Consider the following 70,759-nt stretch of genomic DNA (forward strand, 5'->3'; position numbering starts at 1 on the left):
TGTGTGTGTGTGTGTGTGTGTGTGTGTGTGTGTGTGTGTGTGTGCGCGCACGTGTGTGTGTGTGTGTGTGTGTGTGTGTGTGTGTGTGTGTGTGTGTGTGTGTGTGTGTGTGCGCACGTGTGTGTGTGTGTGTGTGTGTGTGTGTGTGTGTGCGCACGTGTGTGTGTGTGTGTGTGTGTGTTTGTGTGTGTGTGTGTGTGTGAATTTTGTGATGTGACTTCTTTTGTCAGATTTGGATCAAAGCTGAGACGCAGGAGGTCAGAGGTCACGCAGGCGGGTTGTGAAGACATGTTGGACTCACGATGACTCGTCTCTTCAGCTTCACTGTAACAACGACGTGACATCGTTTCTTCTGCCCCTCCCTTCTCATGTGACCCTCTCATCATCCTAACCCGGTTCCTCACACAACCTTGTTGCTACGGCGACTCGTTTTTCATCACAACTAAACGATTGATTGATCAGAAGCGTTGATCCAAAACGGCGTCAATCAGAGAGGAAGAACAACGCGAGCGAGGAGGAGACAAGGACAGGAAGTCCAGACACAGCTGCTGACAGGAAGTGAGCATTTTAGGTTTTTGTGGCGACGGCGGATGAAGGTCAGGGGTTCGATGCCCGGCTCCTGCAGCTTTAAAGCGAGGACTCTTAAAGCGCACACAGAAGACGAGGAGGAGCAGGACAGTGACTGCATTAAAGCGCCGCAGAGCGCTCGGGTATAATCTCCTTCAGAACGCCCACCGGCCCGTCCATCAGCACGCACTACACGCTCATTACAGACACTCCAGCTGCCCCCTCCGCCGCACGCTGACCCGCTGCCCCCCCCCCGTCACCGAACACATACTCTCCTCTGCTGTCCGTCACCGCCGAGAGACGTGTGAAGTTCCTGCACAAAGAGGCTGAATAATGGAGCGAGGGACTCTCAGCGGGTAATTACAGAGGAGCGGGACGAGCGAGGGGCGGAAATGTGCTCGGCTGTTTTTTTAATCTTCCACCTCTTTCCAAACACTCGCTCCACGATGACCATCAGAGGGCCAGAACGCCACTCACAACACGCCACTCACACGCTGGTTGACTGGTGATCACTGTGTGTGACCGTTCTGCAGGGATATAGAGGTTAACCAATCAGTGGACAGTAAATGATTCAACAGACATTGATCCTGTTCATTTAGTTGTTTTATAAAGTTTTTGCCTTTATTGATTGAAGTGTTATAATAGTGATTTATTTATTTACTTATGCAGGGTACAAACAGACAGTCTGTTAATACACTATATTTAAATAGATCAAAGCATAAAATCAAGCTGAAATATATTTATTGATATATATATATTTATCCTGCGTCTGATCCCATGTGCTCTTTAAGATCACACGTGTTATAAAGTGCTGCTCTGCTGGTCACGTGTCGTCTTTGTCTTTAGATGAAATAAAGTGTCTCTGCCATCACCAGCTGTTTTTCATGCCTTCACCAACGACGGCTCCAAACTGACATATTTTAAGATTCAATCCCACGCGCCATCGTCTCATCACTCTCTCTGTTTTCCCAGCCCCCTTGAACACCTCGCAGGTCCAATCAGCAGGTGGTAGAAAGCCCCGGGCTCTCCGGGATGATTGCTCTCCATCGTAATGAGCTCCAACAAAAAAAATAAATGTGTCTGGGTAAATTATTTTCCAGGGAAATATCTGCTGCACAACGTTGTGTTGTGTCCCCGCTCAGAGCCTCCGGCCCCCCCGGATCATCGGCCATTAATGAGCCTGAGACTGTTTGAAATCTCAGGACCGGCCGGCTGTTAGAAAACATGATCCAACTTCAGGAAAGTCTAAACTCTGTTTTTTTACGTGACGAGCTGTGAGAGTGCAGCGCTGAGTGAGTCATCACCAACGCACAGAGAACCATCATGTTTATGCAGCGACCTCCAAAAGGCGGATGTCACTGAAAAAAAAAAAACCCAGAAGCTACAGGTTGGAGTATGTGGGTGCCACAGTCGGCAGGCAGCGTCATCGCGACCTTTTCCCCCCGGCCACCTACAGCACACGTGCACAAAGCAGACCAGCCCATCCTCCCACATCATCATTCAAACCATCCCCCCACCCACACACACACACACACACACACACACACACACACACGCTGCCAGCTCTAATGTGAGGACACTTAATCCAACCCAACGCCCACATCCTCCACCTGTAAAGAATCGTTGTCCTGTGTGATTTTTGTGCAGCTGATAATAATTCCTCCCCGTCTCTGTGAATCGTAGCTGCACATCCCCACCAAGCTTTGCCTTCCTGAGACGGATGTGCACTTTAACCTGATGATCTATGCCCCGATTCCCAAAGGCTGTGTGTGTGTGTGTGTGTGTGTGGGGGGGGAGAGGGGTCTGCTGACTCCAACAGCTGGTTTCTTCCAATAGGCTGTCAGCGAGCACATCCGCCTAACGATATCGCTGCTTCTTGTTGATGTGTGAGGTGAAGAAAGGCCGAGACAAGACGAGACAAATGTGCTCATATTCATCACCGAGCAGACGCCGGAGACGCTCCGCTGCTGACACACGTTTCATTCAAGGCCGTCCACCACCTTCTGTGCTGCCCTGAACAAAACCAAAAGATGTTTAAACGCTGGATGACGTGATGTGTTTGTGTTTGGCACAAGTCAAATCTTCAGTTTTTACCACATGTGGAACTATGCAAAATGATCAAAACCTGAAGCTAATCTGAGCGCTAACGTTTGGTGTTCAAAAATGAAACTCGATGCATGAGTGTAACACCCTGCAGTACCTGGAGTGTCCACTAGAGGCTGGCTGCAGCAGCACAGGAAGTTACATACACACCCATTCAAACAGCCTGTTTTTACAGCAGACATGAACATGTTTACAGCCTGCTTCAAAAAACCAAATAGGTGTGATTAGCTCATGTCGTTAGCTTGACTCAAAGTTAGCCTGAGACAGCATCTCCAGCACGGAGACCGCCCCCGACGGGACTCAACACTCAGACCTCGCTCTGTAACATTTACAGTCGTTCCTCCGAACGTCTGAACACAGATCCAGCTTGTTGGAACATGTTGAGGAACGTGTGTTCATGGAGGAGCCTGGAGACGAAGCGTGTCATCACTCCTCAGGGAAGAAGAGCCGACATGCAGGAGAGGCTCCTTTAAATCAGACTAATGAACAAAGTAAACAGGACAAAGGGGAGAGGACATTTAGCCTGTGTGTGTGTGTGTGTGTGTGTGTGTGTGAACACAGCTTTAAACACACACTGAAGGAAGTTCACTTTGTCTCATGTTTCATTTTCAGCTGCTTTAAAGTCACTTTTCTTTCAAAGTTAATTTTATTTGGAGTTTTGCATTTTTACACACATCAACACAGATCAAAACATTTATTTAAAAAAAAGGTAAAATATGAAATAAAACGAGGTAAAATAAGATAAATAATATTTAAATCAATAAAATCTAAATGTGCAAAAAGTAAAGTTAAGACCCCCCCCCCCTCGCAGTCCCAAGATGGAAGACTCTGGCTGTTCAGTGAAAAATAACAAAAATTCATCCTGATGAATAAAAAGGTGAAAATAACTGAATCAATAAATCGATGCATTAAAGGCCAGAAGCAGCACGGAGAGCGTCGAGGGTCAGAGATGTGTGTGGAGGGTTTGCCTCCATGTTTCATCACATTTCTTTTCACAGACACAAAGTGCTTCGAGCCTCTTAAAGCACCATATAAATATAAAGTATTATCATTAAGTGTGCTTCAGGTGTCCATCGCTCCTCCGCCGATGAACTGAAGGTGGAGAAGCTTCACAGAGAGCTTTCCAGAACGCCTCCAAAGCATGTGGAGCAGTGCAGCAGTCTGTCCCCTTCATGGATTTAAAGTTCTGCTGGTTTTCATCTTCATGAAAATACATTTGAGCTGTTGGACCTGCGATGTTTTGATTCTGATTAAATATGAAATGACCAGACGCTGTCAGCTGTGTCCTCTCTCTCTCTCTCCTTTACGCTGCAGCTCTGTTTCTTCTTATTAAGCCTGTTCTTCTCTCTGTGTGAAGATGGAGGTCACACATCGTTAAAGTAGGAGGAGTCTCCTGTTGCCATAGTGAATCGGAGTATCGGGGCTCCATTAGCCTTGGCTGAACACCGAGTGAACTAACTCAGAGCTGATTGAACAAACTCAAATCAGCTGATCTGGAACCTGAAGATAAATCAGAGCTAGACTGAGAGTTTGTTCAACGGGCCGCTGGAGACGTGAAGTAAAACTTTTAAATGTCTGTCCGACACTCTGACTGATCAGACGCCGCTCTCTGTATTCAGCACGACTTCCCATGTGAGGCAACCCAAAGAAATCCTCAGCAGCACTGAACACAGAGTCTCAGCACGATTACAGCAAACTTGTCCGTCCAGTGGGAGTTCATCCTCTTTGTTTACATGTGCTGCACACACACACACACACACACACACACACACACACACACACACACACACACTCTTTCTCACAGACTGACATTTTGCAGACGTGCAGGGAGACGCAGCAGCGGCTGAATGAGCACACGGCAGACTGGATGTGCTGCACAGACTGACTCTCTGAGGCGTCATGGCTCAGAGTCAGAAGAACTGCACGGACTTACAGTCAGTTCAGTGGGAAAAGAACTGTCTGCATTCAGGGCACAGATAAGCGCTGTGTGTGACCACAGAGACCAGTCCATCAGGTTCTCTTCTCGACGTGGCAACACAAACACAAGTGAACCGTTACTTCTCTGCGTCCCGTGTCTTGCATTACAACTGTGTTCTAAGCACGATTCATTAAACAGACTCTGAAGGCAGCAGCCTGAGCATGCACACACACACACACACACAGACACACACACACACACACAGACACACACACACACACACACACACACACACACACATTAAGAAGAAATAGATGTTAAGATATTTAACACGATTAATCCAAAGAACATTGGATTTTTTTTTTTCATTCTGCCTCATTAAGAGCTGAACTCCCTCTCAAAGGTCACAGCTAACACAGCTCAGGATTTGCAGCTGCCTGAGTGCAGGTGAGGAGCAGCTTTAATTGGGACTTGTGGGTTTTGCCCTCCTGGTCCCAAAGAATGCACAACTTCACCTAAATTAGGCAGAAACAGGAACTCAAATCCTCTGATGGAAGCGGGCAGTGGAACTGCTTCAGATAGAAGTGATTGTACCCGAGCTAAAAAGCCTCTGCATGTTTCTAATAAGCTCCAGCAGCAGAAAGCTGCTCAAACTAGGATCAATGTTGGAGATGAAACATGGAGAGAGGTTAGAACGCAGAAAGCTTTACAGACCCATGCAGAGCTGGCTAAACACTGAAGCTACAGTGTCCACCACATGCAGAGCTGGCTAAACACTGAAGCTACAGTGTCCACCACATGCTGAGCTGGCTAAACACTGAAGCTACAGTGTGCACCACATGCAGAGCTGGCTAAACACTGAAGCTACAGTGTCCACCACATGCAGAGCTGGCTAAACACTGAAGCTACAGTGTCCACCACATGCAGAGCTGGCTAAACACTGAAGCTACAGTGTCCACCACATGCAGAGCTGGCTAAACACTGAAGCTACAGTGTCCACCACATGCAGAGCTGGCTAAACACTGAAGCTACAGTGTCCACCACATGCAGAGCTGGCTAAACACTGAAGCTACAGTGTCCACCACATGCAGAGCTGGCTAAACACTGAAGCTACAGTGTCCACCGCATGCAGAGCTGGCTAAACACTGAAGCTACAGTGTCCACCGCATGCAGAGCTGGCTAAACACTGAAGCTACAGTGTCCACCACATGCAGAGCTGGCTAAACACTGAAGCTACAGTGTCCACCACATGCAGAGCTGGCTAAACACTGAAGCTACAGTGTCCACCACATGCAGAGCTGGCTAAACACTGAAGCTACAGTGTCCACCACATGCAGAGCTGGCTAAACACTGAAGCTACAGTGTCCACCACATGCTGACCTGTGTGAGAGGAGGGGGCGGAGCCAGCTCTCTGTGATGATTAGAGTTTAGACTGCAGTACTCATTTTAAACACTAGGGGGCAGAGTGGAAGAATTCACTCAGGTGTTTGTTTGTTTACCTGGTCGTCCAGAATCGAAGTTAACAGTCTGGATCAAGTCTTGGAATCGGGTCGCTCAAAAGCAGAAGGTTAAGATCAGGTCCTCGGATTCAGATTATTTATAGGAATCATCTTGATCCCAGCCGAGCGCAGGGTGGATGTAAACTGAGTGACAGTGAATATACAACATTTACACGATGACGTTTGTTTCAGTATATTTTACACCAGAGTTGTTTTGATCCTGTGCAGTTCATGTTAAAGGTCTGTACCTGTATCCAGTTGATGCCATCGAGCTTATCTTTAAACGAGCAGGAGAAACCTGATTTAAAACCTCTGAAGAACTGAGTGCAGAGAGAAACATATAAATCGACTCAACACTTCAAACATTTAAAAAGATCGAATGTGGACGTTTTAGCTCTGAGACATTGAACGTGTTTGGTTGGAGTTCTCTGTGGACTCTTTCCTCTCCGACACACACCTGTCCAATGAAGAGCAGGTTAAAGGTGTGTCCTCATGAAAGCTTCTTTAACCATGATGAAAAAACCCGTCTAATCTGCCCTCTGATAAGAAGCTCAGATCTCAAGGGGGGGCCATGACACCGCTGGACCCCCCCTTTGTGCACGCCCCTGCTGACGCCTGAACCAGTGTTTCTAAACTGAGGGTAAAGTGTGTGTGTGTGTGTGTGTGTGTGTGTGTGTTAGCTTCTTTAAAGCGCAGAGGAGCCTTGAGATCCGTTAAGAAAAAAGGGTTTTATTCTTTAAAAGAGCCAGAACTTTCCTCTCACTTTGTGTTCTTACAATCATCTTCATCACCTTCAGCATCGTCATCGTATGACATCATAGAAAAACGGCACAACACTGCATCTTCACCACAGAGGAGAAATAGAGACACACATCCAGACATGTTTGTACAACATTCAGCGGTAAAAGTACGACACGTTTCAGGACTGGACCAGGTTTCATTTATAAAAATAAAAGAAGAACGTTTACATGAACACATGTTTTCACTGCGCTGTGTGTGTGTGTGTGTGTGTGTGTGTGTGTGTGGTGCTGAAGCCTCGGTCATGTATGATTGAAGCTGCATGTAAAGCTGGTCCTCTCCGTGCAGTCACGCCCATGCACAACGCTCGATGCACTTCACAGTTGATGTGAGAAAACAAACTATGTACAGCTCGCCGCGCTCGCTCACACGTATCGCCGGGCGTCCCGCCGGCACAGGATCTTTTTGAAGGACCTCCTGAAGTCGTTGTTGAAGATGGTGTAGATGATGGGGTTCAGCGCGCTGTTGCAGTAGCCGAACCAGAAGAAGAACTTGAAGAGCGTGTCGGGCACCGGGCAGGAATCACACAGCGTCATCAGCATATACGTGAAGAAAAAGGGGAACCAGCACACGACGAACACGCCGATGACGACGGCCAGGACGAAGGTGAAGCGCTTCTCGCGGTTCTGTCGGCCCTTCCAGCGGCTGCCCTGCGAGCCGGGCTCCCTCTTCTCGACGTGGCTGTTCCCCGGTTTGATTTGGCTCACTTTAGTCTTCCCCTTGGTTGACTTCTTTTTGATGGAGCACGGATTGTTCACTTTGTGGTCGGAGGAGGACGAGTCCTCCAGGTCCATCCCGTTCACCTCCACCTTCTCCTTGTCTCCTCCCACATCCTCCCTCAGCTCCATGTCACGCTCGCCGTTGAGTTTCTCCGCGTCACCGGCGCCCACACCGTTCTCCTTCAGGTTCGAGGCGGCAGTCGTTGCCGTGATAGGCGTCTCCTTCCGCTGCCTGTCTCCCGGCGGCGCCCGTGTCCTCCTTTTGGCGATCTGGTAGATCCGTACGTAGACGAGCACCATGATGACGCAGGGCAGGAAGAAGGAGCCGATGCAGGAGGAGATGACGTACCATTTGTCGTTGTTAATCTTACACTCAGGCTCCTCCTTGCTGTTTTCCTTCTCCATAGTGATCAAGGGAGGGAAGGAGATAACCGCGGCGAGGACCCACACGATGAAGATGATGCACTTGATGCGCCTCGGCGTCCTCTTCAGGTTGTACTGGATGGCCTGTGTGATGGACCAGTAGCGGTCCAGGCTAATGGCACACAGGTGAGCGATGGAGGAGGTGCAGAAAAGAACATCGAGAGCCAGGTAGATATCGCACCAGACCTCGCCAAAGTACCAATATCCCATCAGCTCATTGGCTAAAGAAAACGGCATCACCAGGGTGGCCACCAAGATGTCCGCCGACGCCAGCGACACCAGGAATAAGTTCTGCGGAGCCCTGAGGGCCCGGCTTGTAAACACGGCGATGACCACGAGGACGTTCCCGAACACGGTGAGCAGGATCATGATGCCCACCAGCACGGTGAGCGGCAGGGAGATCTGCAGGCTGTACGGCGCCCCGCCTGGCAGAGTCCGGTTGGTGGTGTTGCTGTCGAACCCCATCAGAGCAGACTGGCCCACTTTGCGTGTGAGTTCACCTGAGGTTAACAAAAACCATCGCCAGGAAGGACGAGCTCTAGTGGCTCAGAGCGGGGAGGAGATGGGAAGCGACTGAATCAGCCCTCGGAGGCTCTCCTGGATTTCTCTCTTTCATCATGAACAGGCTCCTGGAGGATACGCTCTGATCTCTTCTCAGGCTGTCAGATCATCTGCAAACATGAGGCAGCGACAGGAAACATCAGAAGCCTTCAGCGCTGCTTAACAAGCTCAGAAACATGACTATTTCATGTCATTCAGGCTTTAAATCCGAGTATTAATGAGAAGAAAAAGCCACAGAAAGTGCAGAATAATCTCACCTGAAGATGGTGAAACAGCCTCTCCGGTGCCAGAGACGCGCGTGCATTAAATAAGCAGTCCCTGTGTAACTTCTTTACGCAGATCAATATGAAGCAGAGCAGATCCATGTGGCGGATGAAGCGTGAATTATCCCCTCGGTGTCTCCTCGCGCTCCCGTCGCACTGGTCCCTGTGCTGCATCTATAGAGCCCCGGTGTTGTGCACCTAATAAGAGAGCGCTAATCGTGTTACCCCCGCGCGCGCGCTGCCGTGCTCCCGTCTCCTCCTGCCTGCCTGCCTGCCTGCCTGCGCGTGGAGTCTCTCTCCTCCCTCAGTGTTAACCAGAGCGACACTCCCTCTCTTTATAGCCCGCACACTGCAAAAAGTGTCCCGCGTTCACATGGTCACGCAAAGGCAACACACACACACACACACACACACACACACACACACACACACACACACACACACACACGGGAGGATGACATCGGCAGGAGAAAAAAAAAATCCACGCGCGTGTGCACGACATGTAACAGTGGACGTGCATCCCGCGTGCATGTCGCGTCCGCATAATAAACATTTATAAGTGCATGCATTCTTTCCACATGATGATCAGAACACTTTTAATGAATAATTAATCTGAGGTTTCTTATTATTGATTTGTCCCTTTAGCCAATCAGCTGATCAGCTCAAACTCACAGAGTGCTTTACTGTAGCTTACGTCACGCAGCTGTTAATATGAGAAACATAAATAAAACTGAGGATGTATGGATTACATCAACACTTAGTGCACAGTAGGTTGTTTTAAAATAAACATAAAGGCCTGTAGTCGATGAGTGAACCACTCAGAGGACATTAGTTTAGTATTAAAGTGAGTTTGTTATAACTGGGAGCTCATTTAAAGGTTCCTTAGTCCTGATTTCATCCCGTTCTTTGTGTGCATATTCACCAGTAAACAACACATTCAAGTGTCGACAACATTATGTGTTCATATAAAGGCCTGTGATATTTTTTCTTCTAATATGAGTGTTATTGTTGTCGTCTTCAAACTGTTGCATGATGTTGATTTTCCCCCAATCAGCTGCCTGTAATCATTTTAATATAACAGAAATATAAAGAGTCAGCGTGTTGTTTATGTCCTCCCAGACTGAGAATAAAAAAAGCACACAGTCTCCCCAGTCAGAGTGAACTTACTAAAGTTAGAGTCATTTCTTGCAGTGCAGATGCTACACTGGTTGCTAGGCAGCAGCCTGAGCAGCACCACGTGGGAATCGACAGATGCGTTTTATTACTCTGTGCAAACTCAATTAATTTACTCTCTTTTTACACATCATGTCCACTCAGGAGGGAGCAGTGCCTGACGATCACACACACACACACACACACACACACACACACACACATACGAGTGATGACACGTTTCTGCAAATGCTCGGGTTCTCTCTCTACCTCATGCCTCCTCTGTCTGAGAGACAGGTATGCAGGAGAGAGAGAGAGAGTGGAGACCACAAGCAGGAAGAGGAGCCACAGGTCGGTCCCAAACCCAGGCCGCCTACCCTGAGATCTTCAGCCTCTGCAAAAGGGGCGCACACACCAATCCCCAGAGTACCAGCACCCCGATTAATCACATTTCTAATCGCATGTTTAAAATCAAAAATTGTTTGGCTTTTATTTTGTAATCCTGTCTAAAGCAGAGAGTGCTTTACTTGCAGTGTGCTTTTATTGTGAAATAAAGTAAGGCCCTTCTGGTAGAAGAAAGGTTAGGACATGAACTTCAGCACAGAGACAGGAAGTGGTCAGGGATCCCAAACTGACGCCAAACAGCTCAAAGGTCAACGTGTGATGTCATCAGGTGGATTTGACTTCAGACTGCTGAGCTGTCTGAGAGTTTGTTAAAGTGAAATGAGACAGCCTGAGGCCACGTCTTAATGAGATGATAATAGACGGAAATAACCTTTTGGCTGTTTGTTTACACAACAACGGCTATTTGGGTGTCTCAAAACGCAGGTCTTAAAGTCTCTACTCGATCAAACAGGTGAGACTGACAAAGACAAAGGGGAGAACAAGACACACAAGACACACAAAGGAAGCAACACATGAAGCATTTTGTAGTTTCTTTGGGATGCTCTTGTTTTGGATCATGTTACTTACCAGTTGACAGGTTGCAACTTTATTTAAACCAACGTAATATCACAATTTTCTTTTTAAATTTTTAATACAAAATTAATTTTTGAGGTTGAGATGTTATAAAATAAAATACACATTCTCAGCTTAAAGGAGCCATATGTAACGCTGCCCCCTAGTGTTTAAAATGAGCACTGCAGTCTAAACTCTAATCATCACAGAGAGCTGCCCCCTAGTGTTTAATATGTGTACTGCAGTCTAAACTCTAATCATCACAGAGAGCGGCCCCCTAGTGTTTAAAATGTGTACTGCAGTCTAAACTCTAATCATCACAGAGAGCTGCCCCCTAGTGTTTAAAATGTGTACTGCAGTCTCAACTCTAATCATCACAGAGAGCTGTCCCCCTAGTGTTTAAAATGTGTACTGCAGTCTAAACTCTAATCATCACAGAGAGCTGCCCCCTAGTGTTTAAAATGTGTACTGCAGTCTCAACTCTAATCATCACAGAGAGCTGCCCCCTAGTGTTTAAAATTAGTAATGCAGTCTAAACTCTAATCATCACAGAGAGCTGTCCCCCTAGTGTTTAAAATGTGTACTGCAGTCTCAACTCTAATCATCACAGAGAGCTGCCCCCTAGTGTTTAAAATTAGTAATGCAGTCTAAACTCTAATCATCACAGAGAGCTGCCCCCTAGTGTTTAAAATGAGTACTGCAGTCTAAACTCTAATCAACACAGAGAGCTGCCCCCTAGTGTTTAAAATGTGTACTGCAGTCTCAACTCTAATCATCACAGAGAGCTGCCCCCTAGTGTTTAAAATTAGTAATGCAGTCTAAACTCTAATCATCACAGAGAGCTGCCCCCTAGAGTTTAAAATGAGTACTGCAGTCTAAACTCTAATCATCACAGACAGATGCCCCCAGTGTTTAAAATGAGTACTGCAGTCTAAACTCTAATCATCACAGAGAGCTGTCCCCCTAGTGTTTAAAATGTGTACTGCAGTCTCAACTCTAATCATCACAGAGAGCTGTCCCCCTAGTGTTTAAAATGTGTACTGCAGTCTCAACTCTAATCATCACAGAGAGCTGTCCCCCTAGTGTTTAAAATGAGTAATGCAGTCTAAACTCTAATCATCACAGAGAGATGCCCCTAGTGTTTAAAATGAGTACTGCAGTCTAAACTCTAATCATCACAGAGAGCTGTCTGGCTCTGTCCCCTCCTCTCCAGGTCAGCATGTGGTGGACACTGTAGCTTCAGTGTTTAGCCAGCTCTGCATGTGGTGGACACTGTAGCTTCAGTGTTTAGCCAGCTCTGCATGTGGTGGACACTGTAGCTTCAGTGTTTAGCCAGCTCTGCATGTGGTGGACACTGTAGCTTCAGTGTTTAGCCAGCTCTGCATGCGGTGGACACTGTAGCTTCAGTGTTTAGCCAGCTCTGCATGTGGTGGACACTGTAGCTTCAGTGTTTAGCCAGCTCTGCATGCGGTGGACACTGTAGCTTCAGTGTTTAGCCAGCTCTGCATGTGGTGGACACTGTAGCTTCAGTGTTTAGCCAGCTCTGCATGGGTCTGTAAAGCTTTCTGCGTTCTAACCTCTCTCCATGTTTCATCTCCAACATTGATCCTAGTTTGAGCAGCTTTCTGCTGCTGGAGCTTATTAGAAACATGCAGAGGCTTTTTAGCTCGGGTACAATCACTTCTATGTGAATAATGTAACCACACGAACAGGTTCAGTTTCTCTCTCTCTCATAGATGGATGACTCGGAGGATTATTTTCAATCATTTCTGCAAATCAACAACAAACAGGAACATCATTTCTTCAGATTTCATCCACCAGGGGATTCTTCATGTTTCCGTCTCCCACAGTCTTTCCTGAACTGGAGCCGCTTCCTAACCTCAGACTCTGCGGCTCTCTGGCTCTCAGTTTAATACGTTGTTTATGCTCCACTTCTCTGGGAAATTTAAAATCACTGTGGGAGAAGAAGGTTCGAGGGGAAATGTGGGAGGACGCAGGGCTCACTCATTTCTCGATTCATCAAAGGACTCTGTGACAGTCGTCTGCTTCTGAAATAAATGTCGACCTCACTCGGTGCCGTCTGAAAGCTGCAAATGTTACACAGGCTAGGCTGAGCCCCAAATCACATGACACGATGTTAAAGATGTGTTTCTCTTTTAAAGGATATTTCTCACTGAATCATTGAGGTTATGATTGTGTGTCTGACTCAACATCCACCCTGATGTTTCTCTTCAATCTTTTCTTTCTTCTGTTTCTGTTTAATATTCACTTTTCCGTCATGTAGTCGGCCGCTGCGTTTGAATTATTCCATAAATCATACGACTCTGCTGGTTGAATCTAACTGTGGTCGCTTCTGATGACGCATGCAGGACCTTGATAATCAGTTAGTGCTTCATTTGAATGTTGTATCAAATTTAGAGATGGTCTATGATCAATGATTTCTAAAAAGTGCAGTGAGTTGTACACGTTGAGGAGTGCAGAATCAGACTGGAGAGACTACAGCTCCACGCAGGGACGACAGGTGACCACGCCTCACGATCATCACATTCCCCTGCCGTACGTATTTACCTCACGTCTCTTTACCCTTTCAATCGACTGACACGTCCCTCGCCCTTAAATCTCACCCCTCTCTCTCTCTCTCTCCTTTTCTGAATAGAGACACCACAGGGGTCTCCACATGTCAGAGACATGTTACAACCCATCATCCTCTATTCAGCGACTAACCTCCTCCCTCGACCTCTACCCTCCTTCCTTCATCCCTCATCCCACCTTCCTCCTCCCTTCCTCCCTCGACCTCTACCCTCCTTCCTCCATCCCTCATCCCACCTTCCTTCCTCCCTCGACCTCTACCCTCCTTCCTCCATCCCTCATCTCACCTTCCTCCTTCCTTCCTCCCTCAACCTCTACCCTCCTTCCTCCATCCCTCATCCCACCTTCCTCCTCCCTTCCTCTCTCGACCTCTACCCTCCTTCCTCCATCCCTCATCCCACCTTCCTCCTTCCTTCCTCCCTCGACCTCTACCCTCCTTCCTCCATCCCTCATCTCACCTTCCTCCTTCCTTCCTCCCTCGTCCTCTACCCTCCTTCCTCCATCCCTCATCTCACCTTCCTCCTTCCTTCCTCCCTCGACCTCTACCCTCCTTCCTCCATCCCTCATCTCACCTTCCTCCTTCCTTCCTCCCTCGACCTCTACCCTCCTTCCTCCATCCCTCATCCCACCTTCCTCCTTCCTTCCTCCTCAACCTCTTCTCTCATCCATCAATGCTATCCATGAATGTCATCTGCAATCTCTGGCAGGTAGGAGGAGGTGGGCTTCGGCACGAGGACAGATCCTCAACGTGGACTTGACGGCTATCCTAATCAATGCAGCTGTTCCTCTTGACAATCGTTTTAAAGAAAAGCAGCAAAGAGTTTGTGTTTGTCCGATGCAGAGGACGAGTGTTTACTCAAGTTTTAACCTCTCTCCATTTCTTAACTATATTATTTTAGTCAGCATGATTAATTAAAAAGTGCTCAGTAAATATCGAGTATTACGGCGTGATGACTTGTGTACAAGAGGTCACTGTGCTCAGTTGAAGCCTGAGGCCTCGTGTGAGCGTTACTATCACTATGTATTGAAGGTGCTGGATGCAGGTGACGGTGAGTCATGTTGATTTAAACTCTTTGTTTTAAGATGATATGAGGCTACACTGCTGTCTTATCTGAAAACAAACAGAGGACACATGATCAAAAAGTTTGTTTTTATGAGCTTCTGCTCACTGATCCTCGGTGTCACGTTTAGTAGAGAGCAGATTGTTCTGTTGGAGACTTGATGATAGGATCATTAAAGATTGTTGAGGAATTTTTTCCATTACCAAAGAGTGAAAATAAAGAGTGAGAAGATCTATTCAGAGAAGAACCCCAAGATGGATCTGGTCTCAGTGAACATTTATTGGAAGGCAGAATCAGCGTTGGAAGACCCCTCTCTCACACGGTGAGGAGAGAAAGAGGCCCCGAGAAAAGGCAAACATGAACACTTATACATTTCCATCACATTACACAGAGCACTTCCTCATCACGCAACATAGAGCCACTGCCCACCTGGCAGGGCGCCATCTATCCCCGAGTGTGACAGAAGACACTACATGACTATTTACCATCTCCCAAGGCTGAGAAGGAGATCTCCTGGTGAGAAAGAGCCTGGGTGACTCTTCCCACATCTGTCCAGGGTGAAGAAGGAGGTGGAAGACAAAAAATCCCTATAAACTGTGCATGCAGTATTGTAGGACATTTCTGACACATTTTATATGACAGATTATCTGAGACATTTGTACAGCGCGAAGTAAAATAGAGCACATAGTACACATGAAGTAAAATGTTCCATAACAAGATCAATATGTACCCAAGGCTAAATCATTTAGCAAATACATGAAGTGTACCAGACTATTTTCATATCCCGTTAAGGAGAGCAAATAAGCCAAATAGAAGATTCATAGAAAAAATAATCATATATGCAAAAAGCGTAATATTGCATCACATGAAGAAAACTTTCAGGCAAAGAAAAACACATTTGCACGCCACCTCTACAGACTGTCTGCACGCCACCTCTACCGTCTCTACAGACTGTCTGCACGCCACCTCTACAGACTGTCTGCACGCCACCTCTACAGACTGTCTGCACGCCACCTCTACCGTCTCTACTGAAAGGAAACTTCCTGTTCACACATGCAGCTCAGTCTGATGAGGTCCGGACATGTCAGGAGAGCAGGGCATGTTTTAAAAGAGAAGATGATTTTAATACATGTTACAGAGGATCAAGTTTTACTTCAGACATTTTGTAAGAAATAGAATCAAAATAATCACGTGAGAAGAATAACTGCAGCATTTCAAGCATCTGTTTCCTGTTTGACCTTCCTCTCCTGTAATGTGTGGAGATTAGAAATATGACTGAAATGAAGTGTGAGCTGATTCCTCTGTCAGTCCCTGATGGATGAAGATCTCCTCAGCTTGCAGAGCTTCTCCACACACAAGATGGTGGAGGTTCCTCCTCTGTGGATCATCAGCTGCTCCTCTCTGCTCCACCAGAGTCCTGATCACTCACATTATCACAGAGATCTCCATCTAATGAGAGAAGAAGAGAGATGACAGAAATCATTTTCATCAGCTGGGAGTCATCAGATTCCCCCACAGCGCTGTAACTAAGCTCCGCCCCCACTCCACCTTTGGACTTTAACACTGAACGGTTTCATGTTGGTGTCTGAGTGTGAGTTTACACTGAGTTATGAGAGCTTCACGTCCACACACACTCAGACACACACAGCGTCGTTCTGTCCTACCAGCTCTGACAGCCGACTGTTCTCCTCTCCACTTTAAAGAGTCAGAGCAACACATTCAGTTCAGAGAAGAAACAGGACTTATTATAGTCAGGTCAAAGGTCAACTGACCATGGGAAGAAAACAGAAGAAGGCGTAGTTTGGACATGAATCCTCTCTGATGTTTCTTTGTTTCTGTCAGTTGTCCTTCCTGCAGCTGTGTAACTTTAGTCTTTGAGCCTGTTTGTCTTCAACGTCTTCATATTATTCAGATCGTTTGTTCACAGTCTGACATATTGTGATAGGTTATATGAAGATAGCTCCGCCCCTTTTATGAAACTCTGGGTTTACTTCTCAGGTTGATAAGCAGCTTCATGTGACTGTTCAGCACCATCTCTTCTGTCAGGGTTAGTGAAGCCAGATCACAGAAAACAAACCCTGAGTATGTTGAACTCTCTTTGTAGCAGAGAACCAAGAAAAGGATTTCTCCAACAACAAACAACAAGAATGTAAATATATGTCTGAGCTGATATGTGGAGGCTTTACTCAAGAGCACTGAGAGACTGACCTCAGAGTCTCCAGTCCATAGTTTGGATTCTCCTGAAGATCACTCAGCAGCTTCACGTCTGAATCCTGCAGCTTGTTCCAGCTCAGGTCCAGCTCTCTGAGATGGGAGGGGTTGGAGTTCAGAGCTGAGGCCAGAGAAGAACAGCTGATCTTTGACAAACTGCAGCAACTCAATCTGAATAAAGAATAAAAGAAGTAAATGTAGATGACAGTGAGCTTTATACATGAATGTGTGATGTTGTCCACATGAACACACTGATGTGATCATCATCTGTTCATTTCAACATTGAAGGACTTCATAAGCTGTGTCCCATTCCAGAGGCTGCAGCCTTCGTGGGCTGCATTCTAAGACCGATTACGTCACACCGGCGCGACAAGTGTTGTCCCAATTCAGCGGCTCCTTCGAATGCAGCCGAGGAATGCAGCCTTCCTTTCCCCGATTTTTGAGGCTTCAGCGGTTGGATCCTTTGCAGCCTTCCCTTCCCAAGATGCATTGCGCGCAAGGGACGTTCAACATTACTGTAAACAATGGCATCCTCAAGCCCGACCTGCGCAGCTGATCTGAATTTCACTATTAAATGCAAGTATTTGATTTTATTTCATTTAAATAGTTAAAGATATCCATGTTTAAAGAGGAAGGCGACTGTTTGTTGATTCCTGCTCACTGATGATGCTGTAACGTTAATGCTGTAAAGTTAGCGATAAGCTAAGCTAAAGTTACAACTCGACCTGATGTTTGTTGAGTTCACGTTAGTTTATTTCTTACTTTACTTTGTTTTTAGTGGAGTTAACAGACTTTGCTACGCACACAAATGATCAAGTTAAAAGCATTTCGACGGTTTGATATGACTCCAGCAGCCAATCAGAGTGAAGCATAATTTAACGTCACATTTCACAGAAAGAGAGGAGAGCCATGCAGGAGAAAAGAGAGGGACTTCGATAGGCAGCTGATGGACCCCATCAAAGAGGACTTGAGGTTTCAGTAGGAGGCAGCAGAGACGAGGGCGCAGGAGAGCGAGGAGCAGATGGAGAAGAAGTTCTCCCTGCTGCAACGTTTAATAGAAAAACTATATAAATAAAACATTCAAATAGAAATGATTAATTTTGTTACATATTTGTTATGTTTGCTATGTTTAATATTATTTTAATCTATGTTTTAATTTTATCTGGACTATGAATGCATGAAAGTGATTGAACAAGAAAAGAATTGAATTGATAACTTGTAATTCATTGATTAACTCATTTGGAGAAAAGCAGCATGATTCACTACAGGTGCAAATTAATCACAAGAAAATAATCTGAGCTTCCTCGCTGTCACACACTGCTTTAATCCTCCAAGAGAATATTTAGATTGCACATTATTTACTGTACTGCCAGCTACCAAACTCAGAGAGCAGACAATAAGCAGACTTGTTTCAATATTTAAAATGATCAATGAAAGGATGTGACATAAAGCTTCAGTCCCAGTGATGAAGAAGCATCAAGGAGTCGCTGCTCGTACTTTGCCTCAGGAAAACAAGGTCAGAATATCAGAAATACAAGAGCAGGTTGGAAGCATCTTTCTCTTCTTCCAGTCCTCATAGCTTCCAGACTGTAGACAGTTAGTCTGGCACAACAGGGAAATGGACTTTCTGATGGAATGAAGAAACATGATAACCTAATGGTAACAGTATGAAGAGAATTATTACAACCTTGCTTCACAGTGTCCTGTCTATTGTGGAGATGATCAACATGAACTAGTATAGCTATAATAAAAACAACCAGCAGAAATGAAGTTAAACTAAACTTTGATTTATTTAACACAAAAAGGTAAAGTCTATTTCTATTATTTAAAATCTATCTCTAATATTCTATATTTATTATATTGGGGTATTTACATTAAATTTTATTGAAAGAAAAAAACAAACCCAGTCTGTCCCTGTGCTGGACCATAGCTGGACAGCCGGACTCTCAGCCTTATTCTCACGCTGCTGGGACTTCTCCACCATGAAACAAACCAACGTATTGATCTGTCACAAACGGACGCTGTCAGGGTTGCTAGGAGACCGAACAGTTGGTGATGTAAGTAGGAAGACCAGACCGTCTCATTTCGGATAGTGCGCGGTTCAGCCTTCGTGGACCATGGAGGGCGTGGCCTTCGTGGACCGCGAAGGCCACGCCCTCCCAAGGCTGCAACCTCTGGAATGGGACACAGCTTGTGTCTCCCCCTTCACCCTGCTCCTCCTCTCTCTCTCTCTCTCTCTCTCTCTCTCTCTCTCTCTCTCTCTCTCTCTCTCTCTCTCTCTCTCTCTCTCTCTCTCTCTCTCTCTCTCTCTCTCTCTCTCTCTCTCTGAGCCTGACTCAAGAAACTCAATGGATAACAAAGCACCGTGTTTATTGAGGACAGTCAGAATAGTAGTTATTTAGCTGACTCTTACTCCCAGCATGCTCTGCAACAGCTAACACATAGGTGTGAAGTTTAGGGTGAATAAAAGCAGTCGTCTCCCATTCTTCTCTCTCTTCAAATGCTTCCAGCATCCAGTTTGTTTGTCTGGGACATGATGTTTCCCAATTCTCAACAATGGGTGAAATTCAAACACAGTCAACACAGTTTCTATTATATTCATATCTATATTACAGTCAGTGATCTGACCTCAGAGTCTCCAGTCTGCAGTTTGGACTCTGCAGATAATCACACAGCAGCTTCACTCCTGAATCCTGCAGGTTGTTGAAGCTCAGGTCCAGCTCTCTGAGATGGGAGGGGTTGGACTTCAGAGCTGAGGCCAGAGAAGAACAGCTGATCTCTGACAAACTGCAGCCCCTCAATCTGAATAAAGAATAAAAGAAGTAAATGTAGATGACAGTGAGCTTTATACATGAATGTGTGATGTTGTCCACATGAACACACTGATGTGATCATCATCTGTTCATTCACACATTGAAGGACTTCATAGTGATTCATGTTTTTGTACTTCCTGATCATTCTTAGATTAAAACGTACAATATGTTGAATTTTATTAGAATCTTTACATTTAAATATCTGAATTCATTTCAAATAGACTAAACCCATGTTATATATCTTTTTATTGTTGAGTACTTACATCACATCAAATATGTCCAACAGTGATCAGAGTCAGAGAAATATCATTTTACAGATGTAACTGGACGTGTCTTGTCTTGGCGGCAGACTTGACAGACAGAATGTTTATGGTTGCCGTGGAAACACAGGATGTTACATCACAGACCGCTGCATAAGGAAGCGTGAGCTGCTACTGAAAGCTGCCGTACTGTTGCTGTATGTGCTGCTGTGATAACAACATCATGTAGATTAGGGCTGGGAGATATATCCAGTGTTTAAGATATATGGATATATATTCAAACATGATATAAGACAATATCTTTAATATGGATATAGTTCATGTTGCATTAAAATATGGTTCAACACGTCTTCAGTAGAGCTGACAGTTCAGCTATTTCTCATCTCACTGTGTCTCCCTCTTCACCCTGCTCCTCCTCTCTCTCTCTCTCTCTCTCTCTCTCTCTCTCTCTGTCTCTGTCTCTCTCTCTCTGTCTCTCTCTCTCTCTCTCTCTCTCTCTGTCTCTCTCTCTCTCTCTCTCTCTCTCTCTCTCTCTCTCTCTCTCTCTCTCTCTCTCTCTCTCTCTGAGCATAACTCAAGAAACTCAATGGATAACAAAGCACTGTTTTTATTGAGGACAGTCAGAATAGTAGTTATTTAGCTGACTCTTACTCCCAGCATGCTCTGCAACAGCTAACACATAGGTGTGAAGTTTAGGGTGAATCAAAGCAGTCGTCTCCCATTCTTCTCTCTCTTCAAATGCTTCCAGCATCCAGAGACACAAGTCTACTCCTGCTTCACAGCACGCTGCTCTTTCTTTCAATGTTTTGGCCTGCAGGAAACCCGAGGCCTCAAGGAATAACAGTGTTCTGAATCCCCAGCTCGCATCATCCATTGAACACATCTCGACGGAGATTCTCTGAGAGCGTCTTATTCATAGAGCGAATTAAAAACGGTATTTAGAGAGTGTAAAGATCACGTCTGGTTCCATCCTGCAATGAACAGGACAACCACGGAGATCGCCTCGCTCGACAGAGAACACACCGATCCTGCTCATCCTCTGGAAACCGCCGCCATCACATCTCATCTGCACGGAAACAGACTGGAGATCTGATTTCATGGTGGGACCTTTCCCCTCCTCAACCGCAGACAGACGCTTTACAAGTGAGGCTGAATCAGGTCTGAGCAGTGAGCTTTAGAGAGTGTGTTTAATAACTGAGTCATTCATGTGAAGTTGTGAAGATAATATTTGCTTCTTATCTGACCACTGCGTCTCTGGTTTGACTAGTTTAAAAGCTCTTTGTCTGCTGCGTCCCGTGTGTGTTTCTCTGTGAACTCTAGCGTTATATCCAGGTAATATCTTCATGTTCAGGAAGACCAGTGTAAACACTGTCCAACACAAATTCAGCCTCTGGCTTCTAGTGTTCAACTTCATTATTCACAAGTTGTGCACGAGTTTCAGACTGTGATCCAGCCTCTTCAGACCACACACACACACACACACACACACACACACACACACACACACACACACACACACACACACACACACACACACACACACACACACACACACACACACACACATACACACACACACACACACACAACACACACACACACACACACACACAGACACACACACACACACACACACACACACAGACAGACACACACACACACACACACACACACACACACACACACACACACACAGACACACACACACACACAGATCTGTATACTTGTGGTTGTTCACACGCTGCTGAGACACCCATCAGGTAGAGACAGAGGTTAACTGGGTCCTTCCAGGGTCGACAATAGACCAGGAGCCTGTACTAAGAAGTGAGTTTAACAGATCCAGGGTCTCTTTGGCTGATCAGGCTTCACTAAGCTCATTTGTAAGTGGTATTTTTAAGTTTGTTTGTCTGGGACATGATGTTTCCCAATTCTCAACAATGGGTGAAATTCAAACACAGTCAACACAGTTTCTATTATATTCATATCTATATTACAGTCAGTGATCTGACCTCAGAGTCTCCAGTCTGCAGTTTGGACTCTGCAGATAATCACACAGCAGCTTCACTCCTGAATCCTGCAGGGTCTCGTTGTAGTTCAGGTCCAGCTCTCTGAGATGGGAGGGGTTGGAGTTCAGAGCTGAGACCAGAGAAGAACAGCTGATCTCTGACAAACTGCAGCCCCTCAATCTGAATAAAGAATAAAAGAAGTAAATGTAGATGACAGTGAGCTTTATACATGAATGTGTGATGTTGTCCACATGAACACACTGATGTGATCATCATCTGTTCATTCACACATTGAAGGACTTCATAGTGATTCATGTTTTTGTACTTCCTGATCATTCTTAGATTGAAACGTACAATATGTTGAATTTTATTAGAATCTTTACATTTAAATATCTGAATTCATTTCAAATAGACTAAACCCATGTTATATATCTTTTTATTGTTGAATACTTACATTACATCAAATATGTCCAACAGTGATCAGAGTCAGAGAAATAGATCATTTTACAGATGTAACTGGACGTGTCTTGTCTTGGCGGCAGACTTGACAGACAGCATGTTTATGGTTGCCGTGGAAACACAGGATGTTACATCACAGACCGCTGCATAAGGAAGCGTGAGCTGCTACTGAAAGCTGCCGTACTGTTGCTGTATGTGCTGCTGTGATAACAACATCATGTAGATTAGGGCTGGGAGATATATCCAGTGTTTAAGATATATGGATATATATTCAAACATGATATAAGACAATATCTTTAATATGGATATAGTTCATGTTGCATTAAAATATGGTTCAACACGTCTTCAGTAGAGCTGACAGTTCAGCTATTTCTCATCTCACTGTGTCTCCCTCTTCACCCTGCTCCTCCTCTCTCTCTCTCTCTCTCTCTCTCTCTCTCTCTCTCTCTCTCTCTCTCTCTGTCTCTCTCTCTCTCGCTCTCTGTCTCTTTCTCTCTCTCTCTCGCTCTCTGTCTCTTTCTCTCTCTCTCTCTCTGTCTCTCTCTCTCTCTCTCTGTCTCTCTCTCTCTCTCTCTCTCTCTCTCTCTCTCTCTCTCTCTCTCTGAGCCTGACTCAAGAAACTCAATGTATAACAAAGCACTGTGTTTATTGAGGACAGTCAGAATAGTAGTTATTTAGCTGACTCTTACTCCCAGCATGCTCTGCAACAGCTAACACATAGGTGTGAAGTTTAGGGTGAATAAAAGCAGTCGTCTCCCATTCTTCTCTCTCTTCAAATGCTTCCAGCATCCAGAGACACAAGTCTACTCCTGCTTCACAGCACGCTGCTCTTTCTTTCAATGTTTTGGCGTGCAGGCAACACGAGGCCTCAAGGAATGACAGTGTTCTGAATCCCCAGCTCGCATCATCAATTGAACGCATCTCGACGGTCTGCTGCGTCCCGTGTGTGTTTCTCTGTGAACTCTAGCGTTATATCCAGGTAATATCTTCATGTTCAGGAAGACCAGTGTAAACACTGTCCAACACAAATTCAGCCTCTGGCTTCTAGTGTTCAACTTCATTATTCACAAGTTGTTCATGACTTTCAGACTGTGGCTGTGTCCCATTCCAGAGGCTGCAGCCTTCATGGGCTGCATTCTAAGACCGATTACGTCACACCGGCGCGACAAGTGTTGTCCCAATTCAGCGGCTCCTTCGAATGCAGCCTTCCCTTCCCCGATTTTGGAGGCTTCAACGGTTGGATCCTTTGCAGCCTTCCGTTCCCAAGATGCATTGCGCGCAAGGGACGTTCAACATTAATGTAAACAATGGCATCCTCAAGCCCGACCTGCGCAGCTGATCTGAATTTCACTATTAAATGCAAGTATTTGATTTTATTTCATTTAAATAGTTAAAGATATCCATGTTTAAAGAGGAAGGCGACTGTTTGTTGATTCCTGCTCACTGACGATGCTGTAACGTTAATGCTGTAAAGTTAGCGATAAGCTAGGCTAAAGTTACAACTCGACCTGATGTTTGTTGAGTTCACGTTACTTTATTTCTTACTTTACTTTGTTTTAGTGGAGTCAACAGACTTTGCTACGCACACAAATGTTCAAGTTAAAAGCATTTCGACTGTTTGATTTGACTCCAGCAGCCAATCAGAGTGAAGCATAATTTAACGTCACATTTCTTAAACATGTTTTGATTTTAGGGAGCAAACGGCTTAGATGGTCCAGCTGCAGGGGAAACATGATCATCTGTTCACAGGAGTGAAGAACACAGCCAGCTTAGCTTGGAGCTAACATTAAGGTAACAACCATATTATCACCATTTAACCATCTTGTACTTAAGGCTATAATTAGTTCTCATCCCATGTAAAGCCCACAAGAATATGGATAATATAATGGATGCAAACTGACTTTCTGTTTTTTAAATCCAAAATAAGGCATCCAAATAAATGATCTTTGAGTCCTGTGTGTTATTTTTCACCCTGGTGTAAACCTGCTTTCCCTTTTCTAGTGTTTTCTCTGGAACAGGAACTATTCTGGAGTCAACGGGCTGGAAGTCTGTCCAGTCTGTCTGTCTGTCCAGGGCCCAAAAAAGGGACAACCTTAAAAAGAAATACATGTCATCTGTGCATTCACTTGAATGTATATAAGTTATATTCACACGAATGAATAAACTGACTTTTGATAACATTTCTGTTGCTGTTGTCAACTGTCATGATTAATTTCATCTGCAAGTGTCCAGGATCAGGAGAAGGTGCGAGTTTGGCCCTGGTTTGTCCTCATGGATGAGGTGTTGGAAAAGAGGCAGTCCACCTCAACCCCTGTCCTCATCGCCTCCATCCCAGAGGACAGACCAGGGCCCAGCGAGGCGGGGAACCAGGAGGAGGAGAGGTCAAGACCAGGGCCCAGCGAGGCGGGGGACCAGGAGGAGGAGAGGTCAAGACCAGGGCCCAGCGAGGCGGGGGACCAGGAGGAGGAGAGGTCAAGACCAGGGCCCAGCGAGGCGGGGGACCAGGAGGAGGAGAGGTCAAGACCAGGGCCCAGCGAGGCGGGGGACCAGGAGGAGGAGAGGTCAAGACCAGGGCCCAGCGAGGCGGGGGACCAGGAGGAGGAGAAGTCAAGACCAGGGCCCAGCGAGGCGGGGGACCAGGAGGAGGAGAGGTCAAGACCAGGGCCCAGCGAGGCGGGGGACCAGGAGGAGGAGAGGTCAAGACCAGGGCCCAGCGAGGCGGGGGACCAGGAGGAGGAGAGGTCAAGACCAGGGCCCAGCGAGGCGGGGGACCAGGAGGAGGAGAAGTCAAGACCAGGGCCCAGCGAGGCGGGGGACCAGGAGGAGGAGAGGTCAAGACCAGGGCCCAGCGAGGCGGGGGACCAGGAGGAGGAGAGGTCAAGACCAGGGCCCAGCGAGGCGGGGGACCAGGAGGAGGAGAGGTCAAGACCAGGGCCCAGCGAGGCGGGGGACCAGGAGGAGGAGAGGTCAAGACCAGGGCCCAGCGAGGCGGGGGACCAGGAGGAGGTCAGGGAGAGAAAGAGAGGAGAGCCATGCAGGAGAAAAGAGAGGGACTTGGATAGGCAGCTGATGGACCCAATCAAAGAGGACTTGAGGTTTCAGTAGGAGGCAGCAGAGACGAGAGCGCAGGAGAGCGAGGAGCTGATGGAGAAGAAGTTCTCCCTGCTGCAACGTTTAATAGAAAAACTATATAAATAAAACATTCAAATAGAAATGATTAATTTTGTTACATATTTGTTATGTTTGCTATGTTTAATATTATTTTAATCGAAGTTTTAATTTTATCTGGACTACGGATGCATGAAAGTGATTGAACAAGAAAAGAATTGAATTGATAACTTGTAATTCATTGATTAACTCATTTGGAGAAAAGCAGCATGATTCACTACAGGTGCAAACTAAATCACAAGAAAATAATCTGAACTTCCTCGCTGTCACACACTGCTTTAATCCTCCAAGAGAATATTTAGATTGCACATTATTTACTGTACTGCCAGCTACCTAGCTTAGAGAGCAGACAATAAGCAGACTTGTTTCAATATTTAAAATGATCAATAAAAGGATGTGACATAAAGCTTCAGTCCCAGTGATGAAGAAGTATCAAGGAGTCGCTGCTCGTACTTTGCCTCAGGAAAACAAGGTCAGAATATCAGAAATACAAGAGCAGGTTAGAAGCATCTTTCTCTTCTTCCAGTCCTCATAGCTTCCAGACTGTAAACAGTTAGCCTGGCACAACAGGGAAATGGACTTTCTGATGGAATGAAGAAACATGAGAACCTAATGGTAACAGTATGAAGAGAATTATTACAACCTTGCTTCACAGCATCCTGTCTATTGTGGAGATGATCAACATGAACTAGTATAGCTCTAATAAAAACAACCAGCAGAAATGAAGTTAAACTAAACTTTGATTTATTTAACACAAAAAGGTAAAGTCTATTTCTATTATTTAAAATCTATCGCTAATATTCTATATTTATTATATTGGGGTATTTACATTAAATTTTATTCAAAGAAAAAAACAAACCCAGTCTGTCCCTGTGCTGGACCACAGCTGGACAGCCGGACTCTCAGCCTTATTCTCACGCTGCTGGGACTTCTCCACCATGAAACAAACCAACGTATTGATCTGTCAGAAACGGACGCTGTCAGGGTTGCTAGGAGACCGAACAGTTGGTGACGCAAGTAGGAAGACCAGACCGTCTAATTTCGGATAGCGCGCGGTTCGGCCTTCCACGGACCACGGAGGGCGTGGCCTTCGTGTACCGCGAAGGCCACGCCCTCCGAAGCCTGCAACCTCTGGAATGGGACACAGCTTGTGTCTCTCTCTCTCTCTCTCTCTCTCTCTCTCTCTCTCTCTCTCTCTCTCTCTCTCTCTCATCCATTGAACGCATCTCAACGGAGATTCTCGGAGAGCGTCTTATTCATAGAGTGAATTAAAAACGGTATTTAGAGAGTGTAAAGATCACGTCTGGTTCCATCCTGCAATGAACAGGACAACCACGGAGATCGCCTCGCTCGACAGAGAACACACCGATCCTGCTCATCCTCTGGAAACCGCCGCCGCCATCTCATCTGCACAGAAACAGACTGGAGATCTGATTTCATGGTGGGACCTTTCCCCTCCTCAACCGCAGACAAACGCTTTACAAGTGAGGCTGAATCAGGTCTGAGCAGTGAGCTTTAGAGAGTGTGTTTAATAACTGAGTCATTCATGTGAAGTTGTGAAGATAATATTTGCTTCTTATCTGACCACTGCGTCTCTGGTTTGACTAGTTTAAAAGCTCTTTGTCTGCTGCGTCCCGTGTGTGTTTCTCTGTGAACTCTAGCGTTATATCCAGGTAATATCTTCATGTTCAGGAAGACCAGTGTAAACACTGTCCAACACAAATTCAGCCTCTGGCTTCTAGTGTTCAACTTCATTATTCACAAGTTGTGCACGAGTTTCAGACTGTGATCCAGCCTCTTCAGACCACACACACACACACACACACACACACACACACACACACACACACACACACACACACACACACACACACACACACACACAGATCTGTATACTTGTGGTTGTTCACACGCTGCTGAGACACCCATCAGGTAGAGACAGAGGTTAACTGGGTCCTGCCAGGGTCGACAATAGACCAGGAGCCTGTACTAAGAAGTGAGTTTAACAGATCCAGGGTCTCTTTGGCTGATCAGGCTTCACTAAGCTCATTTGTAAGTGGTATTTTTAAGTTTGTTTGTCTGGGACATGATGTTTCCCAATTCTCAACAATGGGTGAAATTCAAACACAGTCAACACAGTTTCTATTATATTCATATCTATATTACAGACAGTGATCTGACCTCAGAGTCTCCAGTCTGCAGTTTGGACTCTGCAGTCCCTCACACAGCAGCTTCACTCCTGAATCCTGCACGTTGTTGAAGCTCAGCTCCAGCTCTCTGAGATGGGAGGGGTTGGACTTCAGAGCTGAGGCCAGAGAAGAACAGCTGATCTCTGACAAACTGCAGAGACTCAATCTGAATAAAGAATAAAAGAAGTAAATGTAGATGACAGTGAGCTTTATACATGAATGTGTGATGTTGTCCACATGAACACACTGATGTGATCATCATCTGTTCATTCACACATTGAAGGACTTCATAGTGATTCATGTTTTTGTACTTCCTGATCATTCTTAGATTGAAACGTACAATATGTTGAATTTTATTAGAATCTTTACATTTAAATATCTGAATTCATTTCAAATAGACTAAACCCATGTTATATATCTTTTTATTGTTGAATACTTACATTACATCAAATATGTCCAACAGTGATCAGAGTCAGAGAAATAGATCATTTTACAGATGTAACTGGACGTGTCTTGTCTTGGCGGCAGACTTGACAGACAGAATGTTTATGGTTGCCGTGGAAACACAGGATGTTACATCACAGACCGCTGCATAAGGAAGCGTGAGCTGCTACTGAAAGCTGCCGTACTGTTGCTGTATGTGCTGCTGTGATAACAACATCATGTAGATTAGGGCTGGGAGATATATCCAGTGTTTAAGATATATGGATATATATTCAAACATGATATAAGACAATATCTTTAATATGGATATAGTTCATGTTGCATTAAAATATGGTTCTACACGTCTTCAGTAGAGCTGACAGTTCAGCTATTTCTCATCTCACTGTGTCTCCCTCTTCACCCTGCTCCTCCTCTCTCTCTCTCTCTCTCTCTCTCTCTCTCTCTCTCTCTCTCTCTCTGTCTCTCTCTCTCTCTCTCTCTCTCTCTCTCTCTCTGAGCCTAACTCTGAAAACTCACTGTATAACAAAGCACTGTTCTATTTCGTATAGGCTTCGCCCTCTAAGGCTATCGCTATTGGGTTTATCCCTCGCGCGCATGCGCAGCACTGAAGAGTTGTAGTCCACGCCCACCCACGATGTGGGCCCCTCCCACGGTCAACCTGCCGGTATATAACCGGAAGGGACCATGTGTTCTGTTCCCTCTTTTCTTCAGCGAGTAAGTATGCAACAAGCACCTGTAAGAGAAACATAAATTAACCATGTCTACCTCTTCCATCCGTGTGTGTCCAGAGTGTCAGACTGGGTACATCATGCCGGCTGATTCCCACCGTCTCTGTGAGGCCTGCCTTGGGCCGGAGCATGCCAGCCTGGCTTTAACTTCACGGGCAATGGGTAGTAGCTGCCTACGCCTTCCCCGTGATGACCTGCAGCGGAGAGCGGAAGCCTTCGCTGTAGCTGCAGAGCCGGTGTGGCAGGTGGGGGAATGCACAGTGGAACGGGAGATAGACATGTTGGACCATGGAGAGGAGTCTGCGGATTCACCGTGCTCCATCCGTGGGTCAGTGTCAGGGTTCCCATCCCTCCCCTCTCCCTGTCGGGAGGGCTGGAGGATGCACCTGACACCGTCGCCGAGTCAGATTGCCCAGGCTTCCCTGGGAATCGGGCTGCGAGCGGCTCCCGGCCCCCGCCGTCGGTGGGGACCGGGAGCCGCTCGGATAGTTCAGAGAGCCGAGTCAGATTGCCCAGGCTCCCCTGGGAATCAGGCTGCGGGCGGCTCTCGGCCCCCGCCGGTGGTGGGGGCTGGGAGCCGCTCTCGGCCCCCGCCGGTGGTGGGGGGTCTGCTTCAGGAGCTGCCGGGTATCATTAGAACGGCTGCAGCTCGACGGGGCCTCACTGTGCCGGTGGCACGTGAGGTGGAGCCGATCGATGAGATGGCGGGGGATTTTCCGCTTCTCCGGCCGGTCCGGCGAGACCCGGTGTGGCCGCGGTTCCCGGCTTTGATCCCCTATCAGGAGGGGGCAGCGGCGGATCCGAGGCTCTTGAGGGCTCCGGTCTCCACCTACACTTCCATCACAAAAGTGGGGGGGGGTGGCGGACCGTGGGTTCCCTCCGGTGCCGCCTTTGGAGGCTAACCTGACGGCCGTTTCGGGGTCCGGGCCGGGGGTTCGGGACGGCGTCCTGTCCCTCCTTCGAGCCGGGATCTGTTAACAGCACGCCTGACGGACAGGTCGCACCAGTGTGCCTACCAGGCCTCTGCTGCGGCTAATAAAATTGTCCCTGTTGGCTCATTCCATGTCGAGACTGGCGGTCCAGTCCCACAATGAGCGTACAGCCAGCTCGTTTTTTTGTGCTAAGGAAACCCAGCGGGGCTGTATGAGCCAACTGCGACGTCGGCCGCGAGACACCTGCTATCTCCTCAGTCCTCTTTTCCCCGGAGTGTTCCTCACTCAGTGAGTTCTCCGGCGGACAGGTGGGGGGGGGGGGGGCATCATGAGCCCACGAGCGCTGGCTCGGCACGTCGTGTGGACTTTTCTCTCCCGTCTCCATCCTGTGTGTGAGCCTCTGCGGGCTGCACGGGAGCTCGCTCCTCATGCAGTGGTCGGGGCGCTGACGTGGCTGATGGACAGGGGGCGGAGCCTCCTCTACATGTACGCCCGCTCTCGGAGCATTACTCCGTGTGGCGGCACGTATGTTCCCTGGACAGCTGGCTGGACAGACTGCTTCAACGGGGTTACACCCTGCAGTTTGCGTCTCCCCCTCCACGATTCAATGCGGTAGTGGAGACGATCATGCCATCCGGGGAGGGACGCCTGGCTCTTCGGTCAGAGCTGCAGGAGCTCTTGACGAAGGGTGCCATCTCCAGAGGGGAGCGAGAGGAGGAGAGCCGGGGTTATTACCCCGCTACTTCTCTCGTGCGGAAGAAGACAGGCGGGATAAGGCCCATCCTCGACCTGTCTTTTTCTAATAAATCAATTGTGGTCAGACCATTTTCATATGTTGACAATCAACATATGGAGTGTGTTCACCAGGACGACTGGTTCACGTCCATCGACCTAAAGGACGCCTACTTCCATGTCCCTATCCTCCCGAAACACAGGCAGCTCCTGCGCTTCGCGTCCGGTTATTTCCTGGCCCCACGCACTTTCTCCAAGTGCATAGAAGCAGCTCTGGCTCCGCTTCACCGGGCAGGGATGAGAGTGTTATCTTGTCTGTACGACCTGTTGTTACAGGCTCGCTCCAGAGAAGAAGTAGCTCTCCAGACGAGGGCGCTCGTGTCGTGCCGACATGTCAGCGCGGCTCTCCCAGCAGAGGATGGAGGCGCTGAGAGGATTATTAAGCCGAGTGAAGCCACGCAGCATGGTGACAGCTCTCACTGTCATGCGGCTGCTGGGCATGATGGCGGCGGCCCATGTCGTTATTCCTCTGGGCCTGCCCCACATGAGACGTCTGCAGCGGTGTTTCTTTGTTAACGCATCGATCCCCGGCTGCAGCGGAAAAACGTCTGCTCCGCGTTCCTTTATCCGCTGGATTGGATTGGCCCACTGGGGGAGTCCCTGCGTGACGTCAGCGGGGATTCCCTTGGGAAGGGCTACGACATAGAAATAGACCTAAAGGACGCATACTTCCATGTCTTCATCCTCCCGAAACACAGGCAGTACCTGTGCTTTGCGTTCGAGGGGACATCGTACCAATACAACCGTCTGCCGTTCGGTTATTCCCTGGCTCCGCGCACTTTCTCCAAGTGCGTAGAAGCAGCTCTGGCTCCGCTTCACCGGGCAGGGATGAGAGTGTTATTTTATCTGGACGACCTGTTGTTACTGGCTCGCTCCAGAGAGGAAGCAGCCCTCCAGATGAGGGCGCTCGTGTCTCATCTATCGAGCTTAGGGTTCATAGTGAACTGGGCGAAAAGCTCCCCCATCCCATCCCGGTCCATAATGTACCTGGGGGTGATGTTGGACTCGGCCGACATGTCAGCGCGGCTCCCTCGGCAGAGGGTTGGAGGCGCTGAGAGGACTATTAAGCCGAGTGAAGCCACACAGCACGGTGACAGATCTAAAAGAACACTGTCATGCGGCTGCTGGGCATGATGGCGGCGGCCCATGTCGTTATTCCTCTGGGCCTGCCCCACATGAGACGTCTGCAGCGGTGTTTCTTTGTTAACGCATCGATCCCCGGCTGCAGCGGAGACGTCTGCTCCGCGTTCCTTTATCCATTGTATTGGACTTGGCCCTGGGAAGGGCTACGTCACGCATCACAAAAGAAAAGAAAAATACAGAGAAAAAGTTTTTTCACAGACGCATCCCTCTGCTAAAAAAATCATCATGTGCTGATCAACACAGACAACAGGGCGTCAGCCCAGCTTCTCGGCATAGCCAGAAAGCTGCTGGTCTGGGCGAGCACACGGTTACTTTCTCTCCGTGCTCTGTATGTCCCCGGCGAACTAAACCGGGGAGCGGACATCATGTCAAGGAAGGGTCCTCGTCCGGGATCTTGGACCCTTCATGCAGACCTGGTTTCCCAGTTATGGGAAAGGTTCGGCAGAGCAGAGGTGGACATGTTCGCAGCACGCGAAAATGCACAGTGCCCCCTTTGGTTCTCCCTGAGCGCAAAGGACGACCCTCCTCTCGGGGTGGACGCCTTTTCGCACCGGCTATGGCCGAGGACGTTCATTTATGCATTTCCCCCTGTCCCGTTGATTTCGAGCTTCCTGGACAGAGTGAGGAAGGAGAAGCTGTGCGCCATCCTGATCGCCCCGCTGCGCGAGCATGCGATGTGGTTCCCGTGTTACGTCAGATGACGTCAGGCGAGCCCTGGGAAATCCCTTGGAGGGGGGATGCCCTCTCGCAGGCAGGGGGCGTGCTCACGAGCCACCCGATCATCGGCCAGCGTCTCTGGGCTTGGCCGCTGAACGGACACATCTGGTAAGTATGGGGCTGGCTCAGGATGTGGTGCGCACTATTCAAGGCGCTCGGGCTGCCTCCACAACGGCATCTTACGCCGCAAAGTGGGCTGCGTTTCAACGCTGGTGCGGAGAGAGAGAACTCTCCGCTACTGCGTGTCCTCTGCCTCAAGTGCTTTCTTTCCTCCAGTTCTTAGTGGACCGAAATCTGGCATTAGCACTATCAAAACATACACGGCTGCAGTTTCATCATGCCACGAAGGTTTTGGTGACCGTTCGGTGTTGGCCATCCGCTGGTGAAGCGGTGTTTAAAAGGGGTACAGAGGCTTCGGCCGGTGGTGCGCAGCCTGGCCCCGCAATGGGATTTGGCACTGGTGCTGCGCGCACTGATTGTGGCGCCGGTTGAGCCTTTGGATCAGATTCCCCTACGTTTTCTGTCGGCTAAAACGGTTTTGCTCTTAGCTCTGACGTCAGCAAAACGTGTCAGTGAGCTGTCAGCTCTCTCTGTGGCTCCGTCCTGCCTCAGGATCCAGGAGGACGGTAGTTCGGCTGTATTACGGCCAAACCCGGCGTTCATGCCAAAAGTCATCACTAGCGAGTTCAAGTCGCGAGTGATCACGCTGGAGGGGTTTTTTTCCTCCTCCCCACACATCTGGGGAGCAGGTGACCTCTCACCTACTGTGCCCAGTGCGCGCTCTGGCATGCTATGTTGCGCGCACAGCTGCCATACGCTGTTCCAGCAGCTGTTTGTACACTACAGGGCACATTCTGTGGGACAGCCCCTGTCAACACAGCGGCTGTCACACTGGCTGTGTGACGCCATCACACAGGCTTATATCGCCTCAGGAGCTGAGCCTCCGGTGGGCATTCAGGCGCACTCCACCAGGGGAGTTGCTTCCTCGGCTGCCCTGCACGGGGGCGTGACGGTGGACGACATCTGCACGGCAGCTTCGTGGTCCTCTCCGTGCTCCTTTGTGCGTTTTTATCTACGGGATGCTTCCCGTTTTCTCGATGTCTCACTCAGTGCTCAGCACTCTGTCTGCGTAAGAGTGGGATGTTCCATTTTTTCCCCTGATGCTGTCAGGCGGAAAATGGTTGTTCGGGGTGTTGTTGTGCTTGTGGTACCTTCCGGACCCAGTGTGGCATTGACTACATCCTGCTTCGCCTCTAACCCAATAGCGATAGCCTTAGAGGGCGAAGCCTATACGAAATAGAACGTTAGTTACGTACTGTAACTCCAGATTCTATGAGTATAGGCGCAGCCCTCTAAGCGGTGGGCCCCACTGACTCCGTAACGGCTGAAGAAAAGCCCTTTATTGGGGAACAGAACACATGGTCCCTTCCGGTTATATACCGGCAGGTTGACCGTGGGAGGGGCCCACATCGTGGGTGGGCGTGGACTACAACTCTTCAGTGCTGCGCATGCGCGCGAGGGATAAACCCAATAGCGATAGCCTTAGAGGGCTGCGCCTATACTCATAGAATCTGGAGTTACAGTACGTAACTAACGTTTTTATTGAGGACAGCCAGAATAGTAGTTATTTAGCTGACTCTTACTCTCTCTCTCTCTCTCGCTCTCTCTCTCGCTCTCTCTCTCTCTCTCTCTCTCTCGCTCTCTCTCTCTCTCTCTCTCTCTCTGTCTCTCTCTCTCTCTCTCGCTCTCTCTCGCTCTCTCTATCTCTCTCTCTCTCTCTCTCTCTCTCTCTCTCTCTCTCTATTTGTTTGATGAACTTGATGTTTCTTTGTTAAATATATTCTGTTATCATTTAAAGAGCAGTTGTTTGTGATTCTTTGAATTCATTCCAGACTTGTAATATTTGGTTATAACAGTAAATTATATTTGGTAAATATTATTTTACACCTTTAGTATCAGAAGGTTTTATAGTTTGAAGAGTTTGACTCTTTTTTAAATAGTTTAAAGTTTTAAATAGTTTTCTGCCATCGGGCAGGTTTAGACATGAAACAAAGAAATCAGAACCAACATTTGGGATTTCACATTAGTTTCATCATAAAAATCTTTTAAAGGGATTTTCATTAAAAAAGGAATAAGTTCATTTGTAAGTGGTATTTTTAAGTTTGTTTGTCTGGGACATGATGTTTCCCAATTCTCAAGAATGGGTGAAATTCAAACACAGTCAACACAGTTTCTATTATATTCATATCTATATTACAGTCAGTGATCTGACCTCAGAGTCTCCAGTCTGCAGTTTGGACTCTGCAGTCCCTCACACAGCAGCTTCACTCCTGAATCCTGCAGCTTGTTGGAGCTCAGGTCCAGCTCTCTGAGATGGGAGGGGTTGGACTTCAGAGCTGAGGCCACGACGTCACAGTGAGTCTCTGAGAGTCCACAGTCAGAAAGTCTGTAGTGACACATAAAACAGAAAATTAATAATAATGAAAGAAGTGTTGATATTCACGTCTCACATCTGATGATTGAAGTTTGACAGGTCCTGTTTGGTCTTAACTTTACACATCAGTGGAATCTCTCACTGACACAACAAGTCTCCTCACTGCTTTTCAAACCTGCACATTCTTCATCTTTCAATCATTTACTAAATGTTACAGATGTGTAACCCTGCTGCTAAAACAGCTTAAAAAGAGTTATTAAAAGAGTCATAAACATCATTATTGGTTTAGTTCATCAGTTCATGTTGTATTTATTTGATGTAACACACTCGAGCTGTGATTACTAAGTCAGTGAGTTTATTGTTGCAGTTTTGTACAAATAAAATCAACAGTAGTTTTGCAGTGCAGATTGATGTGCAGCAAAGTAAAAGTCTGCGATGCAGGACGAGAGTTTCTGTTTTTATGAAGCCAGAGTGAGTAAGAGATGGTCACCATGTTGTCACCATGTTAAATGTAGAAGTTGATAAACAGCAGCACTAAGTGATAAAGATGGACAGAGGATAATTCATCAGTTAGGAGTGAGAAGAGTTCCTGTAGAAGTCATGAAACTGAGTGAAGTGTGTGTCATCTTAAAAAGCTGCACTTCACATGTCTCAGTCAGCCAGCTGCTCACTTCATTGTGCTCGTTTTTCTGCCTGTTAGCAAAACAAGTTATGGCTTTGCAAAGTCATTCAAACCAGTTCATGTGATTTAGTGATCCTCGAACTCATAAAGGTAAACATCATTCATGCTCATGATTTCATTTAGAGGTCAAAATCCTGATGTGACTCAAACAAAGCTGCTGTTCCTTAAACTATGCGTGTGTGTGTGTGTGTGTGTGTGTGTGTGTGTGTGTGGTGTATTGTTACTGTGCTCACGACCTCGCTCCTCCAGAACCTAGAAAGACGTGCATTTATCCAGGAGGGTTACACATGGAAACACATGGAGTTTGATTTAGGATGAGCTCATGTCTATAGTGATCTAAAGTGGGATCTATTCAGAGGACTCTCTCTGCAGTAGGAAACCATTTGAAAGTCATTGAACAGTAACTCTGGAGGAGGACCATCTCATTCTCCAGCCGTCTGACTCACTTCTATAAAGGTGAAAATACAGAGACTGCTGCAGAATGATCCAGAAATCAAACAAGTCAGCAAAGAATCAAATGTAGTGAGGTGAAGGATCTCCTGTAAGAACACTTTATCTGTGATCTACCTGCTGACATGTTCAGAGATGATGCTCATGATTGATTAGTAATGCCTGCAGAGGCTGGCAGGGGGCGCTCACAGCATCTGATATCTCTCTTTTCAGGGATTAACACTATCACACATCTCAGTCACTTCTTTGGGAATTCTCTCCTGAATGTGTTCACAAAAAAACTATCAAAAACATTTATGAACTCAGGACAAAAACCTCAAAAACATCACGTCTGAAAAAAACTACCACTGACTGTTTCTCCTGAACATGAACAGAGGAACAGTTTTTAGTGACCAGAGAGGATTTACTTTAGTTTATTAAATTATTACAGAGGGCTGAGAAATTAATTTAAAATGATTACAAACCGACTTTCAGAACAATTAATCGATGTCATCTCGCCCATGTCAATTATTTCAATTATTTTCAGGACAGAGTCACGTGAAGACACGTCCAATCCACGACCTGGAAGTTTGAACACATTTTGTCTTCATGGAAGACGACGTCCAACAAAAACAAGTCAAATGAAAACACTGAAGAAAAAAGTTTCTCTGTTAGAGAAGTTAATTTCTCCTTTAAAACTAAAATGTGTGGTTTTCATTTCAAGAGATGATTTGATTTCAATTCCAAATATTCACTTAATAACCACTCGATAGTTCATCAGATATTCACTCTTTCATTAGACAAATATCCCAGCTTTAATAGTGGAGCACATTTACAGTAGAGACCATGTCAGTGAACTATGAGGGAAAAAACTAAAACTAAATCATCTTTAATTAATCTTAACTGAAGTCAAATGTTCAATGAATGGTGATATTGATTTGAGGTCATATCACCCAGCACTATTAGTACATGACACTGATTTATAATGCTCATCACATCTGGACTTACTTTGCCTTCCTGCAGTTCCTCACAGCTGGAATCAGTCTCTGTCGTCCCTGCTTTGATGTGTTGTACTTCTTCAGGTCCAACTCATCCAGAACTTCCTCGGACATCTGCAGCATGTAGGCCAGAGCAGAGCAGTGGATCACAGAGAGTTCCTCCTCTGATCTGTTCTCTGACTTCAGGAACTCTTGGATCTCCTGATGGACTGAGAGGTCCTTCATCTCCGTCAGACAGTGGAAGATGTTGATGCTTCTGTCAGGAGAGATATCTTTACTGTTCATCTTCTTCAGAGCTTTGAAGGTGTGGAAGCTTCTGTCAGGAGAGATATCTTTACTGTTCATCTCCTTCAGGTTGTTGATGACTCTCTGGATCATTTCTGGACTGTTGTCTGTCTGACCCAGCAGGCCTCCTAAGAGTCTCTGGTTTGACTCCAGAGAAAGACCATGAAGGAAGCGAACAAACAGGTCCAGGTGACCGTTCTGACTTCTCAGGGATTTCTTCATTGCTTCCTTTAGGAAAACACCAAGAGTTGAATTTACACGTGTTTCTCTCAGAAAATCCTTCAGTCCTGTTGTGTTCCTCTCGGTGAAACAGTGGAACTTGTAGACTGCAGCCAGAAACTCCTGAACACTCAGATGAACAAAGCAGTAGACTGTTTTCTGGAAGATCACACACTCTGTTTTGAAGATCTTTGTACAAACTCCTGAGTACACCGTGGCCTCTATGACATCCAGACCACACCGCTCCAGGTCTTCTTTGTAGAACATGATGTTTCCGTCCTCCAGATGTTCAAACGCCAGCCTCCCCAGCTTCAGAAGAACTTCCCTGTCGGCCTCCGTCAGCTCATGTGGACTCATCTCATGATACTTGTTCTTCTTCCTCTTTGTCTGAACCAGCAGGAAGTGTGAGTACATGTCAGTCAGGGTCTTGGGCAGTTCTCCTCTCTGCTCTGTGCTCATCATGTGCTCCAGAACTGTGGCAGTGATCCAGCAGAAGACCGGGATCAGACACATGATGTGGAGGCTCCTGGATGTCTGGATGTGTGAGATGATTCTGCTGGACAGATCTTCATCACTGAACCTCCTCCTGAAGTACTCCTCCTTCTGGGCGTCAGTGAAGCCTCGTACTTCTGTTACCCTGTCGACACATGAAGGAGGGATCTGATTGGCTGCTGCAGGTCGAGAAGTGATCCAGATGAGAGCTGAGGGGAGCAGATTCCCCTTGATGAGGTTTGTGAACAGTGTGTTTAACGATGACTTCTGTGTGACATCAGACACAACCTCCCTGTTTGTGAAGTCCAATGACAGTCTGCTTTCATCCAGGCCGTCAAAGATGAACAACAGTTTACAGACAGCGAGCGTCTCTGCTGCCAGCTTCTGTAATGTTGGATGGAAAACACGGAGCAGCTCAAGAAGACTGTAGCGCTGATCTCTGACCAAGTTCAGCTCCCTGAATGAAAGCAGGATCAGCAGACTGACGTCTTGGTTCTCTGAGCCCTCGGCCCAGTCCAGAGTGAACTTCTGCACTGAGAAGGTTTTTCCAACACCAGCCACGCCGTTTGTCAGAACCACTCTGATGGGTTTCTGTTGGTCGGGTTGAGCTCCTGTCTTTGGTTCCTGTTGGTCAGGTTGAGCTTCTGTCTTTGGTTTCTGTTGGTCCGGTTGAGCTCCTGTCTTTGGTTCCTGTTGGTCGGGTTGAGCTCCTGTCTTTGGTTCCTGTTGGTCGGGTTGAGCTCCTGTCTTTGGTTCCTGTTGGTCGGGTTGAGCTCCTGTCTTTGGTTCCTGTTGGACGGGTTGAGCTCCTGTCTTTGGTTCCTGTTGGTCGGGTTGAGCTCCTGTCTTTGGTTCCTGTTGGTCGGGTTGAGCTCCTGTCTTTGGTTCCTGTTGGTCGGGTTGAGCTCCTGTCTTTGGTTCCTGTTGGTCGGGTTGAGCTTCTGTCTTTGGTTCCTGTTGGTCCAGTAAGGCTTTAAAGATGTCCTGGCACCTGATTGGAGTCTCATGGAGGGTCTTCTTCTTTTTAGAGTCTGTCTCCATCTGTCTCACCTCATGTTGGGTGTTCACCTCTTCTCTCTGTCCCTCTGTGATATGGAGTTCAGTGAAGATCCTGTTGAGGGGGGTTCTACTTCCTGTTTCATCACTTCCTTCAGTCACACGTTCACATCTCGTCCTCAGACTGACCTTATGTTGATCTAAAACCTCCTGCTGACCTCTATCTACTGAAAGAGAGAATGATAGAATCTGATTATTGTTTTCAGATGTTTTTGTAAAAGAAGTAAAAAGAGTTTTAATTTCTAGACTTTTGACATTGACCAATAAAAGTTGTGTTTTAGGAGATCACAGAAGCACAAAGGTGTCCAGTCTTACTTTGTTGAGTGCTGCTCTGACTGACTGTCTGCAGTCCAGCTCCTGGTCTGGATCCATACTGAGGACAGGACGTCTTCTCCTCTCTAACATGAGTCCTCTTCGTCCCCCTGTGAAGACATGTCTTTAGAACTAAACTGATGGTTGACTGATAGAAAATATGAAGATTTATCAAACACAATGTAAACAGTCAGATGATGACAGAGAGCAGGTAACAGCTTCTTTCTTCTGTTTGGATTCAGCTCATAATCTGCAGGGAGATGATTGTTTCTTGTGTTTGAATCCTCCTGCTTTCATAAAGACTGAAGAACAACATTTCCTCTCTCAGTGGCCTGTCAGGCAAGTGTGTATGGTGTATGATTGGTCGGTCGGTAGGTGAATACTGATAGAATAAAGTGGCCGTAGTGCAATGATGGATTAGATATGAGAAGTGATATCAAATACAATAAAGTGGAGTGGTGCATTAAGACCAAATAAAGCATTATGGGTTTTACCAGAGTAAAACCTATATTTGTTGTCTTCATTTGGGCTGCTGCGTCCTGTGTGTGTTTCTCTGTGAATTCTAGTGTTATATCTGGATAATAGCTTCATGATCAGGGAGACCAGTGTAAACACTGTCTCACATAAATTCAGCCACTGGCTCCTGGGGATGGAGTAAACTATTCCAGAGTAACAGACTGTGATCCAGCCTCTTCAGACACACGCTGTTTCTTTTCCCCTCTCTTTCTAACACACACACCTTTCAAGGTCACCTGAAAACATGGGCCGTGCTGAGCGCCATCTTCTGCTGCTAATTAGGGACCGAAGCACTGACCAGTGCGAAGGACCCTATGACCCTATTGTTCTTCAAATGATTATTTATTTATTTTTTTCGGTCCGTCAGTTTGACGCCCCTTTTGACGGCTTGAACGTCAATGAAAACTCATCAAAATCTCCAATGTCATCGGGTCTGGCGAAAAATTTGATATTCTCGTCATTTCGTAAATTTTTTTCGCAAGATGACTCAGTGGCACCCCCTTCAAATTTTCAAAAGGGCCTCCCCATCGACGTTTTTTCGTCTTACGTGGATGAAAATTTTTATACACATTAAGCATGCGAGATCTCACATAAAATCCTCTTACGCCCATAGTCAAAACCAAACAGGAAGTCCGCCATATTTTTTTTTCAATGGCAAAAATTCGCGTTTCACAGGTTAGCTATTTGAACGAACTCCTCCAAAAGCAATTATCCGATGGATGGAAATTAAGTATCTGCTTGTTCTTGACACGTTGAAGATCTCTCGTTGTGCTCTGCACGTTATTTCGTCAAAGGGCGTGGTCATACGGACTTGATGTTCGTCACAAACAGGAAGTAGTTTGTTACAGTGTTTAATATAGGCGTAGAGTCATCAAACATCACACACATGATCCCAGTGGAAAAATAAAACTAGACATGTTGGCACAAAAAGTGGGCGTGGCTAAATGACTCAGTGGCGCCCCCTTGAAATTTTCAAAAAGGCCTCCCCATTGAGGTTTGATTGTCCTACATACACAATTTTTTTTATGCTCATTGGGCATGTCAGGAGCTACATAAAATCCTCTTACACCCATGGTCATAACCAAACAGGAAGTCCGCCATATTTTTTTGAATGCAATAAAAATGGCTAAAATTCCTCTTTCGCAGGTTAGCTATTTGAACGAACTCCTAGAACAGCGTTTATCCGATCATCGTAAACTCAGTGTCAGTGTATTCTAAACATGTTGAAGATCTCTCGTTGTGCTCTGCACGTTATTTCGTCAAAGGGCGTGGTCATACGGACTTGATGTTCGTCACAAACAGGAAGTAGTTTGTTACAGTGTTTAATATAGGTGTAGAGTCATCAAACATAACACACATGATCCCAGTAGAAAATTTAACTTGTCATGTTGTTATAATATGTGGGCGTGGCTAAATGACTCAGTGGCGCCCCCATGAATTTTTAAAAATGGCCTCCCCATAGAGGTTTCTTTTTCCTACATGTATGAAATTTTTATGCTCATTGGGCATGTCAGGAGCTACATAAAATCCTCTTACGCCCATGGTCATAACCAAACAGGAAGTCCGCCATATTTTTTTTAATGCAAGAAAAATGGCTGAAATTCCTTTTTCACAGGTTAGCTATTTGAACGAACTCCTCCAACAGCGTTTATCCGATCATCGTAAACTCAATCTTAGTGTGTTCTAGACATGTTGAAGATCTCTCGTTGTGCTCCGCACGTTATTTCGTCAAGGGGCGTGGCCACGGCGTACCATCAAACTTTGATGTCTCGGCACACTCCTATTTTTTAACCTTCGATGACTGTAAGGCCTGCTGCTTGGCCACGTGTCGCGGCTGCACTCCCGCGGTCGCACTCTCGCGGTCGCGACACGCGCCGACATGCGCGGGGTGCTTCGGTCCCTTCATCACCGCTTGCGGTTTTAATAAATGTACTTACTTTGTAAGACAGATAAGATTAGATTACAGCTTTACAAGGTGACCAACCCTACAAGGAAACATCTGAAGAGACAAAGAGTTAGTAAGAAGACTGACTTTGTGTCTGAGGGTCCAGATTCTTTACTGAAGACCATAAGACCACCTTTGGACTGATCACTCGTCAGAGACAGACAGCTGGGTACAGGAGACTCGTATTTTTATGATATGAATCTTTAATAAACTCTCTGAGGACAAAACTATAAAAGAAGCTGTAAATATAAAAAGGTCTACAGCTGTGGATGATGAGAAGCTTTCATGGTTTGTTTCTTTGGTAAGAAGACTTACTCTGTGTCTGAGGGTCCAGGTTGAGTTCTGAAGTTATCAGGTTCTTCTTTGGAGCGATCACTGTTCAGAGACTCTGCTCCGTCCTCCTCTTCCTCTAAACTCACATCCATGATCTGATCTGAAGTCTGAGAGGAAACACAGAAACACTCACTGAGGGAGCAAAACAAGAGGAACAGGAGAAACCAGTTTGATCTAACACACACACACACACACACACACACACACACACACACAGACACACACCTACACACACACACACACACACACACACACACACAGACACACACAGACACACACCTACACACACACACACACAGACACACACACACACCTACACACACTCACACACACATACACACACACACACACACACACACACACACACACACACACAGACACACACACACACCTACACACACTCACACACACATACACATACACACACACACACACACACACACACACACACAGACACACACACACACATACCTACACACACCTACACACAGAGACACACCTACACACATACCTACACAGACACACACCTACACACACCTACACACATACCTACACAGACACACACACACCTACACACACACCTACACACACTCACACACACATACACACACACACACACACACACAGACACACACACACACACAGACACACACACACCTACACACACACACACACACACACACACACACAGACACACACACACACACAGACACACACACACACACACACAGACACACACACACACACACACACAGACACACACACACTCACACACACACACACACACACACACACACACACACTCACACACACATACACATACACACACACACACACACACACACAGACACACACACACACACACAGAGACACACACCTACACACACTCACACACACACTCACACACACATACACATACACACACACACAGACACACACACACACACACACACACACACAGACACACACACACCTACACACACTCACACACACACACATACACATACACACACACACACACACACACACACTCACACACACACACACACACACACACAGACACACACACACCTACACACACTCACACACACACACAGACACACACACACCTACACACACACACACACACATACACATACACACACACACACACACACACACACTCACACACACATACACACACACACACACACACACACTCACACACACACACACACACAGACACACACACACCTACACACACTCACACACACATACACACACACACACACACACACTCACACACACACACACACACAGACACACACACACCTACACACACTCACACACACATACACACACACACACTCACACACACACACACACACAGCTCATATGAATGTAAGCTGTGACTCCATTAGAAACTGTCTGTGTTCGGTTCACAGGAGGAAACAGAGTACAGAAGTGAAGATATAAAAACTGTGGATAAACACTCACCCTGCTTCACTCTTTACTTCTCTCTTCACTTCTGTCCACTTCAGACGGAGTCTGCACTGACTGATTGTACCACAGGTTTCCTACCTGTCCCGCCTCCTCTCATGAGTCTGGATGACGATTTGCCCATCCCTCCTCCAGTTACAGGAAATCAGCTGGTGTGTGTGCGTGTGTGTGTGTGTGTGTGTGAGTGTGTGTGTGTGAGTGTTTGTGTGTGAGTGTTTTTGTTTCACTCACACACACTAATTTGATTTCACACCTTGAATTTATTAAATACATTTATTTCATTATTATTAATATTATTATTATTTCATTAACTAAATCAAGACTGATATTGTAATATTTGATTGATCTCTGATATCAGAGTGGTGCCTCGAGGTTTTTTTAAACTCAGTTTAACAATATTATCGATTTATAATAATAGTTAAATAAAGAAATTATTAATTTCTTGTTAACAACGTATTTGCTCTACAAACTCCAACATAGTTAGTGCCCTGCAGAGCCAGCCCAAGGCATAAGTGAACTAAGTGCTTGCTTGTGGCCCCGCGGCCACTAGGGGCCCCCAAGAGCAATTAACAAAACAATTACTTTTAATTTTTGCATGTACGAGTCTGACTGATGATTTCTACATGATCAAAGATATATTATTGTACAAAAACACTTTTAGGTCAACAGAGTGATGTTGTTCATGTAGGCCTAGTGATTCTTCCTGCCTCTCTTTAAATGTCAAAGCTCTGCCTCTCCTGCACCTGTGATGACATCACTCCTGCCGTGAGGTGCGCACTGTCACTGTACGTCCAAAGGTCAAAAAACAAAGTAAAAAAAAAGGACATATCCTTCAGGTGCAGAAAAAGGAAAGTGGGAGAGGAGAAATGCCAAGATAAAGGTATGACCTGGTAATGAAACGTTAATCAAAGAGATTTGTGTAGCCGTAATTAGCGAATTAGCTAGCTACTTTAAAAACGTGAGGAATTTGTTGGGGTTGCTGGTGGCGCAGTGGAACTGAATGGGTCCCTATGTACTGCATAGTCATCGCGCCCGGCCCGTGGTGGTCCTGCCCGCATGTCTCCCCATTTTCCGACCCTGTCCACTATTCCTTTTCTGCAATAAAGGCTGTAAAACGCCCAAAAATAAATCTTAAATACATAAATTAAAAAAAAAAAATGTATCTCTTAACTGGCCGTTCAAATAACAAAATATTCATGCCAATGAAATTTAAATTTGGTAGACTGAGCTCTCTCTGTCCAAAGTGAACATTAAATAATAACAATTAGCTAAAAAATAAAAACAGGTAATTTAAGACTAATATGTAAAAGACTGATACTCACAATGACTCTTACAGTAAATACAAAGCTTCATCACCTGAACGTTCAACCCCAGACCGCTCTTGCTGAGTGTTTTACATTTTGAAATTAGGAACAATATGTGGCACCCTGGACATCATTCACTGGTATTATTTATGTTCTCAACTGGGCCACCACCATGTCTTTATAAATTACAAGTCATATGTAAAGACATGCCAGGCTGACAATAGGATAATGTAAACAACACTACCAGAGCCACAAGGAGTTTATAAGAGGTGTGTGAATGATCAACAATGACTATCATTGGCTGAAATAGAGGGTCACAAAATCAAATTTTGCTTAGGGCCCCATGAAGGCTTGGTTCGTCTCTGGTGCCCCGTGTGAGGCCCTTAATAAACCAGCTTTGTTGAATAGTTTATTCACAGTAATCTGAATTTTTAATCCTTAAAGGGATTCATCCATCCATCCATTCATTTTCCACCACTTATCAGGGCTGTGTCACGGGGGCAGCAGTCTTAACAGGGATGCCCAAACTAAAAAATCAAAAAAAAAAAAAACTTGAATTTCCCTCGGGATCAATAAAGTATCTATCTATCTATCTATCTATCAGACATCCCTCTCCCCAGACACTTCCTCCAGCTCTTCCGGTTGGACCCCGAGAAGTCCCCAGAACACCTCCCGGCTCCTCCCTGGTGACCGAGCTCTCTCTCTATCTCTAAGGGCGCACCCAGCCACCCTACGGAGGAAGCCCATTTCAGCCACTTGTGTTTGGGATCTCGTTTTTTCGGTTATGACTCGAAGCTCATGAACATGAGGGTAGGAACGGAGATCGATCGGTAAATTGAGAGCCTCACCTTTCGGCTCCTTCTTCACCACAACTGACCGATACAGCTACCACATGACTGTGGACGCTGCACTCCATCTTCCCCCCACTTCTAAACAAGACCCCGAGATACTTGAACTCCTCCACCTGGGGCAAAGACTCTCCACCGATATGGAGAGGACAAGCCACCATTTTCCGGACGAGAACCATGGTCTCAGATTTAGAGGTGCTGATCCTCATCCTGGCCTCATCTGCAAAAAGCAGAGACGAGATCCTGTTGTCCCTGAACCGGACCCCCTCCGACCCCTGGCTGCACTTAGAAATTCTGTCTATAAAAGTTATGAACAGAACCGGAGACAAAGGGCAGCCCTGCCGGAAGCCAACACGCACCGGGAACAGGTCCGACTTCGGAAAGCGAACCAGACTCCTGCCTCGGGCATACAGGGACTGGACCGCCCTTAGCAAAGGGCCCTTGATCCCACACTCTTGGAGCACCCCCCATAGGACACCACGGAGGACAAGGTCGAACGCCTTCTCCAGATCCACAAAGCACATGTGGACTGGTTGAGAGAATTCCCATGAACCCTCGAGCACCCGCTGGAGAGTGTAGAGCTGGTCCAGTGTTCCACAGCCAGGACGAAAACCGCATTGTTCCTCTTGAATCTGAGGTTCGACTAACAGCTGGATCCTCCTCTCCAGTACCCTGGAATAGACTTTCCCAGGGAGGCTGAGGAGTGTGATTCCCCGGTAGTTGGAACACACCCTCCGGTCCCCCTTCTTGAAAAGAGGGACCACCACCCCGGTCTACCAATCCAGAGGCACTGTCCTCGACCTCCACGCGATGATACAGAGACGTGTCAACCATGACAGCCCCTGCACATCCAGAGACTTAAGATACTCAGGGCGAATCTCATCCACCCCCAGAGCCTTACCACCAAGGAACTCGCCAACTACCTTGGTGACTTCGGCTTGGGTGATGGATGAGTCTCTGAGGACTTGGCCTCTGCTTCCACAGTGGAAGACGTGATGGTGGGATTGAGGAGATCCTTAAAGTATTCCCTCCACCACCTGACTACTTCCTCAGTTGAGGTCAGCAGCTCCCCACCTCCACTGTAAACAGTGTTGGTGAAGCACTTCTTCACCCTCCTAAGTCAATGGACGGTTAACCAGAATCTCTTCAATGTTATCCGAAAGTCCTCCTCCATGGCCTCCCCGAACTCCTCCCAGGTCCACGTTTTTGCCTCCACAACAGCCCTGGCTGCAGCACGCCTGGCCTGTTGCTGCTCTTTGTTGTTTGAAACAACAAGTTAACTTTTTGTCCAGTTGCCTGAGAGGTGTGACTTCCCCCAATCCTGAAAAGACATGAGTCGTGTATTCTCTTCCCTAGCTTCCAAGACAGACTGCAGTGATCCGGTTTGAAACCTTAGATCAGATTGAATCTCCTGCTGACTTATTTTTATATTAGCAGCTTTGCAAACACTAATTCATCAAATTATAGAGGTATATTATATATTAGAAGAGCTGTTTTGGGTTTATTTCCACAGACCAGGTTGTTTGTTTCTCACTCCACACTGCTCCTGAAGAGACAGAGTTTGGATTGTCCCTCCTATCTCCTTTCTCTCTAAGAGCGGTTTGAATTCTCTAAAAGTTAAGAAAAGGTGGCTCAATGCTTCCTTTATAACCTTTAGAAAACACTGGACCATTCTTTTATTTTTAAACTTTATTTAAAATTTTACAATACAAAACACGTATTGGAACAGAAGGAACAAGAAAAAAAGTCATGAATACAGACTTACAATACTAAAGAGCAGAGCCAGGGGGAGTTTCACATAAATACATTAAATAAAGAGCGTAACTGGTTTTAGCTTTATTATTTTTTGAGTCATTGATGGTTTTGATGTTCTGTTCAGTTTCCTTATTAAAAGCAATAAAAAGAAGTTTAGAGTCACTAAATTTGACCTTGTTAAAATGAAATGTTCCTAAAATGATCAACAAGTTAACGAGGTATATTTATGTTTCTATTTATGTTGTCATAGAAACCAAACAGTACATCTTTCCACAACAAAGAAAAGTCAGATACTAAAAAATAAAAGGGACACAGATGAAAGAAGTTAGCAGCGTAATAATTTACCTTAAACAACTTCAAACTATCTTAAACCCATCAAAGTGAAGCATCAGTGTTATATCTTCATTCACTTCCTGGTTTTTAGGATTATTTCATCACTTAGAAGGCTCAGGGGAAACATTTGTAGTCCATTTTATGAAAACTGTAGTTCCACCTCGGCAGACCCACGTCACTAACCTCCGCCGCCGTCACATTATTATGACATCACTGAGTGGAAATACGATCACCTTTCACTAAATCAGTGGTGTCCAAACCTTTTTTATCTTACGGGTCACAATTATTGTGTTAATATCGCTCAGGTTTTGTTTTTCAAATAAGATAGTATCAAACTTTTGAAAAATAACATAAATACACAATAAAAAATCACAGTGAGAAAAGATTGTGTTCTAATTTAAAAGACAGACTTTGTAGTCCCATGAGCTGCACCAGTTAAACAACTGGACACTTCTCATGTGACTCAAAGGTACACTACTGATGATGTGTCCTGTGGTTCATGGTTCTTGAGAGTCCCTGACTCTTTCCTATGGGTCCCTGACCCGGTCCTTAGGAGTCCCTTACCCGGTCCTTAGGAGTCCCTTACCCGGTCCTTATAGGTCCCTGATCCGTTCCTTTTGAGTCCCAGACCCTCTCTTATGGGTCCAAGTCCATGACCTATTCTGTATATTTATTAGAATGGTTGTTTCTTATCCTGACTATTTATAGTCCAGGTAAGTATTGGTTTGTGTGCATGTAAAGCACTTTGGTCAGCTGAAGCTGTTGTAAACCTGCTAAATAAACTTAAAGTGACTTCACTTTTGCTTGGATTCCCAAGTGTTACATCTTTCCACTTCTGAGATACAGCTCTCATTCACAACATCAAGGCAAACCTCATTGTGTGTTACCACCCACTGGCACAATGGACAGTCTGTAGATCAGAATCAAAACGTTCACAATAGAAACTCTGTAATAAAAGAACGTCAAATACTTTGATCTTTTTGTTCTTTATCTGTTTGGTTTTTTTGTTTTTCTCAGAATCAAGTCTGTAACGTGGTTAATGTTTTTGTAAAAGCTTTCAGTGTTTAGCTCAGGTCATTAAATGGTTAAACAACAACAAATTATACAAAGGTTCATTTTCATAGGTCAAAAATGTGTAAAAGAATCAAAGCTGTAAAAAAAAGAATTAAAAAAACACATTATACTGAACATTTTCTATTTAATGAATATCCTTCAGCCTCACTCTCTCACATTATTATTGTATTATTATTATTCAGCACTCTTCATGGCGGGCAGAGCGCTCAGAGTGAAGCTTCAACCATCAACATGACTCACACCCTTCTTCACCAGCAGGGGGCGGTGCTGCACAGGAGTAGAGGATCACAACACACACTGTCCTGTAAACACAATGATCAACATGCTGACTCAGTGACGTCATGTTTCCGTGAGTTTGTTTTATGGGATTATTAAAAATGTTTTCATGATGGGAAAGTTAAGTATTAAAGCTGATTTTTTTAATAAGGATATTAAAACAGGAATAAGTCCTGTTAGTCAAAAACAAACCTGTAGAGTCGACCTTCTTTCATGGCTTGAATACAAACTCCTTTAAATCTGTATTATTCACTCAGGTTTCCATCAGAAATATACTTTCTGCTCTTCTGCAATATATACTTCCTTTAACAGTTCTGTTACTTTATTCTTCTGTATTTTATGATGTACAATCTTTCTTTTGCTGTTTTTTTCCTTCTGTTTCATTCTTCCCTTAAGCTTTATTTTAATGTATTTCTGTGTGATTGTCTGTAAAGCCCTGTGAACTGCCTCATGTCTGTAACAGTTTCACCTGATGACAGGTCTCCAACCTCAAGAAGAAACCTGCAGTGTTTAAACATGAGTTAGATGAAGAAGTTAAACATCCTGCAGTACCTGGAGTGTCCACTAGAGGCTGGCTGCAGTTCCTGGAGTGTCCACTAGAGGCTGTCTGCAGTAGCTGGAGTGTCCACTAGAGGCTGACTGCAGTAGCTGGAGTGTCCACTAGAGGCTGGCTGCAGTAGCTGGAGTGTCCACTAGAGGCTGGCTGCAGTACCTGGAGTGTCCACTAGAGGCTGGCTGCAGTTCCTGGAGTGTCCACTAGAGGCTGGCTGCAGTAGCTGGAGTGTCCACTAGAGGCTGGCTGCAGTACCTGGAGTGTCCACTAGAGGCTGGCTGCAGTTCCTGGAGTGTCCACTAGAGGCTGGCTGCAGCAGCACAGGAAGTCACATACACACCCATTCAAACAGCCTGTTTTTACAGCAGACATGAACATGTTTACAGCCTGCTTCAAAAAACCAAATTGGTGTGATTAGCTCATGTCTCCATCCACACACACTGTACGGGGGGGAATGTTTTGATGACTCATCAGTTTTGATTGGATGAAGGATCAGAGTTATTCACAATAAGGCGTGTAGCTGAGCTGATTGACAGGTGGGTGTGGCCTCAGCTCTCAGCCTGTCGTTAGCTTGACTCAACGTTAGCCTGAGACAGCATTTCCAGCACGGAGACCGCCATCCATGGGACTCCAGCGCCCCCTGCAGGGACACACGGGGGACTCCAGCGCCCCCTGCAGGGACACACGGGGGACTCCAGCGCCCCCTGCAGGGACACACGGGGGACTCCAGCGCCCCCTGCAGGAACACGCGGGGGACTCCAGCGCCCCCTGCAGGAACACGCAGGGGGACGTCACTCAGGCTTTGTATGAATAAAGGTTAAATGAAAAAGAAAAAAAATCCAGCATGTGATAAATTTGTAAATATTTATCGGTTTATTACAGTTAAAAAGATGTATGTACATACAGAACATCACCAAACATGGTCATCTTTACTGGTCTGCAGAGCGGCTCTCTGCAGCTAGTTGGTTTCTCTTACAATGGGGCGGCGTTGATTAAGTTTGTCATTTACAACAAGCACACAAATCAGTGTCGACTTCCTCTTTTGCTTTTCAAAATAATACTTTTATAAAGGTGTTTGACAGAAATAAAACAACTGAAGGATGCTTGGTAAAAACAAAGGAGGAACTGCTGGTCCAGATCTACGTTCCCGCTTCGACGCGCGTCTTTGTGTGCGTTCGCCAGGTAGGAACAGCTCGCACCGGTTGTTGGTCACCGTGGTTACCGATGAAGACTCACATAGGAGGTAGTCACGTCTGCATCTGCTCGACCCCAAAAAAAACACCTTCAACATCCGTCCAATCCGTGGACCTGGATCCCTTTACTGACCGGAGGAGAGGGGAAGAGCGGTGGGGAGGGGGCGGGGCTTAGCGTTAAAGGGCCATTCCACCTGTTCTGACTGAAGCAGGAAGTGGTCATGTGCTTTATCAGATGAAGAAAATGAGATCCAACTATCTGAAAAGAATAAAATGACTCCTCTGGCGTGTTTAAATGTTCGACTTCACCGAGCGACCTCGCGATACGAGCGGAGAGAAAACAGGAAGTCAGCTCAGGTGGAATTCCCCTTTAACGCTGAAGAAGAGCGAGACGCAAGCTAACGCACATCCACCTGGTAGCATGATGGCGTCGTCTTCCAGCGCGCTCGCTCTTCAGTAAAACTCGTCACAGATTCTCGTAATACTGAGTCGACCAGGACGCCACGTTTCTGTACAGAGTGAAAGAAGAAGACGACAGAGTACATTTTAACCACCGGGTGCCTCGCCGTCGGTCAGCGGCCTCAGACGGGCGGGGTCGCCCAACAAACACGGGAAAGAAGAAAAAAGCATTAAGGCTGCTCGTCGATTAAGTAGGAGAAGCATCGCCACACGCAACGCCGCCACACGCAACGCCGCCACACGCAACGCCGCCACACCCGTCGTAATAAAAAAAAAAAAAAAGATTCGCATTTGCAGACGCACCGAGTAGCCACAAAATCTACGTCCTCTACGCAGACACGCCCCCACGTCTGACCCCAACCAATCAAGTCAGCACGCTTGTTTCCTGTACAAAAACGACCAGGCAAGAAAAAAAGAGGATCAACTTTAACCCGGAGAGGAGCGAAGCGGCTGATCCTGCGACGCCATCCGCAAAGTCTGAAAAATAAACTCCTCGTTTGGATCCAAACGGACGCCTCTGACTGAGCGGGCCGCCCCGAGAGCTCAGCGGCGGCGAAGGCGGCCCCTCCTCCTCAGATGATGAACTACATTCCAGGATGTGATAAAAAGCTCTCCGGTCGATCCGCACACTGGCACGCTCGCCCCGTCGCAAAATGGCACATGACAAAGTAAAAACAGAGACTGAATGTAAAAACGGGTCACAGCGCGGGCGCCGCACACCTAATGCACATGTCACTTTGAGTACTCGTTGAAGGCATCGGTCACACAATAGTTTACAGCTCAAAGAAAATACACAGAGAAAAGAAAGTTCCAAAGCTTTGATAGAAAACCCAGGAATGCCTCCGGCGTGTCGTCGAGCGTGAACACAGAAAGCCCTTTTTACATTTTTGTTTGTTTGTCTTTTTCCCGTCCGTCTCGTCCTGGAGCGGCGTGACGCTCAAATATGCACCTCGTTGAGTCGTCCCAACGCTTTGATCTGAGAGAACCAGCGAGCCTGGCGCCCGATGGAGAAGGTCAGGGCGTTTGTCTCTCCTCGTGGTTTTTAGTGTAGTCAGTATCAGTGGATGATTTCCTGCGTCCCGCCCCGCCCCCTCCCGGCCCGCCCCCTCCCTCCCGCCCCGCCCCGCCCCCTCCCGCCCCGCCCCCTCCCGGCCCGCCCCCTCCCTCCCGCCCGCCCCGCCCCCACCGTCGTCTTGTACAGCAAAAGTTTCAGTCCACAAAAGCAGCAACAGGTTCTGCTGGTAAATAAGAAGCAGCGGTACATCGTTCACATCGACCCCCCCTCCCCCCCGATCAGAGGCGAGCTGCAGCGGCGGCGGCGCCCGCTCCCCGTGGAGGAGACCGAACCGCAGCCCACTGAAACACGCAAAAGCTGCTGCAAGAAAAAGTAGAGCCAGGTTTCCATCGAGTAACAGAAGGATGATTGAAGAGCGAGCCGGGATGTTTCATGTCCACAAAGTAATACTAACCCAACATCACCGTCCAACCGTGCGCTCGCCACGGCCGACGCCACATCACGGCCACACGGACATCTGTCACAGGTCAAGGGAGCGAGTTCCTGACAGGTTAAAAAAAAAAAAACAGGATCCTATTCTGTGTTTAACGCACGCCATAAAATACTTGAAGAGGCCGAGCGGCCCCGTGGCGAGTCACCGCTCAGAGGCTGCTGCGTGCGTTTACGTCCTCTAGAGGGCGCCAAAGTGTTGGTAAAAAGTGCATAAGAGCAGCAGCAGTGCTGGGACAGTGTGGGACAAAGAAGATATCAACAAGTTAAAAGAGATCAACGGGTAATGATTAAGGTCAGATCCGCTCGCCGCGCCACGCCCGCCCGCCAGAGACGCCCGCGCGTCTTTTCTGATATGTTGGTCGATGATCCACTGAACGACAGCGCCGCCGCCGCCGCCCGACACCGAGGATAATATCAAAGAAGTAAACAACTTAAAAATTGCACTCAAAGGCAACAACCAGGATTTGTTTACATTTTAAAAAAACGCTCCGACCGCTCGTCACGCCGTTCATCACACCAGCAGCGATAAGCTCCGCCCACCTCACAGAGACTCTCTCTTTTCAAGCAGGTGGCCGTGTCTCACCTGCGTTTACAAACAGCTCCGGCGTCATGTTCGACGACTGCTGCCGCCGCCGCCGCTTGTCGGAGACGCCTCAGAACGCCGCGTTTTCCTTTTTACAGGCGATATCGCTCGATTACAGATTAATGCAACAACAGCAGAAGAAGAAGAAGCATTAAAAACAGAAAGAGAAGAAGAAGGTAAAAACCGCAGTGATAAAAAAAAGAAGTGTTGAAATAATTGACACCTGTGTATTCTCAGGGACGTTGGCGTCTCGAGGCGAACCCCTGGCTCGCTCTAAACGTAGGCACGGTTTAAAACAAAGATGGCGGCGCTCCGCGGTCCCGGAGCCGGCGATGTGATTCAGATGTGAAAACAGAAAGAAAGCCAGCGAGTTACGGCAGCAGCAGCTCATGTGACGGCGTTTTTGCATACAGTTGTTTCCTGGCTCACGTGACGACTGTAAATACACGGCGTATATGTTTCAAAGACTTGCCAGCTCACAGTTATATATAGAACTTTAGATTTCTTCAGTTTTGGCAAAGAGAGGGAAACGTTTTTCCTCTCGCACGGTTCCGGAATGAAAGATGAGCAGGGGTCCGAGAACGACGGCGTCGCGTCTCCAAAGATTCCCCCTCGTGTCTGCGTAACGATGGTGAAAGAAACTCCTCCTCCTCCTCCTCGTCCTCGTCCTCGTGTTTGCCCCCGCCACTGATTTTGGCGGTCTGCTTTCTTTACAGTGTGTGATGCACGTCGTGTGGCGGGGCAGGCGTCAGAGTGCAGAGCGAGAGGAGGGGCGCGTTCAGGGACTTTGAGTAGGTCTGGGATGGAGCCGCTCCGGGCTCAGACCATGGCACGGTACGGTCCCTGCATCTTGAGGAACTGGATGATGAAGGAGGGGCCTCCTGCCACGATCTGCGGCGGCAGGTGGCTGAGGGGACAGTTCTCGATGCTCATGATGGACAGCTTGCTGCACAGGGCCAGCTCGAACGGGAGGCTGTGCAGGTTGGGGTTGTCGTTGAGGTACAGCTCCTCCAGGTTCTCCAGAGTACCTGAGGACAGAAACAAACGCTGCATCACGTCTCTGAGGAGGACGCCGTCCCTCCGTATGTCCACGTATGTCCAGCTCCTCTGAGACCGAGAGAGAGCACGCTACACATCTGCTTACCGATCTCCTCCGGAAGGTGCTGCAGCAGGTTCTCCCCCAAACCGAGGTGAGTGAGGTTGGTGAGGTGGCCGATGCCTCTGGGTAACGTAGTCAGCTGGTTGTTCGTCAACACCAGTTTCTAAAGAGAGAGGGGTAGAGAAAGAGAGAGAGAGAGAGAGAGAGAGAGAGAGAGAGAGAGAGAGGCGGAGGGGGAGAGAGAGAGAGAGAGAGAGGGAGAGAGAGAGAGAGAGGTAGAGAGGTAGAGAGGTAGAGAGAGAGAGAGAGAGGGAGAGAGAGAGAGAGAGAGGGGGGGAGAGAGAGAGAGAGAGAGAGAGAGAGAGAGAGAGGGGAGAGAGAGAGAGAGAGAGAGAGAGAGAGAGGGGAGAGAGAGAGAGAGAGAGAGAGAGGCGGAGGGGAGAGAGAGAGAGAGGCGGAGGGGGAGAGAGAGAGAGAGAGAGAGAGAGAGAGAGAGAGAGAGAGGAAACAGGAGCAGGAAGTTGGGCATTAGTACTAAAGATTAAAACGTCATTCACACAGAGTAACAACAACTTCAAACTAAATGTCTCCATGTTCCTTTAACGTGTCTCCAGTCTGTCTCCAGTCTGTCTCCAGTCTGTCTCCAGTCTGTCTCCAAACCCTCCAGTGATGAGAACATTTAGCAACGATTTGACCCTGGATTCAAAATGGTCGTGGACATTTCTTAAAGTACACAAAAACTCACAGGATGAAAATGAAATAAATCGTCTGATGGAATAAATCTTCGTCTGGTGGTCGCTGACACATCGCTGATCTTTTGTAGTCGATACAACAGAGCCAGTTTGATCAACACTGATGTTCATTTCTCACAGAGACCATCTGTGGCTGATTATCTAACAGCTCCTGCAGACTCCTTCACAACACTTACTTGTAAATCTTTCAGATACGCTATTTCATTGGGTAGACACTCCAACTTGTTCTCCTCCAAGTCCAGCTCACGTAGCTTCCTCAAATTCCCGATACCATGTGGAAGCTTCTTCAGAAGATTATTGGACAATATTAAAACCTGTTAAAATAAAAACAGAGATCAGTAAAGAAGCATTCCTGATGTCCAAACATCACGTCGGGGATGAAGCAGGAACATAAAGAGGAACTGGTTATTAGAAACCAGGAGAAGCCTGAAAGACGCCCTCACGACCACATCCCTGACCCCGAGCGTCCAGCTGGTCTGACTAGAGAGCTTCCATCTGTGCACTTCCTCGGCCCCGGCACGCTTGGAAGCTGAGTGCTTGGACAGCACAGATGATGAACGAGCGCCGGTACATGGCGTGCACAGCGTTCGGCCTCTATCTGACTCGCAGTGAGCCAAGCAGCCGTCATGTTCAGACACGGACTTTTTCGCTCCACGATCATGTGAAGCCGTGCACGTGTTGCACGACGACGTGCTTCGGCCCGGGTAGATCTGGAGCAGAGTGCTTTCACACTGATGCTGACGGTACACTGTGTGTGTGTGTGTGTGTGTGTGTGTGTGTGAGACGGGACTTTATACTTCCTGCTACCCGTGCGTGGCAGACTCACCTCCAGAGAGACCAACCCGCAGACGTCTTCTTGGATCTTCGTCAGCTGATTGGTGGCCAGGTTCAGCTCAACCATGCTCGTCCACGTGCCAAAGTCCAGCGGCAGAGACGTTAACTGGTTGTCCTGAAGAGACGGAAACAAATCGGACAGTTCAGACGTCGGTCGACACGAGGACACGCACACACCAGGAGATGCAGCTACCTGTGTGAAAACTTAAATCTACGGTGGCTGACGAGGTCAAACCACTGGCAGCAGTAAAAACCATGGATAGTAAATGTGAATGTGCTTCTGAAGCCGGTGTGTGAGAGCAGGAAGCTCCCGCTTGGTAAAGCAGCACATTCAGTGAGCGTGGAGAAACATGAACCTGCTGCAGATACGAAACATGTTGCACTCACAGTAAAAACATTCATGACAACAACACACTCAGAGAGCGCCTCCATGTGAAGGGAAACGCTGCAAATCCAGCTCTTAACTGGCGGCCTGGAGGGCGTGGCCTTCATGGGCGCCGCCTGCAGGAGCACGGCCTGCGTCGGCACTCTCAGAGAGGTTTGCAGATTAAATAAACTGAAACATGTTCAAAGTAAAAGTGAGTCAGGACAAGAACGACCTGAAACACACGAGCACACGTCCAAAACAGACGCAAGAATGAAAAGCTGCTGCGCTAACAGTGTGTGTGTGTGTGTGTGTGTGTGTGTGTGTGTGTGTGTGTGTGTGTGTGTGTGTGTGTGTGTGTGTGTGTGTGTTTAACAGGGGTGTGTAAAGTATTTTCCCCCTGATGGGATAAAAAAAGGGTGATCTTTGAATCCTGCTTTAAAGACGTCAGCACGTCTTCCTGCTCTCTCTGAAACACCAGCGAATGTTTCACGAAGCCTCGGGAGTCTTCGAGCGTCCCTGTGAGCCCGGACCGTGTGACCGTGTGACCATGTGACCGTGTGACCATGTGACCGTGTGACAGCAGACCCCCAACGGACCAGAACCACGACGCTAACACAGCCCAGCGTGATGCAGCCTTCAGTGACTTCTAAGCGTTACACCTGTGCTCTTCCTGCCCCGACACGTCTGAGCATTCTCACTGAGGCCTGTGGCAGCATGTGAGACGACATCAACTTTCATACCTGACGTTTTACAGAAATCATTCTCTCACACGAGCGACCCAGGAGAGCCACGAGAGTCCATCTAACACACACGAGCGCCCGAGGAGAGCCACGAGAGTCCATCTAACACACACGAGCGACCCAGGAGAGCCACGAGAGTCCATCTAACACACACGAGCGACCCAGGAGAGCCACGAGAGTCCATCTAACACACACGAGCGACCCAGGAGAGCCACGAGAGTCCATCTAACACACACGAGCGACCCAGGAGAGCCACGAGAGTCCATCTAACACACGTATTAAAGGTGTCGGCTCGACCAATCAGAAGGTGAAAAGAATCCTTCAAGAATCACTCTTGTTTCTTACGAGCAGCTAAACTTTTACTCTTTTACTCTTTCACACACACACACACACACACACACACACACACAGCTGACTGGTTCTGACTGGTTCTGACTGGTTCTGACTGGGATGGGAGCGAGTTCGTACCTTCATGTTGAGCTTGCTCAACACTTTGGCCCTGGAGAAGATCCCGAAGGGGATCTTGTTGATGCGGTTGTGCTCCATGTTCAGGGAGTAGATGGTGGAGAACTGGGACGGTCCTCCCACCGGGTACGACTGGAAGCAGTTCCTGGCCAGTGTCAGGCTGGTCAGGTTGACCAGGCTGGACAGTAGACCCTGATCCAGCACAGAGACAGAAACCATGTGATCAGAACAGGACACTATGACATCATCGGGCACATAAAGGAAGATATCTGCAGCAGATCTCAGGACGTCGTTTACAGGAAGTGATAAAAGTTGATTTCTTTGTTTAATCCAGCCCAACATGAAGAACAGTTCTGTTCTCCTGCAGCGATACTTACCTCAGGCAACACTGAGATGTTGTTGTTCTCCAGGTTCAGCTCCTCCAGCTCTCGACATTTGGCTAATGATCTGGGGATGGCCGACAATCTGTTGTATCGCAGACCTAAGCGGTTTATGCTCGCCAGGTTTCCTGGGACAAGAAAACACAAAGTTAGCTTGACTTTTACAAAATCTGAATCCCAGTCCGGTCCCAGTCCGGTCCCAGTGGGAGCGAAGACGGGTCGTCTGATATCAGCGGGTGTGTCGCAGCGTTTTACTGACCTATAGTTTCTGGGAGGTCCAAGAGTTCGTTGTGCTGCAGGTCAAGGTTGGTTATCTGGGTGCAATTCCCGATCTCCTTCGGTAGATGCTCCAACTGGTTGTGAGCGACGTCCAGAGTGATGAGGCTGCACAGCTCGCCTGCAGAGAGACGCACAGCATGCTCAGGATCAGAGACACGCCAACTCATGATCTCCTTCACTCTTTGTACAAGCTGAACGCTGCAGAGTGAAGGACACGTTCACCCCTCAACATCCCACTAAGACAACCAAGAAGCCGGTTTAGACATGAACACTCAGGGACACCTGATTAACCCAACAAACCTCATTTCATCATTTTGCACGTTTAAATATATTCAGCCGACGTGTCAAAAAGTTAATTTCACACCCTGTGCAGAAACATTCATGACTTTAAATGCATTAACCGTGCTCCAGCGTGGCGTTGATGAAGCTTCACACTCACCGATCTCTGCAGGCAGCTGTTTGATCTTGTTCTCACGTATGCTGAGCATGGTGATCTTGGACAGGTTCCGGATGTCCTTCTCCACCGTGGTGATGCGGTTGAAGCGCAGGTACAGCGTGGTGAGCGACATCAGCCGGTAGACGACAGCCGGTATCTCCCTCAGCTTGTTGTGCCGGAGGTCCAGCATCCGCAGCTTCTTCAGGGAGTCCAGGGAGTCCGGCAAGCTGGTCAGGGAGTTCTCGCTCAGGGCCAGCGTGACCAGGCCGGACAGGCAGCCCACCTCGGCCGGCAGGCTCTGCAGCTTGTTGCTGTACAAGTAGAGTTCAGCCAGCTGCGTCAGCTCCTTGATGGAGGTGGGCAGCATGTGGATGGAGCGTTTGGACAGATCCAGCCTCATGGAGTTCTCCTCCCGGCACTTGTTCAGCTCTTTGATCACCTCGGCGTTGCTGGACTTCTTGCGTGTGCCGGCTGCCGGGTTTGGCCGCTTTATTGTGTTGTCGACGGAGAAGGCAACACCCGGTGTCGAGCTGCTGGTGTCCTTCTTTCCTTCTTTGGCATCTTTCCCTTTGGTCTTGGCGTCCTTGCCCCCATCCTTCACTAAGCTGGCGAGAGCCTTGGCCTCCTTTTCCCTTTCTTTCCCCGCTGGACCGCCTTTCGGGTCCTTCTCTTTAGATTCTTTTTCTTTTCCTAAAGTACTACTCATGTCGACGTTATCGGCCCTCCTGCAGAGTTGCTCATGGGAGTCTCTCGGGTCGGGTTATTTAATTTGGAAAAAGGGGACGCAGACAGCCAAGGAGGCTTTTACGGAAAACATCCCTGTGCAGGCCCACACATTTATGATTATCCTGGAAATAAAGACCTTGTGATCCAAAGGGATTTTTTTTTTTTTGGGACACTTGTGATACTTTGTTCCTTTGTTAAAATGCCATGGGAGAAAAAATCCTTTGAAGCAGCAGGATTGGGGCGCCCATGGGCCACATGCTTAAGTGTTTGAACTGCATACAATCCCAGGACCTTCAGATAGGAGCTCGTTCAGGCTGCAGAGGCCGTCAGAGGTTTTAATCCCTCCAAGTTACCTGTTGGGAAAAAAGAAAACATGTTGTTAATATTTACAAAAGCATGTTGACATTTTAAAATCATTCTCCATCTTTGTAACTTCAGCCGTCTTCCCTCATGGTGACTGACGGCAATGAGCACGGCTTCACGTCGTCATGAGGGATCCTTTATCTACGAGACGATGTGACCTTCACCTTCACTGTGACCTTCACCTTCACTGACCACACACTCGTGGACTCATATTAAAGGTCCCATATTCTTCTTTTTCTGCTTTTATTTGCTCTTCAGTGTTTTCAGGTGTCTTCAGACACATCTATGTGCAAAAGTGTAAAAGTCCTCCTCCTGTTAGCCGTAGCATTAGCCTAAAACACTACTGTTGATTATCAGTCCCATTCCGGGTCACAGAGGACTCGGGAGCCGGTTCCAGCTGACATTGGGCAATAAGCAGGCAGGTAGGTTACACCCTGGACTGCTCACCAGCCAATCACAGGGCTGACATATAAAGAGACGACCAGCCACACTCACATTCACACCTTCGGGTAATGCAGGTAACCTAATGTGTGTTTGGACTGTGGGAGGAAGCCGGAGAGAAGCCACCATGCACGGGGAGAACATGTGATATAACACTGTTAAATATGGTGATTCAGTCCCAGAAGGACACTGAGGGGTCCCAGAAGGACACTGAGGGGTCCCAGAAGGACTCTGAGGGGTCCCAGAAGGACTCTGAGGGGTCCCTCGTTTCCAAGCCCGTCGACTTTCCAAGCACACTGCAAACACATGAACGTGAGGTCACATCTACCTCCTCTAATGTCAACTCCATAATGAGAAAAACACAAGTATCCAGACACCGTCTCCCTTCGACTCAAAAATAACACTTCCAACAGGTTCAGCAGGACCAGGTGAGTGTGTGAGTGTGTGTGTGTGTGTGTGTGTGTGTGTGTGTGTGTGTGTGTGTGTGTGTGTGTGCCTGCTGAATGAACAGCACATAACCTCATTCCAACTCTCTCCTCCTAAACAAACACGGCCCAGCGGGTGTTGACTTTACTTAAAGCCTGCTGCCCCACCTTCACATGAATCCAGCAGCCGCTCGGCTCCCTAAAGAAGTCGACAATGACGCTGAATATTTACATGTTAAAGACCGGCTGCTCTGGATCAGCGTCTCTGTTTAGTCTGTGTGACCCAGGAAAGCACGAGCTGGGCTCTGGTGAGCAGAGAGGCAGGTTTGGCTCGGGATCAGAGCGAAGGGAAAAGGTTAGGACTGCTGAGAGGAATCTTTAGAAGTGGCTTTCAAAGCATGAAGCCCCCCACAACAACAGGTCATGTGACCTTTTGGTTAAAAGAAACACTGGGTCAATAGCAGCGGCCCGGACATGCCGGACCTACTGACAGTGTGTTTCTGTGGACATCTACCTCTGTGCATACCTGTGCAACAGAATGACAACAGCAAGACCAGGCCGAGTGCTGAGGCCGTGAAAACCAAACTGTGCGAGCGACTTCCTTTTATGGTCGTGCACTGCTCCATCCTTCTGTTTATAACACGCTGCATGTCAGCCTCATCCGTGCACATCTATCTCTGTGTCTGGAGACGTTTTCTGCACCACGGCTTCACAAGGTTTGTTCCTTCTTTTTTTTTTACTTTCTCAAGTGACTGATGACAGTGGAACAAACGGCGGCACTGTTTTAGAAGAATACAGGATTAACGGCTCACGCAGAAAAGTCCTGAAAAAGTTCCTGATATTAGACGAAGTTTGAACACAATCTGTTTCTCCTCCAGCCTGCTGGACTTTGTTCCTGCAGAGAGTCAGAGCGAGCTGACTGAGAGAAGGCAGCAGGATATAATCAGGAGAATTCACCTGGAGCCAGTGGGAGGGGCTTAGACTGTCTGCACGCCACCTCTACGACCTACGACCTCTGAGTGTGTCAGTCAGGGGGGAATCACACAGAAAAATCCAAACAGGACGTTAACCATCGTTACAGCCTTTACACTGGTGTGATTCATAGTCGTGTGTTGGGAACATTTTAATTCAATGATGTTAAAGATGTTGGACAACATCAGGAAAGAGTTCCAGCTGTTACAGAAATAACAAGTTTAGACTTTTATCTCTAAATATGGGACGACCAGAAAAGGATCAAAATAAACCGTCACTTTTTATACTGAACTCCAACCTGAGGGAGAAAGTTCACAATCAAAGTGTAATGAGCCGTTTGTATATGAAACATGAAGCAAAAAACATGAGGTCGTCTGATCCAGCAGAGGGCGCTCTCAGTGCAACATGACCATTAAATGCACGCTTGACCTCCGCTGATTGAGACGTAGTTTAGACGCCGTTGTTGATGATTTGTAGTTCTGCGTTGAGGGCCGCGAGGGGGCGTGGCTGTGTCTTTGTGTGGTTTCAGAGGTTTGCTGAGGTGGTCTGTCCAAAAACTAAACCAATCCAAGTTGACAACGGGTGAATTTAACACACTCGTTAGCTCGCCGAGGGACCTGGATGAAGAAATGCACTTTCACTACTTTCGGATGTCAACGGGCTGATTTTCTTCGCCTTCTGATATTTCCGTTGTGACCGGAAAAGTAAGTGCCGGAAATGACGGACCAAGACGTGTCACGCGCCTGCTCTATTGGTCAACAGGCTGTCGTTTTGTTTCTAACATTATGGTGTCATGTTGTAAACTGGATGAAAGATGTCGTCCTAAAATACGAGGTTCAACTCGTGCTAATGCACGTCCATCAACACAACGCTCCCACTAAATGGACTTCATGCTACTTCCAACCCACATGGAGGCTGATGAAGTTTCCATTAAGGAAATCTTGGGCCACATCTGATAATAGCAGCGAAGCATGATGATCCATTACAGAGGGTGAGCGTCCAGAACTCAAGTCAGCTCCTGTGTAACGTAAATGCAACAAAGCGCTCCGACGTGTCCGACGCACGGCTGCACAATAAATCGCAACGTTATCGTAGCATGACCGTGTCCTCTTGTTTTGGCCGGCTGGGATCGTTTGTGTGTTTCCTCCAACCAATGACAAGAGAGCAGGTGAGTTTCAGAGCGGAGACATTTCAGGGTCAAACCAGCTAACATGTTGGACATGAACATGTAAATCACAGTGAGGTGAACAAACCCAAGAAGGTAAAGCTCAAAGTGAACCTTGTGATGGCTTCTCCCCTCAGCGCTGAGTTGGCTTTCAGTCTGATGCCAAACATGTCTGGCTGTCTTGTTCTAGCTTGCTTTAGTGTTGCTGTTATCAGTGCAAAACTAATGCAAAATTCTTTAGCTTAAGGTGTAGGTGAAGAAGTAAACGTACACGCTCAACCTGCAGTGGGTGTTCTGGTGCTGAAGAGCCCCGGAGGAGGGGCCACGTTCGAATGTTGAATGCAGCAACACTTATCATCGTTTATGTTCAACAGCTGCACATTTTATGGATCAATAAGCTGAAGAAAGGAAACGTGTAACTATAACGCTGCCAGGAGGCATCAACATCGATACCAACGTGCACCTGAAGCTCCTCCCCCCTCTGACAGTCTGGACTTATCTCAACTTCTCTGTTGCACAACGTCAACTGTGCAATCTGTCTGCAAACCGGTCAACAGTTTCCCTCAGTCATCATTGTGTACAATACTGGCACAAGCTGGATAACACTCCCCTGAGCTGTATGTGCAGCACTCACACATACACAGCTCATCACTGAACATGTGTATCAGTACATGTTGTGGTCATACATGTAATTCCCTGTGATTGTATTTATCATCATTGCTTCAGGTCTGCACTTTGGTACGTACTGCTTATTCCAGTAATATTTACATGTGAGTCTTTACATATATTTATATATTGTGTCATGGAGCTGCTGTAATGTCCTCTCTAACGGCTTCGAGGCAGCAGCAGCTCACTCTGTAGGGACTCGGGTCGGGAACTGGAGGGTCATCGGTTGAAGTCCCGGTGCAGACCATAATACATACAAGTTATTCTGGCAGCTTCACAAGCTACCTGCTGATGTTCCCATGAGCAAGGCAAAGCAACCCCAACCCCTCCCTGCATAGCAGCATCACTCTGACATCTGTACACTAATGCATGTGCACAGGTCGTCTGCGTGTGTTTGTGTGGCATGTCTCTACAATAACAAAGTGTAAAGCAGAATTTCCCCCTCGGGGATTAATAAAGTATATAAAATAATAATTTAACATAATGAATCCTAACTTCTAGTGTCCATGTTTGTTGCTTTTTACGGATTTTAATGGGTGTATGTCGTCATTACGAATGAACAAATGGGAAGTCCGACGTTTTTGAGGAGCCCGTGAAGGCAGCATAAAAAAACAGTAAAGTAAGCTAGCCTCTAAAACTGACTGAAGATTCGTAGCTACATGAGTAGATATCTATTTTCAGAGAAGAGAAAAATGCAGCCACTACGCCGCCTCAAACACGACTGACAACAAGACAGGAAATGAAAGCTGCTAAACGTCAACACGTCAGTTGCGCTAACGTAGGCTAGTTAGCCTAGCTGCTAACGTTTAAAGAAGGGTAACAACACAGTAGAATTGAGACCATAAAAAAATAGGTGTGTACTTTAAGAGCACGCAGAGTGTGTGTAGGTGTCCCCTGACAGGTGTGCTAACATCCACACGGGGAGTTTATACTGAAGCGGAGCCGTGTGTATGTGTGTGTGTAGGCCCGAGCCGAGCGGAGCCGAGCAGAGCCGAGCGGCTGTCGGACGATCACTCCGCCGGAGAGAGAGAGGAAACCTCCGCGAGAAGAACCAGCGCTGACGGGCTGATAACGAATCAGAAACGCCACTAAAACCAATAAAAATGTCTCATAGTTGTACCACAGTGTCTCAGCGAAGCGCCCGTGTTGAATATCAGAGGCAGAAACTGAGAAAAACAGCGGCCATTCCGGAGCTGAACAAAAGAGTGCGTTCGTGGCCGCCACCGTGAAAAAAGACACTTCTCCGTGATTGTGCCTTTCACCTGAGAGTGACGGACAGGTGAGGGGCCTCGTGCCTGTCCCGTGGGGCTAAAACATCCCCCGTTAGTGTGACAATAGAACTGTTTTACCTTCAGAGGTGTGACTCCGCCATCCTCGCTGCTTCCTCCTCTTTTCCTACACTGCTGCTGCTCCCTCCCGTCCCTGACACCAAACTGCGTCATTCTCACGCCTGACCAATGCTATCGCGAGACTTTGTAACGTAATAAATATTCAGGGATAAACACACTGGATTATCAACACAATAATCATAATGATAATAATATATCCTGTGTTTTTATTTTAACTTTAGCCCAATGCGATCCAGTGTTTTAAATTATTAATGTTTATGTTAAAAGAACATTAACATTTTATATAAAAATACATTATTTAATTAAAATACATGTTTATTTTGTAGATATATTTATGTTTTTTTCTTGTTATCTGATTTCATGTTTTTTTGTCTTGTTTCTTTTGACTTGCTTTGACACTTGTACATGATTTTTAAATGTGTAGTGTATGTTAAAATATAAATCAATACAGCAGAAATCCAGTATATTCTCTAAAAATATCTCCGGGTCACGACTGTCTACAACGAGTGACAGGCAAGTAATCTGTGATGCTGCCTGAGTCGTATCTATGTCAGGTTCACGTGGACGAACTGGCTCCTCCCCTTGCGTATAAAAGCTGTTTAAGTGAGGGACTAGAGAAAAGAAGTAGAACATACTCACTGATTATTTAAATGTTGTTTTTAGATGTTAATTTCCAGTAAATGTACGCACAGTGTGAATGCCGACATGTATAAAGTTGAATCATCAGCATACATTGAAATCTTGGTCTTATGTAAGTAAAGCAGCTGCCTGGAGGTCCTCCCCACTTTACCTTCTGATCATCTGAATCGCTCTCCATCCAAGATAAAGCACCTGTTTTATGATTTGTGATCAATAATATCAAAATGCTGTCAAATCAAATCTTTCCTTCTCTTTCTCTCGGCCAATCATCAGTCATTCAAAGAGGCCTCACATTTCCTTTGTTTACTTCCTGTTCTTCCCGTTATTTGACTTCAAACAGGCTGTAAACTTATCGGACGACTATTTCATCCAGAGAACGGTCATGTCCCATTTTTGGGCAGAGGTATTATTGTTTTCCATCGTTGGTGACGTCAGACAGACTCTGGGTCATGATGTGACAAACTGCACCTGTATTCATAAAGCCAGGAGGACAATTCTTAGGATCAGGACATTTTCTCCTCAAAGTTCAGATTATATCCTGGTTTAGACGAAAGCTTTTCACAGACTGTCTTAGCCTTTAAGACCGTGAGGAGGACTTTTAATAGGATGAAGAGTTTCTCAAGCATGAAGAGTATTTTTAGTCAATAATGATTTGTGCATGTTTCCGTCCCTGGCTGACTTCTCTCAGTACGAGGTGAGACATGCATGTTGAGCACGTCGTCATGTGGTGACCTGCACAGGTTCATCCAATCGCTGAATACGTTCTGATGTGACGAGCAGCACGTGAAGAAGCTGCTGCACGAGTGGGCGGGCGATTCCAATCATGTTGTGGGTTATACTTTAAAATATGTTTGAAAATATTTCAGTATTTTTTCTTTCTGACTTTCCTCTCAGTCTCCGGGGATGTTTGGATGTTTTGAACTCGCTGATGGTCGCTACATCCTCCAGGTACAGACCCTGCATCATATTCATAAACATACGATCACTCAGCGTGTCTTTGGGTGCAGTCATTTATCAGACACATTTTAGTTGGTTGGTTTATGAACCCTCTGTGATTACCCACAATGCATCTGTGACCATTAGAAGCCATCTCAGTGAAACCCAGTCAACGTTCAAACATATCACGTGTTTCATCCACACACACCTGATGCACGATCGGCGGTCTGAAACCTGGAGCCGCGGTACTTTCACTTTCCACTCCCTCATTTTCACTGATGTCTGATTCTGAATATAAAAAGAGACTCCGCCCCCAAGTGCATTCCTGTCCCTCCAACATATATCGTTTCCTTGTATCGTTACTGCTGCCTCCTCGATCATTGAATAAAGATGTGTTCCTGATACTGCTAAGATATGGAAATTGTCCAAATGTAATATCTATCTAGAATTATTCCAAACGCTACAAATCTTTATTTTTGTTTCGACGTTTCTTGGAATACTTTAAGGTTGCATGAATTTAGCTGTCACTAAGACACAGTGGCTGGTTAGTGCAAAACGAATGGACCAGATATGAAACACTTTTACAGGCGACTGAATGTTTGAAGGGAACGCGTCAAACGCAGGAAGTGACCCGTACGTGATGGAGTGACGGGTCGTTCTGCTGAACAGTGACACAGAGTTTGTGGTGAGAGATGTTTCATGGATCTGATCTGAGTCAGATTAGTCCGCTCTGCTCTCCGTGTGGACGCTCTGTCCAACTCCTGAAGGACACCGATGAGACGGAAGAAGCAGATATTCACTTCTGGGTCACCACCTGTGTTTGGCGTACGATTCTGTCCTCGTAAATGTGTTGGTGTGTTCTGCCACCTGTAAACGTGTAAACTTTACAAAGGGTCAAATATTTTTTACCCTTTGGTAAAAAAAATTTTGGGTTTTGTTATTTTCTTTATAAAATGTAAAAATGTTCCTTGAAATGTAAATTTGTCTCAAGCGTTGTAAAAGTGTTTCAAACTTTTTCATTTGGTTTTGGCTCCTACCAGCCACCGTACAACAACGGCAATCCATCGCACACACACACACACACACACACACACACACACACACACACACGAGACATGAACACACTAACGTTGCATCGTCACAACAACCGTCCAAAATAATCAACAATATTCTTAACAAATAAATCAAACATGTGAAATCATAATTCAACACTTACTCCAGAATCCATCGAGACGTCTTTTTTCTTTCAGTTCTTACTTGGTGTTGTTTTCAACCTCCACTCACTGGTCCCACTGGTCCCACTGGGGTCACTGGTGTTGCTCGAATCACCGCGTTGAGATTAGAGACTTATGCTCTTGGAAGTGGTCTTCTTTAGTCTCTCCGTTGAAGGTGATGATGAGTGTGGCTTCATGGATAATCCCACCTTTAATCCCTTTTTCAAGTAGTTTTGCTCGAACGTCTTGGAACTGGGTTCTTCTTCAGATCTGGGAACATCCTCACTCCCATTCCTGGAAAAATTCATACATTCCCTCCTCATTGGCTGTTTTTAAAATAGCTTCCCTCACTGAATATCTGACCCCAGATTTCTTGGAAATTTCCACGTCAGGAATCACATTTTGAGTTTCTATCTTTGAAAACCTTTAAAGAAGGATGTCAGGAAATCTTCCACCAGTATAAATAAACTTAGACTCAACTTTCTGCTGTGTAGTGAGACCAAGATCAGTCCGTCTTTCAAGGGAAGTTTGGTCTAGACTACAACAAAACTCAGAGACAAAACCAAGACCAGAGAGCTCCGAGACAAAACCAAGACCAGAGAGCTCAGAGACAAAACCAAGACCAGAGAGCTCCGAGACAAAACCAAGACCAGAGAGCTCCGAGACAAAACCAAGACCAGAGAGCTCCGAGACAAAACCAAGACCAGAGAGCTCAGAGACAAAACCAAGACCAGAGAGCTCAGAGACAAAACCAAGACCAGAGAGCTCAGAGACAAAACCAAGACCAGAGAGCTCAGAGACAGAACCAAGACCAGAGAGCTCAGAGACAGAACCAAGACCAGAGAGCTCAGAGACAGAACCACGACCAGAGAGCTCTGAGACAAAACCAAGGCCAGAGAGCGCAGAGACAGAACCAAGACCAGAGAGCTCAGAGACAGAACCACGACCAGAGAGCTCAGAGACAGAACCAAGACCAGAGAGCTCTGAGACAAAACCAAGGCCAGAGAGCGCAGAGACAGAACCAAGACCAGAGAGCTCAGAGACAGAACCAAGACCAGAGAGCTCAGAGACAGAACCAAGACCAGAGAGCTCAGAGACAGAACCAAGACCAGAGAGCTCAGAGACAGAACCAAGACCAGAGAGCTCAGAGACAGAACCAAGACATTTCGGGAGACCAAGACAGATTTTGAGTTCTACAACATTAATATGAACTAAAGTGAGAAATAAACTATAATTAACTTTATGTTATTGCTGATAGCTTTAAATCTGTCGTGTTCATTGTTTCTCTCTCTCTCTCCAAGCGCAGCAGACTTTCTGGACAGCTGTCCATCATGAGTCTGGTTCTCTGTCCAATAAAGACACAAAAAATAAATAAATAAACCTCTAAAGTATTTTATTTTGTAATTGTTTCATGTGTTTACGTCTCTTCAGGTCATGTAAAGAGATCCACACTTTTATCCCGCAGACAAATGTACAACCCCAGAGCCGCCACCAGGTGTCACTGCAGCGCTGATTAAAACCAAAGAGAAGAAGAAGTGTCACGTGATTCTCCCGGAAGTGTTGGCCTGGCAACCGCTGTAATCCTCTCACTGGGATAAAGGTAAAACATCTCACTCTGGATGTATTTAATCTTTATTTTTCTGTTTCTCCTGAGACGACAGTAAAACATTTTTCAGCCTGTTTTGTGTTTTTATCGGTTGCTAGGCAGATTACGTTTGTTGCTATGTCGTGTTAGCTTTGTGCTAAATCTGGCTAACTGATATAAATCAGTAAATTCATCATCTCTTTGTTTAAATATTCCTGCAGTGTCGAGATTTAGTAGAAATATGTCAAATGTTTTTAAATCTAAATGTAGAAAAAGTAAAATGTTAAACCAATCAAATGTATATCTTTAAATTATCATAAATATAATCTGATAGATTATAAACTAAACTTTTATTATAAACCTCTAAAAGTCTAAAATGTGGTTTAATTAATTAAACTATGTAAACGATGTTCATGATTTTATTTAAGACATAAGTTTGGGTCAAGAAAAAGATTTCCACAGGAGTTAGTATCTTTGGGTCAAAGGTCATATTTAAGTACTCTCAGCTTGAGACGTTTCAAAATAAAAGCCTAAAAGTTATTTTAGTTTTAAGTCTCAAACATGCTCCAGACTAACTTTTCTCTCCGTCTCAGAAACTTCTAGAAGTCAACTTGAAGCATCTCAAAATCCCAATGTTGCTTATTGTCATCTGTGATTATAAGTTTGATTTTGTTATAGAGCCTTGAATAGTCTAATACAGTATATGAACAACACATTAATATCAGGTACATTGATTATTGACAGGCACGTTGGCTGTATTGGTTAGAAGGTCTGGAAAGCTTATTTTGTGTCGTGACTGACAGACGGGGGATTCACTAAAGACAAAGACGACAGCTGACAGATTTAAAAGATGTCATTACAAACTTCATGTTGGCACATAAAGAAATCTACCACAATAACATCAATAATTATATTTAGTATTGAAATGTTTTTGAGATTTCTCTCTTATGTTGTTGTTGAAGTTATAGAAACCACGACACCGGTTTGAAACATGCAATTAAAAAATGTGAATCGTGATTACAGATGACAGGTGTGATATTCATGTGTGCTTCAGGTGCACCTGTCAATCACCACCTGACACGTTCACGCCTTGTTTTACACCTCTCTCTCTCTCTGCAGACGTTCAGCGAGCAGATCGAAGACGCGATGCCAGAGGTGAAGTCGATCATCCGAGAGGTTCTGCCCAAACAAGGTTTGGATCTGAGCTGTGTGTGGAGCGCGACAGTGCAGGACGAGACGCTGGTTTAACGTGAGGATTTGTATTTCAGGGCAGCTCTCCATGGAAGACGTCCCCACCATGGTGCTGTGCAAGCCCAAGCTGCTCCCACTCAAGTCGGTCACCCTGGAGAAGTTGGAGAAGATGCAGATGGAGGCGCAGGAGGCGGTGAG

The 70,759-nt window shown here is 46.6% G+C and overlaps 5 protein-coding genes across 5 annotated transcripts in view; 2 read left to right on the forward strand and 3 right to left on the reverse strand.

The window, feature by feature from the left end:
* Nucleotides 1-6,796: 6,796 nt before the first annotated feature.
* adra2a (adrenoceptor alpha 2A) lies at nucleotides 6,797-9,267 on the reverse strand. The gene is made up of 2 exons (XM_079337074.1): nucleotides 8,846-9,267; nucleotides 6,797-8,698 (listed from the first exon to the last, which is right to left on the reverse strand). Exon 2 carries the CDS (start codon nucleotides 8,490-8,492, stop codon nucleotides 7,251-7,253), a length of 1,242 nt encoding a protein of 413 aa, XP_079193200.1. The 5' UTR covers nucleotides 8,493-8,698; nucleotides 8,846-9,267; the 3' UTR covers nucleotides 6,797-7,250.
* A 5,604-nt stretch (nucleotides 9,268-14,871) lies between these two features.
* On the reverse strand, nucleotides 14,872-43,701 carry LOC306820370 (NACHT, LRR and PYD domains-containing protein 12-like). Its single transcript, XM_079338190.1, has 11 exons — nucleotides 43,646-43,701; nucleotides 42,156-42,280; nucleotides 39,383-39,489; nucleotides 37,026-39,234; nucleotides 34,745-34,918; nucleotides 27,709-27,882; nucleotides 21,904-22,080; nucleotides 19,450-19,623; nucleotides 16,807-16,992; nucleotides 15,577-16,053; nucleotides 14,872-15,519 (listed from the first exon to the last, which is right to left on the reverse strand). Exons 2-10 carry the CDS (start codon nucleotides 42,263-42,265, stop codon nucleotides 16,044-16,046), a joined length of 3,321 nt encoding a protein of 1,106 aa, XP_079194316.1. The 5' UTR covers nucleotides 42,266-42,280; nucleotides 43,646-43,701; the 3' UTR covers nucleotides 14,872-15,519; nucleotides 15,577-16,043.
* Nucleotides 23,628-27,015, forward strand: LOC306819959 (uncharacterized protein; the record flags this gene model as incomplete). The annotated part of the gene is made up of 3 exons (XM_079337586.1): nucleotides 23,628-24,491; nucleotides 24,585-25,145; nucleotides 26,997-27,015. Exons 2-3 carry the CDS (start codon nucleotides 24,631-24,633, stop codon nucleotides 27,013-27,015), a joined length of 534 nt encoding a protein of 177 aa, XP_079193712.1. The 5' UTR covers nucleotides 23,628-24,491; nucleotides 24,585-24,630.
* Nucleotides 43,702-52,623: 8,922 nt separating the features above from the next.
* On the reverse strand, nucleotides 52,624-65,153 carry shoc2 (SHOC2 leucine rich repeat scaffold protein). Its single transcript, XM_079338474.1, has 9 exons — nucleotides 64,997-65,153; nucleotides 58,893-59,968; nucleotides 58,434-58,571; nucleotides 58,172-58,302; nucleotides 57,798-57,986; nucleotides 56,215-56,337; nucleotides 55,565-55,702; nucleotides 54,682-54,799; nucleotides 52,624-54,565 (listed from the first exon to the last, which is right to left on the reverse strand). The coding sequence occupies exons 2-9, from the start codon at nucleotides 59,593-59,595 to the stop codon at nucleotides 54,357-54,359; spliced, it is 1,749 nt and encodes a 582-aa protein (XP_079194600.1). The 5' UTR covers nucleotides 59,596-59,968; nucleotides 64,997-65,153; the 3' UTR covers nucleotides 52,624-54,356.
* Nucleotides 65,154-69,279: 4,126 nt separating this feature from the next.
* Nucleotides 69,280-70,759, forward strand: part of bbip1 (BBSome interacting protein 1) — a 1,761-nt gene continuing 281 nt past the window's right edge. Inside the window, exons 1-3 of the mRNA XM_079337965.1 lie at nucleotides 69,280-69,385; nucleotides 70,490-70,562; nucleotides 70,639-70,759. The exon at nucleotides 70,639-70,759 is cut by the window's right edge and continues 281 nt beyond it. Of these exons, the coding sequence (XP_079194091.1) occupies nucleotides 70,517-70,562; nucleotides 70,639-70,759 (167 nt within the window). The 5' untranslated portion in view covers nucleotides 69,280-69,385; nucleotides 70,490-70,516. The remainder of the gene's footprint in view (nucleotides 69,386-70,489; nucleotides 70,563-70,638) is intronic.

This window comes from Symphodus melops, assembly GCF_947650265.1.
Source record: "Symphodus melops genome assembly, chromosome: 2".
In the NCBI taxonomy this organism is placed as follows: domain Eukaryota; kingdom Metazoa; phylum Chordata; class Actinopteri; order Labriformes; family Labridae; genus Symphodus; species Symphodus melops.

Coding starts and splice junctions, on each gene's coding strand:
- adra2a (XM_079337074.1), bottom strand. CDS start 8,492: ATGGGGTTCGACAGCAACACCACCAACCGGACTCTGCCAGGCGGGGCG.
- LOC306820370 (XM_079338190.1), bottom strand. CDS start 42,265: ATGGATGTGAGTTTAGAGGAAGAGGAGGACGGAGCAGAGTCTCTGAAC. Junction 39,235..39,382: donor TCAGAGCAGCACTCAACAAA/GTAAGACTGGAC, acceptor TCTCTCTTTCAG/TAGATAGAGGTCAGCAGGAG. Junction 34,919..37,025: donor AGGAACTGCAGGAAGGCAAA/GTAAGTCCAGAT, acceptor GTGTCACTACAG/ACTTTCTGACTGTGGACTCT.
- shoc2 (XM_079338474.1), bottom strand. CDS start 59,595: ATGAGTAGTACTTTAGGAAAAGAAAAAGAATCTAAAGAGAAGGACCCG. Junction 58,572..58,892: donor ACAGCTGCCTGCAGAGATCG/GTGAGTGTGAAG, acceptor GTCTCTCTGCAG/GCGAGCTGTGCAGCCTCATC. Junction 57,987..58,171: donor ACATCTCAGTGTTGCCTGAG/GTAAGTATCGCT, acceptor GTGCTGGATCAG/GGTCTACTGTCCAGCCTGGT.